We start from the raw sequence: 72089 nt of genomic DNA, 5'->3' as shown, positions 1-72089 counted from the left end.
TGCAGATCAACACAGCGCAGACGGTGCAAGAAGAAGTGAGCAGCCTGGACCTGTGGCATCGCAGATTTGCTCATAGAGACACAAGTGCAATCCTGGAACTGCACAAAAGGAACCTGGTCAAAGGACTTGAGGTAAAGCCACATGACAGTAACAAGACATCCAGGTGCGTAAGTTGCCTTACAGAAAAAGGGGTCAGACCCTCATTTCATTCAAGTACTGAACAAAGAAGCACAAAAGTGTTAGACTTGATTCACACTGACTTATGTGGACCAATTAATGTACCATCGATGGGAGGCAACAGATATATTCTAATTTTTCTGGATGATTTTTCAAGGTACTGTGTCACCTACCTACTGAAGGACAAGAGTGAAACCCACAACCTTCTGAGGAAATACGTGGCCATGGTGAGCAACAAATTTGAAAGAAAACCTAAGGTTTTTCAGTCAGATAACGGTGGTGAGTACATTTCAAACCACACACAGACATTCTTTGAGGAACAAGGTATCCTACACAGAAGGACTGTTCCATACACACCAGAACAAAATGGAGTAGCTGAGAGAAAACTAAGGTCTCTTCTGGAGATGACTAGATGCATGCTTGCAGATGCAGAGCTACCCACCAGGATGTGGGATGAAGCTATTATAACTGCTACTTACCTTCAGAACAGACTACCAACAAAAGCTACCACAAAAACACCATTTGAACTTTGGCATGGTAGAGTCCCAAACATCTCACACATTAGAGTTTTTGGAAGCATTGCATACTCTTACATTCCCAAAGAGAAAAGGCATAAGTTGGACTCTAGAACTGAACAAACAATTCTTATTGGGTATGCTTCAGGTGTCAAGGATTACAGAGTCATGAATCTGAGAACTGGTGAGGTCAGTACAAGGCACGTGGTTCACTTTGATGAACAAAGGAAGGCTGACAAGAGAGGGACTGTGCTAGACAACTCTGATGAACAGAATCAATACAGCCAACCTCTCCTAGACATACCTATCCCAGTGCCCTCACAAAACGAACCAGAGGAAGAGGAAGATGACGATGAGATGAAGAATGAGAGCAGTACACCAACAGAAGGGGATACAGATGAAGCAGTCGACAACTCTGCAGAACCAGAGGATGGCACCACGCTGCCAGAGGTTCCAGAACCAGAGGTCAGACGCTCATCACGATCCAACAGAGGTGTGCCGCCGCTTCGCCTGTCCTACCTTGCAAGGTCGTCGCAGACAGACAAGCCAGCGACCTGGGAAGAAGTTGAACAAATGCCAGCACAAGAGGGAGCCAAATGGAAACAAGCTGCGAAAGAGGAGATAGAAGCCCTACACAAGAATGAAACATGGACATTGACAAAGTTACCAGCAGGAAAGAAAGCAATCGGATGCAAATGGGTATTCAAAGAGAAAAAGGGAGCAGATGGACAAGTGGAACGCTACAAAGCAAGATTAGTTGCCAAAGGATTTCTACAAAAGTATGGAGAAGACTTTGATGAAACCTTTGCTCCAGTTGTGAAACACAGCACTATAAGAATGCTCCTGAGTATTGCAGCATCCAGACAGATGCTAGTCAAGCACCTAGATGTCAAAACTGCATTTCTTCATGGCGAAATTGAAGAAGACCTCTACATGCGACAACCACCAGGCTTCATTGACAAGAAGCACCCCGACTTTGTCTGCAAACTGAAGAAAGGCCTTTATGGACTGAAACAGGCAGCCAGAGCCTGGAATGAGAAGTTGAACAAAATGCTACTTCAGCAAGGCTTCACGCAAGGAAGAGCAGATCAGTGCCTGTATACTAGGAACAGGAATGGACACTACACATATATTCTAGCCTATGTTGATGACCTCATAGTAGCAACCCATGAAGAAGGGGAGTACAGAGGTATAGTACAGAATCTGAGCAAAGAGGTAGAAATAAAGGAGCTGGGAAATGCAACATATTATTTGGGTATTCAAATTGAGAAAGCAGCAGATGGCTCATATTTATTGAGTCAGAAACAAAAGATACTTGAACTGTTAGATATGCTAGGTATGCAGGATGCCCATGGTGCTGCTACACCAATGACTACAGATTTTTACAAAAGTAAAGAGAAAGGAGAACCTTTGCCCGACAATAACCAGTATAGAGCAGCTATAGGGAAGCTCTTATACTTGACAACTACTGCAAGACCTGATATTGCCACTGCAGTAGGAATATTGAGCAGAAAAGTCAGCTCACTGACACAGAGTGATTGGACAGCAGTAAAAAGAGTAGTTAGATACTTGAAAGGGACCATGGACTTTAAGATAAGACTGCCAGCTAGTGACACTCCAAAACTTGTGGGAATGGTAGATTCGGACTGGGCTGAGGATCCAGAAGATCGTAAATCCACTAGTGGTTTTCTCTTTATGTATGGGGATGGTCCTATCTCATGGGGCAGTCGTAAACAGGATGTTGTAGCTTTGTCTTCCACAGAAGCAGAGTTCATTGCAGCGGCAGAAGCATGCAGAGAACTGCTATGGCTGGAGAAGCTGCTGACGGACTTCGAGATAGAAGGAGGAACATCGTTCCAGATGATGGAGGACAATCAAAGCTGCATCAGGCTATCGCATGCAGAAAAGATGAACGCGCGCACCAAGCACATTAGTGTGAGACATGAGTTAGCGCGAGACCTGGTCCAGAGGGGTACCATTCAGATGGCCTACTGTCCGTCCACGGAGATGACAGCAGACATCCTGACAAAACCTCTACCAAGAGATCGCTTCCAGAACCTGCGAAGCTTGATGGGACTTGTTGAAATTTAGCATGCTAGATTGAGAAGGGGTGTTGGATGGTCAAGCAATCTAGATGTAAATTTCAAAGGGGAAGGGCCTGCAACACAAACTAACTTGTTTGCTTGTTTGTTTACATGCTGACCAATTAGAAAGTTTGTTGTTCCCGGGTAGGGAGGCTCCACCCCTGTTTCCGGCCCTCCTGGCCATGAGGTGATTCAACCACCATTGTCGGTCAGCATTCTTGCACACGCTCTTCACCTGGAAAGATGTAAAGGTTCCATGCCGGCCCACTGAGCCTGGAGACCCCTCCAGCCACGTGGGGCCAGAACAGAAGAACATTGTATTCACTATTTTTATTCCTGTATCTACCTGAAACCTTCTAAATGCTTATCTTCGTGAGTACAATATAGATTTCTTTCTTTTATACAAAAGGCCTCCTGAGTGTTATTCTTGAGTGCTAGTGTTTGGTGAGGGGCGGGTACAAAGGGAAACTTCTAGCTAATTCTGCCTGAACCGGCTGGCACTTCTGCTGTGCATTTGTACTGGAATTCAGTACAGTACCAGAACTCTCAACAGTTTCAGTCCAATGACACCAGGACAGCCATACTTTTCTCACCCTTGTTGTATGCAGTGTTTGTGTCCAGTTGACAGGATCTTTTCACTAGCTTACTTAGCCAAGATGGTTAAGGGGCAGCTAAATTAACACCAGGCCAGCTGAGGCTATGCAGAATCCAAACCTAAGGTGAACATATTGAGGGTGGGCGGCCCTTCCATCAGCGGCATAGGTGACTCCCTCTCCTTTGGAGGGACGACCCTTGCCGCAAAGAGTGAGGTCCACAGCTTGGGAATACATCTGGACCCGGCGCTTACCATGTAAACCCAGGTGGCGTCTGTGGTCCGCTCCACCTATTTTCATCTATGGCAGATTGCCCAGCTGCGACCATATCTTGATCGGGGGGCCCTCACTACTCTAGTCCATGCGCTCGTAATCTCGAGATTAGACCATTGTAACGCACTCTACGTGGGGCTGCCTTTGAGGCTGACACGGAAACTTCAGATGGTCCAGAATGCGGCAGCCAGGCTCCTTAGTGGGGTGAGAAAACACCAGCATATCTCCCCCACTCTGGCTGCTTTGCACTGGTTGCCCATCCGTTTCCGCATTGACTTCAAAGTGCTAATGATCACTTATAAAGCCCTAAACGGTTTGGGACCTCAATATTTGGCAGACCGTCTTCTCCCACCCAGGTCTACCCGAATCACCTGACATAGCCAGCAGGGGCGGCTGAGGGGTCTGACTCCGAGAGAGGCCCGGAAGGAAAAAACAAGAAACCGGGCCTTCTTGGCGGTGGCTCCTCGGCTGTGGAACACCCTTCCAACAGAAATCCGGCTGGCACCCTCGCTGGGTGTTTTTAAAAGCCAGTTAAAAACTTGGTTATTCAAGCAGGCCTTCCCCCCAGTCAATTAAGTCTTTCTCCTTTTTTCTTTTCTTTGCTATTCCATCTTGGTAATCCTCTCTTTAAATTAATTGTTTTAAATTGTAATTGTAATTGTATGATTTTATATATTTTTATACTGTTCTGTTTTATTTTGTAAGCCGCCCCGAGTAGACATGGTCTAGAGGGGCGGGGTAAAAATCAAATAAATAAATAAAATAAATAAATAAATAAACATATTGCATTTCTACCTTTAGGAAGGATGGTCATTACTGGAAAAGCTGTACTCCTTTGGGGGTGATACCTATCCTCCTTTTTCTTGATGTGTAAGTTGCCGCAGTGAGTTTACTTGACTGAGCAGGGGAAGTAAAGGATTTGAGTGGTAAATGTATTTAATCAGACCCTTTACAGTGGGGTCTTGACTTGAGAACTTAATCCGTATTGGAAGGCGGTTCTCAAGTCAAAAAGTTCTCAGGTCAAATCTGCATTTCCCATAGGAATGCATTGAAAACCATTTGATCCGTATCTGCTCTTTTCCGTCCATAGAAACTAATGGGAACCACTAGAGGGAGATATTTTGATTCTTTTTTTTCTTAGGTCAAGAAAGGTTCAGGGAAGGCAGGGAAAAGACAGTCCAGGCAGTACAGTACCAGGCAGTCTGAAGACTGTCTCCCAATCCACTCTCTAAACACTGGGAGGAGTGAGGAAGCAGACAGGCACCCTTTTCACTGGCCAACAGTTAACTGAAAGTTCAAATTTTGCACTTTCCCTGCCTCCCACGTGGTTTTTTTCAGTTCTTAACTCAAATCTAAGTATGCAAGTCAAATCAATATTTTCCTATGAGAGTGGTTCTTAGGTCAAAATGTTCTTAACTCAAGCCGTTCTTAAGTCAAGACCCCACTGTACATTTTTTAAAATTAAAATGGATCAGTAGGGAAGGGTCATTTCGTAAGAAAAGACACCAACCATACAGACTGATATGATTATTGATGCATCTCAGGAAGGATATGGCATGATATACCAATTCTGTGTGAACTTCAGATGTGAGGTCAGCCCCAGGAGCGGACATCTTGAAGGTACATTTCAGACCATTCCTCTAAAATAACTGATTGTCACCAAGTTAGATATTTCATCCATCTATCTATCTATCGATCGATCGATCGATCGATCGATCGATTTTCAGTACAGTTGAGAAAATACATGGTTGATTGTGTGTGCCAAAATTTTTTGTTCCTAACCCAGGAATCTGACTAGATGCAAAATCTATCAGATTTTCTGTTATGTTAGAACATTCAGTACTGTAGTTTCTCTGGAAGTTGAGTCATGGCAACTGGACTTCTTTCTTGGTTGAAATGTTTTGCTATTCATCCAAGTAACTTCTTCAGTCTGAGATTCCTACTATTGTAAATTCTGGGTGAGCAGAAAGAATATGTATAGTTAAAACTATACAGGGCCATGGGTAAATCACTACAAAAGAAGTGCCCTAAAGGCTGAATTAAGTACAAAACAGTTATACAAACAATTTAATTACAGATATCCTGGTACTTTACTTCCAATAATGAAAGTATTCAGGGCCAAAATTATTCTAGTGCTGATCTGCAAGGCAGAACTATGAGGTCTAAGTAAAGCTACCCCTTTGGAACAAATTCAGACTAATTTTCTGAGAAGTATCCTGGGAAATGATAAAAATACTGCCTCTTGTGCAGTTAGGGCAGAAACAGGTTTTCACTCTTTCTGTATTACTCATTGATTAGAGTTATCACTTATTGGATGAGCGTTCAGAGGATGGATTCGTATAGACTTCCCAAGCTCTACTTAGTAGAACAGACGGGTTTGGCTTCGCCCAATTCCTGGGTTGCCAACTTACTAAGTTAATTGATCAATATGGATTCTCCACTCAATATTTATTTTCAAAAGGCCCTCAGGCAAAAGAAACTCTCAAACAAAGAGTCTGGGATATTAGTGCGCAAATGGATATGGAACTGCTTTCTAAGAACAAGTCCTTAGGTTGGTTGTCCAAAAACAAAATTGTTTTTCAGTCCGAAAAATATTTAGAAATAAAACTGTCTCAATCTCTCAGAAAGGCTTTTACCAGACTCAGATTTGAATTGCTGGACTCCATGACCAAACATAGTCGCTTCCATCAATTGCCTTACCACAAAGAATCTGTATCTGTGGTGCCCCTGCTATTGAAGATACTATACATATTTTTTTTGACTGTGAACTATATGCCACTGTTGGGCAAAACTATTTATCTGCCTTGCTGGGGAAAACAGGCCATTGGAATGTAAACTTTAAACTTTTGTACCCCTCCTCTCCGAATGGAAAAAGGCTTTCTTTCTTTTTCCTTTTTCCATTTGGAGCCTTACCGAAGGCAGGGGGAAAGGGCGCGATCTTCAAAAATGGCACTGGACAAGCCTCTGCAAGTGCATTTGTCATGCAAAAAAGGGGCATAGGAAGAATCGTCTTGCGAGGCACCAAAAACCTTACTGGACCCATTGGTCTAGTGAGTTTTTCGTCCGGCAAGGCAATCGTCTTGCGAGGCACCACTGTACAAGAAAATAAATAACAGAGTTTCTATTCTTGGAATAAGTCTCATTGAACTCAATGGAAAGAGAAAAATGATTTGTCAGAACAACCTAAGAAAGTTGGGTGATGATCCTGGGTAAACAGAATAGTTGGAGCATGTAGAACTTATTTTTAAAAAGAGTGTGTTCTTGCCTGTCTTGTAGGTTTTTGTTTGTGCTGTAGGTATGTATGTCTTAAAATTAATAAAATGTTAAAAAAAAGAGACAAGAGACAAGTGCCGCTCTGAGGGAACCTGGCAGTTCCCTTGTACCATCGGAAGCCTGTTGGGGGTTCCCTCCGGGTGAGTGGCGCTTGCAGAGGCTTGTCCAGCACCATTTTTGAAGATGGCGCCCCTTTCCCCCTGCCTTTGGTAAGGCTCCGAATGGAAAAACGCTTTCTTTTTTTCCTTTTTCCATTCAGAGGCTTACTGAAAGCAGGGGGAAAATCTTCAAAAATGGTGCTGGACAAGCCTCTGCAAGCACCGCTCGCTGCTCAGAGGGACCCCCACCAGTCTTCTGATGGTGCAAGGGAAGCCCCAGGGGACTTCCTAAGGCAATGATCCGGGCAAGGGGAGCCCCAACTAGTCCTCTGATGGTGCTTCCCCAGCTCCCTAACTGGTAAGTGACTTTTTTTAAAAAAATTCTCATAGGAACGCATTAATTAAATTTCAGTGCATTCCTATGGGAAACCACAGCTCACAAGACGAATATATCGCAAGATGACATTAACCCCGGAACGGATTAATTTCATCTTGCAAGGCACCACTGTATACAAATATGCGTCCTTGCATTCTGCTGTGTCAGAGCTCAAGAGCCTGAACAACAGAATTCTGAACTATCACAAAAATAAAGGGGAATAGGAAATCTACTTTACCAGGAAACAACTTTGCCAACAACAAGACAAGGAAAGATACAAAGCAGGTAAAACAGAGAGAAAAGAAACAATAATAAAACATCTTGGAAAAAACAAACTGTTTTAAGTTGGTTCCTCCAGAAACCAGTTGTGTAAGTGTAGGATAGTAGGAACATGGCTTCAAAAGCCAGGCCTTAAGAACTGCCAGGTTTTCTTCTGAAGGCTGATAATGTTTGCTGCCTCTCTAAGAGTGATTGATGGATCCGTGCATCATAGCCATTGCAAGAATGCAGCAGATGGTAACCTTATAGAAGTGGCAAAGCACACTTTCCATGCTCAAGTTTTGATGCTTATTCTTTGCACTTCCAGAGACCGCTGGGCACGAATATTGCTCTGTCTGAAACAATGGAGAACATTGCCAGTTAATGTAGGCAATACCAAACGAATTGATTCAGTAGTTTGGCTCAGCAGAAGACAATTTCCTGAGAGACCCGGCCAAAACATTGAGTGAATATAGTCTCCTATTTATGTGGCAACTTTGGGCTTGCAGGAAGAGCTTAATTATTCAGACAATTTATTTATCTTAGTCAATGCCAGCCTGAGCATTGCTACTACTTCAGATAAGAGAAGGCTGCCCTGTTTGTCTATCCACTAGTGCCATCTCCCATTTTGTTTCTCCTTCTTCTACCACTGCCACTGCTCATGTGTTCTTGTCTTTCACCTGTCCACCTCTTTCTCTCTTTCTCTCTCATACATGCAGCTTTCCTCCCCATCGCAGTGAAGATGGGTGTGTGCTTGCCCTGGAGAGGGGAACTGGGGAGGGGGGGGGCTCAGCTGTCCCAACTTGGGTGGGACAGTTGCTCCTGCCCCTGGTTTTTGAGGAGCCATGGAGTGGCATACGCCTGCATGGCTCCAAGAAATCTGCCATTCCAAATTGTCTCACAGGAAGGGGCTTGTAGAGATGGTGGATAACATCAGGTGGCATTCACACACACACACACCCAACGAGCAGGATCCAGCCCAGTGCTTGCCAGGTTAATTGCTGCTGTAATTAATAAAGTTGTGGCCATTTTTACTCCAGTCATGGTGTGTATGTGTTGTTTTGTGGAGGGAGCTAGGGCCTCCTTAGCAGGAGGCCAACAACATTTATGTTACTAGTTCTGTCATGATATATTATTGTATCCTGATGAGGGGGCCAGCCCAATTTTTAGGCAGGGTGAGGCAACTTACTCAGGCAGCAGATGCTGGGGAGCAGAATCATCAATTTTCTTTACAACATCCCTGTTCTTCCGGTAGTATTACCCACATATAGCAAATGGGAGTCTGATGCTGTGAAGAGGTATCTAACCTGATGGATTCATGTCTACGTGGTGTAGGTATCCTGATTTTTGTGGTCATCCTTTTCTTTTGCAGAACAGTTTTGGGTGCCCCATGCCTGCCCCATGCTTCCCTCAGGTGCTGTGAAGTAGGAATCCAGAGGGTACACAAAACATTATTTGTCATCATGATTATACAAGTCTTGCTGTGTTGAGACTTCTGACTAAGACTTCTTCTTGAGTTAGCAAGATTTCCTAACTTACCATAAAAATGAGACCTCCAGTCTCTCCCCCCCCCCGCTTTTTATGATTCTTTTGAAAAAGCACTGCCACATTCTGTGGGACTTAATAACCTTTTAACAAGAAGAGGGATCTCCCCCCATTTCTCATCCAGACCAAGAGTTGTGACATTTACATTCCTACCCCACTGTTATTCTAGTTCTGTTTGTTCACAAAGAGTGGGGGGTTAGATAGACTTGAGGAGTTTCATCTTCTCTTTTGGCTCAAACAATAAAATGTTCAGTGCTAGCTTTCCCTATTATTTGTAAAGAGCCAGTCTGCCCACTGCAGAACATTTCACTCTTTTAGCAGGTCATACAGAGTATGTCGAGAACCAAGTGTTATTTTAAGACATGCTTGTTCTGTATGGTGAATGTCCTTTTGTTTAATCAAAGTAATGGTATGTGGGCATCTGTCAATATACATTTCGAAACCCATTTGAAATGTGACATTTTCCTGTATTTTTTTTTCTCCAGGTGAAAAATGTGCTTAAAGAAAGACTCTGTCTTTTGAGCCACAGGAAGCTGAAAACACAATGACAAACACATATTTCACTGAGCTTGTGATTTGTTGTTTCCTAAGGAACAGTTATGTGAATGAGATCTGGTTTCCACAAACAGAGATTATCCAAAAATTCCTAATAGAAATGATGAATAGACACAAGAGAAGGTGGGAGATGACAAAATGCAGTGTGAATAGAGGAAAAAATTCAAAAGAATGCAAGAATAATGCAGACCCAGCTGCTCACTCAGGTATTAGTTATGGAAGAGATCTATAGGAATGATGTAATTAATACACATTACAGATGTGAACTTTGCAGTCTTTTGCAGAAGAACTGAAGACACTCTTTCCTTCTTGCAGTGATATTTTTCTGCATGAGTTTTTTTTTCAGAGAAATTTCACACAAAATTTCATGGGATTTCAGAAAAGTGTCATGATCATTTTTTTAATGGAAGAAAGGCCAGGCTGTCAATGGATATTGTAATTCCTAGACAGAACATGTTTCCAGCAAAGGATTCATATGGAAAGGGAAGAACATCAAGCTATACAATAATATTATAGCTGTACATGAGTGCACCCATGTTATTGTGCAGCAAAAGCAAAGCAACTAAGCAATTCTAAAAATGGGGGCAGCCCAATACATTGTTATATAAAATGACAATGACATTCTTATAATTCCATGTTTAACTATATCGATTAATTAGAATGAGATATAATATCAAGCATATGTCTTATTTAATTAGCTATATAATACAAACTTAAATTAGGAAGACCAAATCCTCCTACTTTTTGAGATTTATACCATGTCTTCTTAAGCCTTCCTTTTTTAAAATCTCCATTACAAAACGTATTATTCATTTTTGCTAATTTTTTGACTCTTGTTCATTTATATTTATCAAAAACATAAGTAAAGTTTATATTTGCTTAAATCTTCCTTTTACATAACACTAGTCTACCAAACTATCAAAGTTTTCTTATCATCTTCCAATTTATTTTCAAATTTTTGTTTATTTTTTTTTTAGAAAATCCTTTTTGATCATTCTAAATTCTCTGAGGCATTTATATCTAATATTTAATAGACTTTTAAATATTAGTATCTTTTTTCCAATCATCTCTCTTTCTTTTTTATAATTAAAAAATATCATATCTGATTTTTGCCAATGTATTTGTATCCTTGATATCTTTTAAATATAATTTTACTCTATCCATAACAGTTAATATAGTAACATCAGTAGATAAAGTAATTTTAGCTCTCTCTTTACTACCTGTACCACAAATTAATTTATCTTATCTAATAGTATTAGCCAACAATATATTCTCTATTATTGAAGTAACAATATTGGGGGAAAGGGACATCTGTGTCTAGTATAAAGGTCTAGGGACATCTGTTCTAACTCTGTTGTAGTGTTCTCTGACTATAATTGATCTATCATACCTTTAAGATGCTAGACAGCATCTTAAAAAGCAGAGACATCACCTTGCCGACAAAGGTCCACATAGTCAAAGCTATGGTTTTTCCAGTAGTGATGTATGGAAGTGAGAGCTGGACTGTGGCATTCAGCTCTGCTCTCACCTGTCCATCACAGCTGGGCAGGGGAACCTCAGCCAATGAGAGGATGGAGGGTGGTACAGAAGTGGGAGGAGCTGGGTTATATAAGGTGTGTGTGATGTGTGAGAGGAGATCAGATCAGTTTGGAAGATGAGTGATTAGAGAGATTGATAGAGAGTGAGAAAGAGCCTGTCAGTGAGGGAAAAGTCTGTGAGAGCTAGTGTCTGAGAAACAGTGATTGACTAATTGGTTTTATACCTGTGATTCACCCTTTTATTTTTGTATAATCAATAAACACTTTATTTGTTTCAAAAGAAACACTTGTACTTTTGATTTTAAGGATAGGTTGGTGGCAGCAGTTTTGGTGAAGGGGAGTGAGCACTCTTAGAGGCCTGGATGGGTAGAGGCTTGAGAGTGGCCCGCTACATATAATTGGTCCCAGCGTGTGGGATACGAAGTGATCCAGTAAAGCCTTGACTGGAAAGGTGCCCAGAGCAGGGTATTTTAGTCAGGGACGTCTGAGTGGACTTGTCTCATGGGAAGAAAGTCTAGTAGGAAGGCGCTGAAGCTCAGATTGGGGACTAAGATAGGGAGGCTCTGTGGTAACCATTTCTGGGAAGTGAGTGGCCCAAAGCAGAAATCTGTGGCTGTTTGGCTAGCTTGTCCTGAGTTCAAGAGAGAACTCTGAGGGGACAAAAGCGGAGCCAAGGGCAGATAGGCTGAGGGGACTCAAGACAGCTAAACCTGGAACAGGGTGAAGCTGTGGGCTTGAGTGATTTTGTTGCCTGAGGCAGAGAGAGAAGTTCTGTCTGTGGCGAGAGGCCTAGCTGGAGGCAGAGGCCTAGACACTGTAGCTAGATTACCAGTGCTGGTGAAGCAGCAACTTTATAACACAGACACTCACTGACAGAAGGAAAAAAGTGTACTTTTTAAATTGAAGCTTGTAAGTTGGATCTGAAGCCTGAGGAAAGGAAAATGCCTTTGACTAGGGGAAAGAAGGCTGAGCCAGCGCTTTGTGCAATGGTGGATGGGGATGTTGAGGAAGGATTTACCTCAGCTCAGGAGGGAGAGTCCTCAAGGGAAGACCCATTAGAGTTCAGAAAATGGAAATCTGAGCTGGAAATGAAGGCCAAAGCTGAGGAGAGACAACTGGCCTTACAAATGGAGAAGGAAAAAATAGAAATGCAGGCCAAAGCTGAGGAAAGAGCCTTACAAATGGAGAAAGAAAAAAAGGAGAAGGAGGAAAGACTGAGGCAGAGAGAAATTGAGGCCAAAGCTGAGGAGAGACAAATTCAACTAGAGAAAGAGAGAATGGCTTTTGAGCTTAGGAGACTAGAGCTGGCAGCTCAGGCCAATAATAATAATAACAACACTGGCAGAGATGATTCTGAGGAAAGACAATTGTCAAAGGCAGATCTAAAGAAATTCCCTGTCTTTAGAAAAGGAGATGATCCAGAATCATTTTGGTAATGTTTGAAAGAGCTTGTGAAGATTTTTCTGTGAGGGATTATGAAAGAATGATAGTGTTGAGATCCCAAATTAGTGGAGGCCTGGCCGAGATCTATGCGGAGATGCCTATCAAATTAATTAAAGACTATAATGAGTTCAAAAAGTTAGTGTTTGCCAGGTATGGCATAAATTCAGAACAGTTGAGACAGAAATTCAGTTCTCTGACCAAGAAACCTGAGGAATCTTACGATTAGGGGCAAACTTGTCCAGATATTTAGACAAATAGCTCGTACAGGAAAAAAGCTGAGACAGTAGAAGACCTTAAAATATTTTTGGATTGGAGCAGTTCTATTCTCTCTTACCTGGGGATCTGAAATTTTTGGTCAAGAACAAGAAACCAAGAAATTTGAGAGAGGCAGTGGAGTTTGCTGATTTTATTTCCCAGATCAGAAAATCAAGTGGTTATGAGGGAAAGGTTGTGAGAAAAGTGTGGGAAGACTCCAACAAATACCCCAGATGACAATTTAAGAACCAGCAGAAGGTTGGGGGCCATTTTGTGGGCAAGTCCTCAGACCAGAACCAAGCCAGAGGCCAAAATTTGGAGGGAAAAGGAGGTAAAGGTGCTGGGAATGATCAATGGAACGTTAGAACTTGTTTTAGGTGTAATGAAAAGGGCCATATTGCATCCCAGTGTGGTAAAAATAAAGAATTTGTACCACAAAAAGTAAATTTAGAGAAGCCTAAGGCAGTATACTGTGTGCAACAAGAGCAGGACAATCCACCAAGGGAGGAGTCAGTCGCTATGGCAACACAAGCTGAACTCTCTACACAGGCTGATAATATTGAACCTGATTTACCTTTGGCAGAAATTAGACATTGCTTTTTAATTAAAACAAACCAAGAGTTATTTCAAACAGCTGGGGACCATATTTATATCTTTGACAATAAATACATGGCTTTGAGGGACTCATGTTCACAAGTCACTCTGTGTCACCCTGATATAATACCTCAGAAATACATCTTCAATGGGGAAAACATGGTTGTGAAGGGAATTGGTGAAAAAGCAGTCAGTTTGCCTGTGGCTGAGGTACACCTTAGGTACCAGGAATGGGAAGGACAGTGGAGAATTGGGATTTCTTCACAGGTTCCAGCAGCGGTTCTAATTGGCAATGACCTTTCTGAACATGTGAAGAGGGTTTTAGTTGTGACACACTCCCAACAAGATAAAACAGAGGCAGCTGAGGAAGGGAGTGAAAATCAGGGACAGAGAATGCCTGACAGTAGTAACTCAGCTGAGATATTTCCACTTAATATTTCCCAAAGCAATACATTCAGTCAAGAACAGAAATCAGATTCCATGCTGAAACAATGCTTTGAGAGCGTTTCTGAAGCAAAATTAACCCCTGAAAGACCTGAGAGGTTCCACCTTGAACAGGGCTTATTGTACCGAGAGTCTCTAAGGAACCCCAAGAAAGGGGGGGACAATCTTCAAAAACAGTTAGTGGTTCCTTTGAAGTATTGCCAGCAAATATTAGAAAGGGGACACTCAGATGTATTTTCTGCTCATCTAGGCATTAATAAAACCAAGCAAAGAATATCACAGAATTTCTACTGGCCTGAGATGGGAAGGCAGATTAAAACTTTTTGTCAGAGTTGTGATGTTTGCCAAATGCAGGGCAATAGTAATGAAAAAACAAAAGCGAAGCTATGCCCTTTGATTTCTATCCCATTCCAACATATTGGCGTGGATATTAGAGGACCATTGCCTAGAGTCACCCGGAGGGGGAACAGAATTATTCTGACTATTGTGGATTATGCCACACGATACCTAGAGGCTATTCCTCTGAGGAATAGTGAGACTCATAATGTGGCTGATGCCTGGCTGGGCTGTATGAGCTGTATGGGGTTTGTGTATGAGATGGTTAATGACTTGGGATCATTGGTTACCTCTAAGCTCGTGCAAAGATTGTGGAAACTTTGTGGGATCGGACGTGACACTTCCAACCCCTATCACCCGCAAGTTGACGGCTTGGCAGGGAGACTCGAGGGAACCCTCATGCGTGTGATTAGAGCCTATTCTGCTGAGAATCCCTACAACTGGGATCAGAGGGTGCAACTTCTAGTGTATGCTTGTGGGTTTGTGCCCCAAGAAAGTAATGGGTTCGGTCCTTTTGAGCTATGGTTTGGGAGAAAAGTGGGGGAACCCCTTGACATACTCGAGCAAGGTTAGGAGAACATACAAGGATCTAATCCTGAAGGTGTAATTTCATATTTAGTCAACCTAATGAACACACTAAGGGGAAGCTTAGAGCTGGTTGCTGCAGGTTTGCAGAGGCAGCAAGTGAAACAAGGGCTCTGGTGTGACAGGAAAGTCAGAGAAAGATGTTTCGGTCCCGGAGATGAGGTGCTGGTGCTAGGACCTTTGAAGGGGAGTAAATGGCAACTAGATTGGGCAGGACCATTCAGTATAGCCTCTAAAATGAATGAAATCGATTGTATCATTAAGGAGGATAGAGAACCAGGCAGGAGAGTGGTCCATGTAGATATGATCAAGCCCTACTACAGAGAAGAGAACCGGGTTCTGTTTGCCATGAAGGAAGCAGACAATGGGAAACATAACCTACCCTATTGGGAAGGTAGAGGGAAAGAAAAATATAACCCTGAAGATGGCAGAGTTAGTCCTGTACTTTTCCCTGAGCAACAAAATGAATTGAGGGCCTTTCAAGGGAGATACCGGCAGGTTTCTTTCAGCAAGCCAGGGTTGTCCCAGGGAGTGGTGCACAAGAGTGATACTGGAGGTGCACCCCCACCAGCTGTTACTTCTTGCAGTGCTACTGACCTAACATGCAAGAAGAGTGCAGATCGTATCCAGTGGACCAGTGGCTGTGAGGAGGTGTTCGTGGAGCTGTCGGGGACGGTGATGACCAGTCCGGTCATGAGAGCTCCACATTGCCAGCGCGAGTTCACCATCATTACCGAGGCATCCAACACCGGGTTAAGAGCCGTGCTGAGCCAGAAGGACAATGACAGAGGACATCATCCGGTGGCGTACCTGTGCAAGAATCTACAGGAGGGCGAAGATCAGCTTTCAAGTGGACTTTGATTTTGAAGTTCGAGTGATTAAAGGGACTCAGAACTGTGCTGCAGATGCCCTCTCTAGAAGACCAGACGACTGAAGAAGATAAATGGACTCTTAGAATGGTTAAAGTATTTAAAAGGTTGTTGTAAATGTACCTACTGATATATGTTATTTGTTGTATATGCATATGAAAGTGAATGTAAGTATAATTTTCATGTTATAGTCTAATATTAAGTGTATGCATGAATGATCATGGAAAAGGTTATTGAATATATGAGTATGACTTGCAGGTAAGATGTTTATTTAATATTTATGAAAATGTTTATCAAATGTAGTATTGTTATTAGGTTAAATGTAATATTGTATTGCTCCTCGTTGTTTATAGAGGAAAGCACTTTAGCTTTCCCCCATAAAACAACTTGTTAAGGGGGGAGGTACTGTGGCATTCAGCTCTGCTCTCACCTGTCCATCACAGCTGGGCAGGGGAACCTCAGCCAATGAGAGGATGGAGGGTGGTGCAGAAGTGGGAGGAGCTGGGTTATATAAGGTGTGTGTGATGTGTGAGAGGAGATCAGATCAGTTTTTTTTCTTTTGGACTTATATACCGCCCCATAGCGCTACAAGCACTCTCCGGGCGGTTTTTACAATTTAATTATACAGGCTACACATTGGTGTGTGTGATGTGTGAGAGGAGATCAGATCAGTTTGGAAGATGAGTGATTAGAGAGATTGATAGAGAGTGAGAAAGAGCCTGTCAGTGAGGGAAAAGTCTGTGAGAGCTAGTGTCTGAGAAACAGTGATTGACTAATTGGTTTTATACCTGTGATTCACCCTTTTATTTTTGTGTAATCAATAAACACATTATTTGTTTTGAAAGAAACACTTGTCCTTTTGATTTTAAGGATAGCTTGGTGGCAGCAGTTTTGGTGAAGGGGGGTGAGCACTCTTAGAGGCCTGGATGGGTAGAGGCTTGAGAGTGGCCCGCTACATGGACCATAAGGCAGGCTGACTGCCAAAGATTTGATGCTTTTGAATTGTGGTGCTGGAGGAAACTCTTGAGAGTCCCCTGGGCTGCAAGGAGAACAAACCTATCCATTCTAGAGGAAATCAAGCCTTAGTGCTCACTGGAAGGACAGATCCTGAAGCTGAGGCTCCAACACTTTGGCCATCTCATGAGAAGAGAAATCTTCCTGGAAAAGACCCCGATGTTGGGAAAGTGTGAAGGCAAGAGGAGAAGGGGATGACAGAAGACAAGATGGTTGGACAGTGTTGTCAAACTACCAACATGAATTTGACCCAATTCCGGGAGGCAGTGGACGACAGGAGGGCCTGGTGTGCTCTGGTCCATGGGGTCACGAAGAGTCGAACACAACAGCTAAACAACAACAACCTTTAAATTGGTCCCCAAAAGCTAATATTTTAATTATAATTTTTATCTTGGGTATTCCACACAATCAAATATCTTGAAAATATCCAATAAAATTATTCTTTACTTTTTGTTTTACTTTTGTTACATTTAATACTCTCCTAGGCAAACTTGCCACTTGACATCCTATTAGAAAACTGCTTCAATCTCCTTCAATATATTTAATAATGAAACTATGCATGTTCTTTGCTAATGCTGTAAATATCTTGGCATCTCGATTTATTGTGGAAATAGGCCTAGAAGCTCCAGTGTCAGATGGGTCTTTATTCGCTTTTGGGATTAATATGATTAACAAATATTCCAAGATAATGAATTTTTTCCTTCCATTATTTTATTAAAAATGAGATTTAATTTAGGCGCCAACATTTATCTAAAAGCTTTATAATACTTCAGTCCTAATCCATCAATTCCTGGAGTCCCTGTTTTTAGTTTATTAATAATTTCCTCTATCTGTTCTTCTCTAATTGGTTGCACCATTAAATCTCCCCATATTTTGAAGTCTATTCCCCAAATTGTTTTCAATATATTCTCTAATTATCCCTGAAGAAATTTTTCCCCAGTATATAATTACTGGGGGGGGGGGGGGGGAGAGAATGGAAAGATTTCCAATTTTCACTTCATCAAATTACACTTTTTATTCATTTCATCTTTAACTATTCCAAATAAATTTTCCATGGTTTTTTTAACTTCTTTGGCTCTAGCCAATGTTATTGAATTTTGATTACTAAATTTAAAAACTTCTCTTTTCAAATATATTAGACTTCTCTGTATTTTCCCAATTTATATATTCTGCAACTCTTTTGTTTTACTTGCATTTCTAATTAAGTTTTTAAAATCTCTATCCATTATATATTTCCCCTTCAACAATATTATTTTTGTTTGATTCTATTCATATACTTTTCTTGTTGCATTTTAAAAATATATGATCCCCTCATACTAATTCCATTCGCAAAGGGACCCCACACAAGAGAAAACCCCAGAAGCGGACTCCTTTTTTCATCAGTAAACCACATCTCACTCAAATGCAAAGCAATTGTCATGACTGTTTTTCAGGAAATGTGAAAGGTAGTGAGCACAAGAGGGTGTCCTGTAAACCATTTTGACTGCTGTCATTGGTGCTGTCAACTATCAAGTTACCCTTTGCTATGAAAAGCTTGGCATCCTTTTTCCTGCTGGCAATGTGGGCACGATATGATGCAGCAATATTAGGACATTTCATGGCATTTTGGTTCCTTCTTACAAAAGCACAATATCTGACATTTATAAAAGGGAGGGGTTTTTTCACAATTAAATTGCAGTTTGGCACAGAATAAGAATTATACAATATCATGGGAAAGGACATTAAACTTCACCGTTCTAATTATAGAACAATGGACAAAACAGGGAGAAAATGAGCGGAGAGAGAAGAAAATGGGACCATAGGCTCATTTTCATGGAATGCTACAGATTTTCTCTGATGCTGAGGGAAGTTTCAGTGAGGTGTCTTGGCAAAAAAAGACACTGACAATTGCAGAAACAGCACAGAAAATGTTTTGAGTCCTCATTGCATTCCTAGTATACATTCACCAAGGGAAGCAAACAATGATGTCTTCATTTAGTTGATGGAAAGTATAGGGATTGTGATGGTAGGGTTCAGATGGTTCTTCTCCAGGATTTGCCAGCAATCAGAAGCAAATCTGTTTCAAGAAGATTTATTTATTATCTCATCAAACGTTCACAATAATCATAATATCAGGATACAAAAATCAAAGAGGTGTGTGTGGGCAGGGAAGGGATAAATGGTCTTTTTCATAATGTACCGAATATCAACAGTTGGAATTGTTGTGCCTGTGTGCTCATGAAAGCTTACGCTGCTGTCACTTTGCTTCTCTTTCAAAGCCAAACCCAGCTAGAGGCAGCAGCAGAATGTTTTCCCTCATCCCATTTCATATTCTCAGATGTAACTTATCATCAGATATAATTATCTTCCCTGTGACACAGAGGAAGGACACTGAGACAAGAAAAGACACCCATGGCGGCAGAGAACCAAACAGCACAAGAATATTGGGGGAAAGCGGGTTTCTAGAATAAGAGATATGTTTGCAAGTAGGTAAACCTGAGGAAAATTGACAGAAAGCACATGTTTCAGATTTTTTTTTCATTACTTATAAAAACATAAAATAGAATAAGAAGAGGCAGGTGGAGGTTTTTTTATGGTGGTTATTGCTCTGCAGAGGTTGCCCCTGAATCATAAATAATCCTTTCAGAGAGTCTCCTGACCCCATGTGTCATCTGAAGTAGTTACCAAGGACTCCACCTGAGGACAAGATTTTAAAAAAAGATTTTTAAAAAAGATATAAACACAGGTAAAGTGATCAATATCTGTATGAGAAGGGAAGAACCAGGGATATAAAACACATAGAATCATGTATTAGTCCAGCAATGTGCTTAGTGTATTAAAACCACAGCAGATCTGCCTGGCTCTGCTTTTCTGAGAGATGAACAAGACGAGTATGTTTTCCTTTCAAACATGCATCCCAGCATGAAATTGATTAAGGATTTCAATCCTATCCTCTGTGGCCTGAGTCAGGGCAACAAGTTTTTATCCCATTAGGTTTTACTTTATGAGTTCTACATGTGTGTTTGTGATTAGTTCATGTAATGATTTTTTTTCATACATGTAAGCTTTATCAAAATTGCTATTATCTGCATTTAACTACAATTCATTTTTCTCTAATCTTTTAACCTACCCTCCACCACAGTGCATATGCATGTATATATGTACAGTATAGTTAAGACAAACACACACATCTCTGCCAACTCAAGACATGATGCCAGAAGATGCTTTGTTTTCTTGTAAACAATATTATTGTAGGGACTCAGAAGTGTGTCCTGCTGGATGACCACCACTGCGACTAGAACTAGGAGTAGGGGAGTAACTTTTATGATTCAACTCAGAAGATAGCTCAACGGATAGCTTGGAACTTGGCGGCACAGAAGACTTGAACATGTGTCATTTGGATTCTGAGGCAGAAAGGGTAAGAAGTGGCCTTGGCTGCCAGATGGGCAGTGTAAAAATCAAATCAAATCAAATCACTCACTCACTCACTCACTTACTCACTCAATCACTCAATCAATCAATCAATCAATCAATCAATCAATGGCTCATACACTGTATTTGGTATATGTATGCTCACTTTATGTATGCTATTTAGATATATTTTTACACTGCATTTGGGTTTTGTTATTTAATTTGTATTAAGTTAATTTTTTTCTTTTTTCTCTTTCTTCTTCTCTTCCCTCCCCCTCCTTTCCCCTCTCCCCTTTTTTGATATGGAATGGAAGGCTTGCCCTCCCAGCGAGGGGCCCCAAAACATCTCTGTGATCACAGGTAGGGGGAGATATGGCATTGGCACAGTCCCTACTCATGTCAGAAGACCGATGAACAGATGCTTGAAGGCTGTTCATTGTTCTGAGACTGTGATCAACCCCCAGTATCGAGGTAGCCAGACCAGCCAGCCTTCCACTCTACACCTGGTGTTGTTGAATGCCAGGTCTGTATCTAATAAGGCCCAGGTAATTCACAATCTTATCCTGGAGGAGGATGCAGACCTGGCATGCATAACCAAGGCATGGATTGGCGGAGAGGGGGGTCCCCCCAGCACTCATCTGTCCGCCCAGTTATGCTGTCCAACACCAGGGAAGATTGGAGGGCCGGGGGGGAGTAGCCATTGTTTACAAATCCATCTTGGAGGTTACTAGGCGCTCCTCGGTGGTAAAGCCGGGTCTTGAGGCCCTCCACGTGTCGGTCGGGGCCAGGGATGGTATTGGGATCTTGCTGGGTTACTGTGCTTTCTGCAACCCAGCCATTTCCCTACCAGAGCTGGTAGACTCTGTCTCCGTGACACTGTTGGGATCCCTGTAGCTATTGGTTTTGGGAGATTTCAATGTGCATGCGGGGGCAGAGACTTCCGGGCCAGCTCTTGAGTTCTTGGAGACCATGGCCTTCTTGAACATGTCCCAACATGTCAACGGCCCCACCTATGTGGGCAGCCACACACTTGACCTGTTTTTTTCCTCCAGTGGGAGCGAGAGTGGTCTGACGGTGACTGACCTTGAGTCGGTACCCTTGTCATGGTCAGATCACCACCTAATAAAATGTGCCCTCAAAATGGCTCTCCCCCCTCACAGGGAGCAGGGGCCTATTGTTATGATCTGCCCTCGAAGGCTACTGGATCCGGCTGGATTCCAGGATGCTATGAGAGGTGTTATGGCTGACCTGGCTGGCTCTCCTGTCGAGGCTCTGGCTGATGGCTGGTTCGCCGCTGCGGCTAGGGCTGTAGACACGATCGCACCTAAATGCCCTCTCCAGCGCAGAGCCCGCCCGGCGCCCTGGTTTAACCAGGACCTCCAGCCGTTGAAGAGATTTAGGAGATGGATAGAGCACAAATGGTGAAAGGACCCGATGGATTATAATTGGATAGCTGTCAAGGTCGCTACTAACCTTTACCTGGCTAAGGTAAAGGCTGCCAGTCGAGCATACTTCGCTAACCGGATAAGCGAAGCATCCAACCAGCAGGCAGAGTTATTCCGTATAGTGTGCGACCTATCCGGAATTGGTCCGAGTGACGGGCCTCCCCCTAGTTTCTCACCGGACCAATTTGCAGCATTTTTTAAATCTAAAGTGGAGGCCATCCGCTGGGATCTCTCTCCTTTTTTGAACACAGTGAGTCGAGCAGAGATGTCCAGTGCTGTCTTGCCCGGTAACTTTTGACTCCTTTCAGCCTGTTATGCCTGATTCTGTGGCCAGGGCACTTGATCGCTGCCATGCCACCACCTCCTCCCTTGAGCCTTGCCCAGCCTGGCTGATCAAAGCAGCCAGGCCTACAAAAACAGAATGAGCCACTGTAATAATCAATGGGTCTTTCCTTGAGGGCAGGTTTCCTTCTGCCCTCAAGGAGACACTCATTAGGCCCATTAGGAAGAAACCAAGTTTGGCGACGGACGAAATTGGCAACTATAGGCCCGTCGCCAATGTTTCTTTCTTAAACAAGGTGGTCGAGAGGGTGGTGGCCATCCAGCTTTAAGCGCACTGGATGAAACGAATGCCCTGGATCCATTTCACTCGGGCTTCAGGCCGTGCCATGGTACAGAAACGGCATTGGTTGCCCTGTGTGATGACCTATTGAGGGAGGGGCAAAGTGTCTCTGCTGGTCTCCTCGACATCTCAGCGGCCTTTGATACCATTGACCACGGTATCCTCCTGGGGAGGCTCTCTGAGTTCAGAATTGGTGGCCTGGCATTGGCCTGGCTCCATTCCTTCTTGGAGGACCACCCCCAGAGAGTACAGCTTGGGGAGAGTCTTTCGGCCCCGCAGAGTCTCAATTGTGGGGTTCCACAGGGGTCGATTATCTCCCCAATGCTGTTCAGCATCTATATGAGGCCGCTGGGTGGGGTCATCAGGGGGTTTGGAGCATTGTGTCATCAGTAGGCTGACGACACCCAGCTCTACATCTCCTTTTCACCAACTGCAGGAGATGCCGTTCTGCCCCTACAGTGCTGCCTGGGGACTGTACTGCAATGGATGCAGAAGTACGGGCTGAGGCTGAACCCGGACAAGACGGAGGTACTGAGGGTGGGCGCCCCCACAGCTGGGGGACTGGGAAACTCCATCTCTTTTTTTGGGGGGTGACCCTTCCCGCCAAGGATGGGGTCCGCAGCTTGGGGATCCATCTGGACCCGACACTCATTATGGAAACTCAGGTGGCGTCGGTGGTCTGTACCGCCTTTTTTCATCTTAGGCGGATAGCCCAACTGCGGTCCTATCTCGATGTTGGGGCGCTCACTTCCTTGGTGCATGCGCTTGTAATCTCAAGATTAGATCACTGTAATGTGCTCTACATGGGGCTGCCTTTGAGGCTGCTGTGGAAACTTCAGGTGGTGCAGAATGCGGCCGCCGGACTACTTAATGGAGTGAAAAAATAGCAGCATATTTCTCCCACTCTGACCACATTGCATTGGCTGCCCATCCGCTTCCGCATCAACTTCAAAGTGTTGATGCTGACGTACAAAGCCCTAAACGGTTGAGGGTCTCGATACCTGGTGGAACGCCTACTCCCACCAAGATCTACCCGTGTCACTCATGCGAGCCAAGAATTGAGGCTAAGGAGCCTAACGCCGAGGGAGGCCCAGAAGGAAAAGACAAGAAATAGGGCCTTCTCGGTGGTGGCTCCTCGCCTCTGGAACAACCTACCTCCTGAGATTCGTGTGGCTCCCTCGCTGAGTATCTTTAAAAATCAACTTAAAACATGCATGTTTTGGCAGGCCTTCCCTCCAATCAATCCCTGATGCCCTCTTTCTCCCTTCTATTTGTCTATTCTATTATGTCTATTTTTATGTAAAATAGTTTTATATATATTTATTGTACTATTTTATGCTGTTAGCGGCCTAGAGTGGTCTTAACCTACCAGATAGGTGGGAAATAAATAAATAAATAAATAAATAAATAAATAAATAAATAAATAAATAAATAAATAAATAAATAAATAAATAAATGTAAGTTTGACATGACCTTCAGCAGCTTGAAAGGCAATGACTTAAAAATGTTTAGACTTTGCCAGTTTTAACATTTATTTTTCTGTTCTCCATCTGTAAACTGTTGCTTTTAGACAAGGGGAAAACGTTTATCACACACTTGATCCCAAAATGAAAATGCCCACAATGTTGACATACAGCCTTTGCTGCAATTGCTTCTCTGTCACTGCTCCCAGATGCCGCAATTCCCTCCCACAGGAAGCCAGGTTGGACCCATTTTTAATGTCCTTCCACAAGGAAGCAAAGACCTTTCTCTTCAGACAGGCTTTCCTTTAAATGTCTGGTTAGCCAAGGGGATTTTTTAAGGGAGCATTTTATTCTGTTTTTCTTATGTTTTAAATATTGTACTTATTATAATTTTCAATGTGATGTTTGTTTAATGCTTTCAAAATATTGTAATAATTTATTATTTGCCTTTTAACTTTGTTTCTTTTAATACTGTAAGCTGCCTTGGATCCTTCAAGAGAAAGATGGCATATAAATGTTTTAAATAAATAAATAATAAAATTACTCTCATTCACAAATGTGTGTGTGCACAAAGACACAGGAAAAACAAGATCAATGGCTGAAATCTTGTTGCTTAGTTTAATAAGGCACACTTGAACAGACTCATTGAATCAGTGTGGATTTGGTGATTCAACTCCATTGAGTCAAATGGGCCTATGCTAGTTGTGACTTATTTCCGTGTAATAAATTGCAACTATAATAGCCCTGTTTCAATCAGTGGAACTTACAGAAAAGTTGACTCACTAAATCTACACTGATACAATCAGTGGACCTACTCTAGTGTCACTTACTATGCTAAACAACAGGATTTTTGTTTGTTTGTTTGTTTCTCTCTCCCGCCTTCCTTTTCTCTCTTCCCTCTCTTTCACATGCACATTCTTACACATAGTTTTTGCCTACTAGACAGCTGAGCTGCTGCCACAAAACATGTTTTCCATACAGCTGTTCAGTGCTTACAAGCTAGAAGAAAAAATCATGCACAATATTGTGCTACCTCCATGAGTACTAAATATGAAATAACCAGCACAACCTTTCTCATTGGACTGGATAAATGGAGCAATGCTTCAAACATGTACCTGTGGCATTGTGTTGAACTATATGGACAGCAAAACGTCTTTGCTCTGACTTAATGAAACCCCTGCTGTGTTGCATGACTTCAGTAAATGGGAGAAAAGAAGCCAATAAAATAGCTGTCTTAAGAAATGGGGGCAGAGGCGGGTCAGAGAAATCAGTCCCTGCTTATCTTGAATTAGTATGATCAGCACCACTCACTAAATGAACACCTCCTCCCTATGCATGTATATGGTCTGTTTTAGTGCGACCTAATATTCTGCTATTGCCAGACTCCCTTTTCCTTTTTAATCTTCCCCTTGCCCCCCCCCTAGCATGTATTTCAATACCTCCAACATCAATAGGTGTTTATTTATTGAATAGACATAAAGTAGACATTTACTGAAACATTATGAACACTGCAGCTTTAACAAGAGTTCTTCTTTGAAGAAATATCTGGGCTAAATGAAGAAACCCAATATTAAACTGTTACAGCTGTTTGTGATAATTTCATTGTGCCTGTTTTTTTTAACTACATAGTTAAAACTGAGGATTCTAATTTCCTGCCTTATCTATTTGTCTCATGGCTTTGCTGTTACTTACGTCCCTGCAGTCTGCAATTAATTGCTTTCAGAAATGTTAGGGTTTTATTTTACGCTATTGCTCATTTCTTAGATAGTCTCTCCTCAGCAATACTGTTTCATGCTTGACAGATGTACATAACTGGTCAATGGAGTTGAACATGATCCTCCTTTAAAGCACATTGTCTCTCTCAATTTCTCTCTCTCCCCCACACACACTGCTTCTATTTCACACAAACAAATATGCTTATATTCCAGAGTTAGGGTAAGAAACAAACAAAATTTCTGCACCCCCTACAGTATATTTTAATTTGAAATGACCTATGATTTCTTATGTTTCCCAAAAATGTACATAAATGCTGCAGCAGCCCGCTGTGAAGATTCTGCATGACACTTTTCAGAGAAAGTCTCTCAGATTCATTCTGATTTACTGTATTTTTCGCTCCATAAGATGCACCTGACTATAAGACACACATAATTTTTAGGGGAGGAAAATAGAAAAAAATATTCTGAACCAAATAGTTCTCTTCCCATGCTGCTGGGGAGAGAAAGAGGGGGAATGCTGGCTCCAAGTCACCGACACCACCTGTGCAAAAGCAGCGTGGGGAAAAGTGATCCCCTCACCTGCACTGCCTTTGGAAATGCAGTGGCTCTCAGTCTTGGATGGCATTCCCCATCTTTCTCTCCCCAGCAGCAAAGGAAGATGGCAAAAGGACTCAAAGCAGTCCCCTGGCTCCTGATCATGGTGACTCCTTTTGCCCTCTTCCTCTGCTGCTGGGGAGAAAAAGATGGGGGATGCAATGCAAGACATCACCAGAACTCACTGCCTTTGCAGTGGGTCCTGGTGAGGGGGAAAGAGATCAAACTGATTCTAGAAAGACCATGGGGAAGCACACAGTCTACCACTATCACAAATTATGCAGTCACGTTTCCCACATTTGGGGAAATCATAGGGATCAGCATACCCGAAGTGCAATGGGTGAGCCTCAACCTGAGAAAACCACCTTCATGATCATGGCATCTCCCCTGCCAGGTAAGTATGAGCTGGAGTGGTCCCTGTGCCTCCTGCCCCCTCCCACACCCTGCCCCCCCAAGGCATGGTGACCCCCCAGCCACACATCCCACTCAGAACAGGGCTGCACAGCCCCAGTCCTGCCAGAGGCCAAGAGAGCTCCTCAGTGTTTTGGGGTGCCCCACGGGACCCCCATCAGGGGCTGGGTGTTCCTCCCACAATCCTCTAGTGCGTAAGCATTAAAATACCTGACTGCATCTGCCTGCTTACATCACCCAGATGGCTTCTCTATTGGAGAAGCAAAGCAGAAAGGAGGAGTCTCTTTGTGTTCACCTTCTGCAGAGAAGTTAGCTGGAGGCTACAGCAACTCTCTACAGATGGCAGCTTTATGCTTTGCAAACTAAAGATATGCAAACTAAAGCCCCAAACAGCTGTGGTTTTTCCCAATATATATAAAGGATAATAAAGCTGTCATCTGTAGAGATGGCCCCTGCTTGTTATACTGGATAAGTTTTAGTTGGTGCAGCCAGATGATGTGGGCAGAACATTTGGAGAGGTGAAATCCATCACATATGTGCTGGACCTTTCCTGGTTTATAAAAGCAGTCAGAGGGGAACTGGTTGAATGGATTAGAAAGATAGTTAATGCCTTCTTGCAATGAAGAGAATACCAGAATGCCTATAGGAGGCAGTAGTAAGATCTCTGTTTAAAAAGCCCTCTATGAATCCTACTGTACTAGATAATTATCTGCTAGTTTCCAGTATTCCACTTTTGGGCAAGGTCTTGGAATATGTTGTGATGTCTCATCTCCAGAGGTTCCTGGATTAAGTGGATTATCTAGATCATTTTCAGTCTGGCTACAGGCCTGATTATGGAACAGAGACAGGTTTGGTAACCTTGGTGGATTACCTACATAGGGAACTGGACAGGGAGAGTGTGTCCCTGTTGGGTCTGCTGGACCTCTGAGCCCCTGTCAATATCATCAACCATGGTATCCTTCTGAGGTCTGAGAGGACCAAGTTAGACAGGCAGTTGAACCTGACAAAAAGGCAATTTTATAAATATTTGTGAAATGTGTGGCAAATGTTTAAAAACCCGGGTTAGGGGACAAATGAAGTTGGGGACATTCTCCAGAGTTCTGTAAAGATCAGCAATTGGCATCAGTAATTGTCCAAATTCAACATGTGGCAGAAGCCATGACAGATTTAGAAGCCAGGTCAGCAGACTCATGTCATGCTTGACATTCTGCTGACAGGGTCACAGTCCCTGCCATTTTCTTTTCTTCCTCAGTTCCACCTACTGTTGTCTTTTCTGTTGACCCTGTGGCTTATTCTTTGAATAAAGCCTTATTATGCATCTTGAGAGGCAATGGGATACTCCAAACAATACTAAAAACCGAGAGAAGGCTGCCTTCATGTGTTTTCCAGAGTCAACGTCTTTACCAGAAAACATATGTGAATGGTCACACTTCATAAAATATAAACAAGAAGCATTTCAAGAGAAAGGGGAAAGGGATATTCTGAGTGTATGTTTTTACAGGCAAAAAGAAAGTAAAGCCATCCTGACTTACCCAGCCATTACAAGAGACTTTTAACCAACTGCAATATATTTTAAAGCAAAGCTTCCAGGAATTGAAATTAGACAAACTGATTGTTTAGGTATCTGTTTGTCATAATAATCAGCCCTCTGCTGTGGCATTAATGATTTTGATCTTGGATACATCTTCATTGATTGGAATTATAAATGATTGCTACCCAAGACAAAGAATGTACAAGGCCCTCTACTTGCCATTTTTTCCTGAGAACTGTTTAAAAGTTAGATAGCTTTGGGGTGTTGCCAGCTTAGATTCCTACAATTGTGAAGGATATATATAGACAGTCTGTTTTGTTTTTGTTTTTTACAAAGAAAGTATCTGTGGAATACCACAGTCATTGTTTTTTCTTTTTTTCCCTGTTTTCCCATTTTCTGCTATCTTCTAATAAGAATTTGAATTCATTTGTTAATAACTAGCATTTATTTATTTACTTTTTATGTTCATATCCTGTCTTTTTCTCCCTTATGTAAGTCAAGATGGCATACTTGAGTTCCTAAACAGCCCTAGCTTCAGTGAGATAGCTTCACCATGTAACCTCAGAGCAAGGGGCACAATCCAGCCTAAAGCCCTCAATCTAGATGTATATGTTGATGCCAAGGCCCAAAGAGTGGGGAAAAAAGTGCCAGCATCCCTGCCATACAGGAATTATGTACACTTAGAGTATCTCTCCATGGCTGTGTAAGATATATATTTGTACAGGAAGCTTTTGTTTAACGATGATGTATTTCAGCAGAGTATCCAGCAATTTAGCAAAAAATCAAGAGCTCTTGGGCTAGTTTCTCCTGCTTGGCCTGTGTTGAGACTTTTGAAAAAATTAAACTAGAGCTTTGTGCCAGATCAGACATACTACATTGTTAAAGGATTGTGTGCCATACATATTATGTCACTTTGGAGACAAGTAAGAGTGTGGTCAGTGCACCCTGCCCATGGGCAGGGCAGGAGTGAGGAACATGTGCCCTTCAAAATGTTGGTAGATGATAGTTTCCTTCATTCTTCACTCTTGATTATGCTTAATAATATGGATGGGAGTTAAGGAACATCTAGAGTGTTACATATCCACCAGCTTTTCTCTTAAGTGTAATAAAAGATGGTGGCTACCAAAGAACTGAACCACTAGTAAAGTCACTGCTGCTAGAACCACAAAACAGATTGTGACACTGAAATAAATCAGTTCAGGGAATTTTCATACATGCCTGCAACCCTATTTTTGAGCTGAAATTTATCAAAAAATAATGTGCAGCTCAGCTTTCACATTATGACTTCAGTTACTCAATAATTAGTCACATTCACTGTAATACACTTTGTGTATTTACCTGTGACCTACATACTAATCCTCCTTATTGTTCTAAGGTAATTCTCAGCATTTAGCATTTTAAGACTGAACAATCAGATTTGGCAGCAAGAATTCACCTGCAGCTCTGTGGTAACACTCATGTAACCTGGCAGCAGTGTGCTAATTTAATATTTTTCTCTAGCTGGTAAATACTCACAACTCTTGTTAATGATCTCCTTTACTGTTCCTGGGAAGATTGCATATTTACAAAACCATCATTCACTGTGATATTGTTTGAAGAGAATCAAGCCTGTATACAATCATTTTCATCAGTTAGTCATTTAGTAAATTAGTATAGTCCTAGGCCTGCTATTCAGAAATACCAAACATTTACATAAATGTGTAATGTCTTCAATTCTCTCAGCAAATGTAGTACCAGAGTACATAAGACTACAATTACTATTTCAGAGTGTTGGCAGAGATGGTTGGAAAAGAGAGTTCACAATGCTTTCCTGAAACAAGGCATGAGTTCTAACCTCTAAATGTTGCAGCTCTCAAGAAACCTACCAGTAAATTAAACACTGTCTCAACTGTTAATGTTGCCCACTCTTTCATTTAAAGTAAACCTTAAAAACATAAAAAGGAGATCAAAAGCATGGAACTTTTGAATATCAAGGGAACAAGTATCTTGGGAAATCCAAGTTCTGGCTCACAGGGAGGGACTCTACATTTAGAAGAACCTCTCCTCCCCTGAAACACTGTTTTAAAGGTAATTAATAATGGAGGTGGTGGAGCCAGTGTATTCCGTTCTCCAGGTAAATCTGTCCCAACATGTTTCTATCTCACCTGTGGAGAAATATGGGGCTTCTGACAAGATGTTATATTTTTTTAAAAAAAGTAAACTTCTCACCAGTTGGTCAAGTTCAATAACATACCTGTTCTCAGCATGGAAAGGGATATAGTGTACTCGTCTGTCAAGTAGGCGTGAAAGATCAACAGGCTGTTTGACATTGGGGCGGCAGTCCTAACTTGGATTGTGTCACTTATTCTTTCCATTTCCTTACTGATGTTTTTACATTGGAAAGGATGCAAGTACTAGTTCTGCACGTTTTTATAAGACTCACTAAATTCGTTGTTCTTGATTTTCTGAGTCTCATCTCACCGAGACTCCCCATCAAGGTTCACATTTCAAATTTATTTTCATAGCCCATAGGCCATACACCATGTCAAGTTTTAGAATTTAAAAATGCACTAAAACAGAAATTTGCCCCACCTACAATTCTTGCAAAGATTGCTCAAGGATACTTTTAGTCTTGAGGTAATCAAGAAGGCTGGATATTTCAACAGACATTTTTGGAGGAATCACTTGATTCCCCATCAAGACGTCTATCTGCATCAGTGAAATTTCTGGGCTTCCTGTGAAAACATCACTGTACCTGAAAGTAAAAACTGACACAGAGAACACTTGCTATGAGATGAAGACCCTCTCCCCCACATCTTCCTAGAGAGTAAGAGACTGGAAGGTGTGCAACTCTTGGACAGAGTACAGCTCATGAGCCTCATGCACATAACTCTTCATTCAACCATACCTGAAGCTGTTGTAGTCACATTTTAATGTAATAACAGGAATTTCAGTCACATTTTGCTGTAATAACTTATGTGCACAGGGATCATGTGGCTTGTTTTTAATGAAAACTATCACCTCCTTTTTTCTTCTCTCTCTCTCTCTCTCTCTCTTTCCATTGCTGATGCATGACTCGAAATATGCTTTCTGATACAAATTATTTTTGTCCAAACAATTTCAGGTCATTTTATATAGTAATATGTTCACTTTCAAGGCAGGGTTCATACATATTTAGCTAATAAATGTTTATGAGGTATTTGAACAGTGAATAATTCAATACAAATAAGCAATAGAAACCAACTACTCAAGATTACTATATATAAGCATCTCTGACTATTTTGTAACAGTTTTGTTCTCTCTGATTACAGGGAACAGTAGGAGGAAAGATTATCTAAAAATATGGTCTAAACACAAAGTCCCTGTTTCTAGACATTTTGGTATCTGCTATTTCTTCTCAGCTCTGAAAATACTTTTCAAAAAGGTGAATTAACATTAGAACAGTTGGGCACGTTTTAAAACGTTTCAGTCTCTTACCACTATACAGTATGTGACACTGCTTTTCCAATGTATTTCAGTATGCTGAAATATTAGGTGATTAATGAAGAGCTACAAGTGACTGATCAAATGACATAGCCATACATCAACAGTTACGATGTGGTACAAAGCCTACCTTTTCTACTGATTTCTTTAGCTAAACAATTACTTCAAAACCACAGCTTAGCAAATGGATTAGACTAGGTTGACTTTAGCCCTGGATGGTTAAAAAAAGCTCTTTATTACTCTTCTTCTTGTATTCTCATTCTGTTAGTTTGTGTATTTGTGATATTTATTATTGATGCCACTTTCACAAGTCCTGGGGCATTTGTGAGTAAAGCTTGTGACAGGAACAAAAAGCACTAATAAATAATTTACTGACCCAATTGAAGCCAAACCCCATGAGAGTACATCTTTACATTCTTACAGCACTAAGTTTGTATATTTGGTTGTGTTTAATTTGATCTATATTGAACTATAATCACTCCCTTGGTAGCTGTCTGTAGCTGCGGAGAGTGAAACTACTGTATGTTTCAGTGGATCAAAGGACATAAGATGATCATAGACCCATATTGGCAAACTATTTATGTAAATGTTTGGCTTTTTGCAGGATTTTCATGGAAGTGTAAGAAGAATGAAGACACAGATCCAATTCCAGTATTGGTTAAACTTAAAACAGACCTATTGACACCAATAGGACCTACAGTCATGGCCAAAAATATTGGCACCTTTGCAATTTTGTAAGATAATGCAACACTTCTCTCAGAAAATTGTTGCAGTTGCAAATGTTTTTGTAAATTTTTGTTTCCTTGGTTTGTGTTGGAACAGTAATAATAATAATAATAATAAAACAGAGAAGAAAAGTCAAATCTGATACAATCCCACACAGAAATCCACAAATGCACTGGCCAAAATTATTGGCACCTTTAACTTAATATTTGGTAGCACCCCCTTTGGAAAAAAAAATAACTGAAATCAATTGCTTCCTGTAACCATGAATGAGTTTCTTACACCTATCTACTGGAATTTTGGACCACTCTTCTTTTGCAAACTGCTCCAGGGCCTTCAGATTTGAAGGTTGCCTTCTCCCAACTGCTGTTTTGAATCTTTCCATGGGTCTTCTATGGGATTAAGATCTGGACTCATTGCTGGCTATTTCAGAACTCTCCAGCGCTGCAAAAAAAAAAAAAATGGAAAAGACTGGCAAAAAATCAATCTTGAAGACTGGTACGGATAAATGTGGAGTTCAGTGAGAAATGATAAACTAACATGTGAAATAAAAGTAAGAAGGGGAATGACAAAATATAATGATTTCAAAGAGGTATGACATCCATATTAGAACTATGTTTCTGTGAAAGGGAGAGGGCATAAGCCAGCAGAAGAATAAATGTATTTTTGGAGTGGAAATAGGGTGAAAAGAGATTAAAAGGATGTATTTGGTTACCTGGTCCCGAGGGTGGCTTAGTTATGCCTAGCTTTGCCCAAGCATACTGTTCCAGCCCCAATGCTAGCTGGGAGGTTTCTTTCTTAACCTGAAGAAAGCTGGAGTGAACATGAAGCTAGTTAGGCCTAGATCCACCTTGCTTCCTATTCAGGAAGAAAGCTCCCAGGCAGCACAGGAGCAGGAATAAAAGCAAAGCATGCTGCTTATATACCGCCCCATAGTGCTTCAAGCACTCTCTGGGCAGTTTACAAGTTAATTATGCAGGCTACACATTCCCCCCCCCCCGAGGGATGGGTACTCATTTTACCGACCTCGGAAGGATAGAAGGCTGAGTCAACCTTGAGCTGGCTAGCTGGGATTGAACCCCGGGTTGTGAGTACAGTTTTGGCTGCAGTACAGCAGTTTAACCACTGCACCATGAGACTTGGACAAAGCTAGACCTCAAAGTCTTCTAGTTGAGCCACATTTAAGTGTCTGTAAGGGGAAACACCAAGAACAGAGAATTATGGAATGTGCCGTCTAAAATGTTACTAGTAAAAAATTTAAAAACAATCCCTTCTTTATCATTTTTTTCTGATGACTACCAATGTGTCTCTGAAATCTTTCTCTGCTGCTTCTTTGTGCCAGTTCAGCATTCAGATGAAGATTCAATCTCTCTCTATTGTGATTATTAGGAACAGGCTACCTTGCCCAGCAGCATTCAGGATAGGATTCAATTATGTCTGAAGATATTTACAGAAACATATTTTGTTCTATATCTGTACCTATTACTGAGATCTTTTGTGGATGAAGGAGTCAATAAAGAGGCAATACACTAGAATGGATTTAACTGAAGCCACATTTATTTAAACAGAACTGGGAAGAGGCAACATTTGGTACCATCCAAGCCAGTCTATCAGACTGCATAAAAACCTCATGGGCAAAACCTCCCTGACCAGGATATATGATGACCTTAAATTGTTGTGCGCCTTGAGAAGGAGAGAAAGACTTGACTCACTGGGCAAAATCCTATTGCATAACATAGTGCTAGCATAAGTCAAATTGGGGCACTGGAAGTAATTAATTTCAGTTGATTTAAAGCATCCTCTCCACCCTCACTATATGTATAGTGATGGTCTGGTGGGTATTGTTTACTTCTCTTTCAGAAGATTGCTAAGCAATCTTAAAAGTTGTGTGATATGGAAAGAGGTCTTCTTATGGATTGGAGACTGGTGAAAGAAGAGAAAATAAAGAATTTAAGTTAATGGAATTGTGAAGGAGGTCCGAAGGAGAGTGTGCTATCTTACAAGGCAGAGGGTGTAGTGGGAGGAGTGGAACAGGAGAGTATTGGTGTAGAGTCGGACTCAAGGGAAAACATGACTAAGGACGGGGAGAGAGAGAGAGTCGAAAGAAAGGGGAAGGTGGAAATATGTCTGATAGAGGAGAGCGGGAGTCGGAAGGGGGAGGAGCAAGAACTGTCAGTCTGGCAGGAGAGTATAAGTAGACAAGGCAAGCAGTGGTTTTAGGTGGAATTGGACATGTGGAGATGCAAAAGAGAGCTAGAGAGATTGTGAGAGTATGAGAGAGTGAAAACCCAAGAGTTGCTGAGGGACTTTCCAAATCTCAAGCTAGGGGGTTTGCTCCCGGATCCCTCACTTAAAGAGTCAGGAGAATCAAAATATGAAACCTTAGAGCTAGGGGGTCTGCTCCCGGATCCCCCGGTTAAAGAGCCAGGAGAATCAAAATATGAAACCTTAGAGTGGTCAGTGATCGTGTTCCCCAAGGGAAAGGGGAGAAGACAACAGGTGATAAGAACAGATTCAAGATTTAATACTCCTCCACTTGAAGGGGATTGGGCCCGGCACCCATGCTGCGGCACTATTTGCACAGCAAGGAGTGCATCCCTCCAGAAACCCACCAACGCAGAGAAGTTTGGCCCAGCACCCCTGTGAGTTTAACTGACTTTGGGTGGGAGTTCACATCGGATAGTTATGGCTTATTGCCTGAGTTAAGTTGTTTTGACCCGATTATGATCAGTGTTGTTCATTGTATAAGCAATAAAGACAAAAATGTTAAAGTTAAGAAAACATCTCCTGTGATATTTTCCATGCAAAATGAGGAGTTGTCAAAATATGAAACTGAACCCGATCACAGGAATATTTACCAAAGACCCGTCATTTATCACAAATATTCCATTAATTTATATTCTTTAAGAAAAGTATAGAAGAAATAGTGGTAGCTGCTTGGATTTTTTGTGTGAACAATTGCCTTAATAGTTTTGTCTACAAGGGATGTATTTTCATTTTCAAAGTGGAATGAAAGCTGTGAGAAGAATCATATTGTATCATGCCATAGCTATATAATGCAAAGGTTCTCTTCTCATTCATCTACAAACAGGCAGCTCACAAATAGAATATGAATGCTCATGTTCTTCAACAACTGGTGTTGAGAGCCTGGCTAATTAGATGTTTGGATTTCATATATTTCCTCGAGCCCTGATGAAAATGAACAGCCATTAATGGAGAAGAATGATGGTTGACAGAGATGCAGCACGATATAGCATAATAAAGGTAAAGGTAAAGGTTCCCCTTGACAAATTGTTCAGTCATTTCCAACTCTAGGGGGCAGTGCTAATCCCCATTTCCAAGCCATAGAGCCGGAGTTTGTCTGAAGAGTTTCCATGGTCACGTGGCCAGTGCGACTAGACACGGAACACCGTTACCTTCCCACCGTGGTGGTACCTATTCATCTACTTGCATTTTTACATGCTTTCGAACTGCTAGGTTGGCAGGAGCTGGGACAAGTGACGGGAGCTCACTCTGTCACATGGATTCAATCTTGTGACTGCTGGTCTTCCGACCTTGCAGCACAGAGGATTCTGCGGTTTTACCCACAGCGCCATCATGCAATAATAAAAGGATACACTATAATAAAAGGAAGCAAACAAATTCTGTCATACACTGAGATCTACCTGAATATGTTTCTAACTGAATATGTTTACCTGAGGCCAGATGCTGTGAGGATGGTGTGCTCTCCCATCCACAGTTCAGGGGCTACAGTCTGACCTGGATAAAGGGACTTTACAACCTAGCTTCTTTTATTGAACTTGGCAGAGAGGAATGGAAGATAATAGTCACCAAGCTCTTACAAGGTTGGGGGTGATGCTATATGCTGAGTGGCACAAACCCCTTCTCTGACCATGCCAGCATGTTATCACTTTTGTAAGATAAGCCACTTTTAGAACAATGGTTTCATAAGTTCAAAATACATATGATTTCTGTCTATGTTCATGGTTCCCACTAGGCTGGTGGCCTGTTACTCATGAGAATATTTATAAATATGTTTTATACAGCAAATTTCCCATTTGCAATAGTTCTACTTTTGTTTTCCAACTGATACTCACTGGAGCCAAGTTTGTTTGCTTTTCTCATCTTTTCAGCATTCCAAGCTTCTGAAATGTTAAAGGAAATTCCACTCATTTGAAATGCCTTAACAATTCCTAGAGAGTGTCATGATTCTCTTCATATCTGTTTTGATAACAACATAATTTTTTTTTTGCTTTAACTTGTTCTGAATTTTTTCCAAAGCAATGGGGCATCATTTATATATAGGACCTTCATATATAAATAATGGTCCAGTGTATTGGGGTATTACAAAATAAAAATAATCCTGTTGTCCGTTAACACTGGAATGCAGTATCCAATGCTAGAGTTTTAAACTTTTTTTTAATCACAATGAAAACTGCCCCTTTTTAGTATTCAAAACTCATACTTGAGCAGCAAGAACCTATTTCCTCAGAACACACATTTTGGAAAGTCACACAAGGCAAAATCCTCGAAGTAGGAAGTATACATAATATTGTCTACTTGTCATGCATGAGTTTTCCTCATACCTGGCACCACTGGAGCACAATCAGTTCAATATAGTTTAGTAAACAGCTTCATAAATCACTCGAGTTCTGACATACATTCTGATTCAATGCTGATTTATCTCTAGGGTACTTAGAAAACTGATCTTGGCCACTGATGTTTGATGGGGGGAGATTGCTTATTTGATTTACATACATCTGCAAGAGTCACTTGTGAAAAAATGACTGAGAACCTTCATTTGTTGGGTCCATCACTTTTTAATTCATTTTGGCTTCTGAAAATGAGGTAAATATGAAAAGCCGTTATGTCAATGTGAATAAATCATAGGATTTGAAGAACAGGAAAATCACAGATGAGATTTCAACACTTGATCTTATGAACAAGGGCAAGCTTATTTTGAGATAGGACCATTAAGAGTGTGATTTAGATGGCATTTCATTCTTCAATTCAGCCCGCTTTGGGAATGAGCTGGGGTGATCCATTTTTTGGCTACCATATGACATTCTGGTAATCCTGAGCCAGCCCAAGCCTTATGCTTGCCTACCCACACTATTTTGGGTCCCAGACAGGTGCTTCTATTTACATAGCAGGGGTAGGATTGCTCCATTATGATTCCGTTCTGGCATCTATAATCACCAGTATTGAACAAATGTATGGATTCTCCATAGTTACAATGTGCCACTTATTAGTAAACTTCCAAAAGAAATTAAAATAAAATAAAACAAATGTCTATCTTTCTCCCACTCACCTACATAGGGAATGATAGTGGAGGATGCAGAAGGAAGCCTTCCCCCCTTTTTTCCCATTCCTTCCTTCTTTATCCCGTGCTGAATCATTTCAGTGGCAAGCCAATTCAGAAGCAGGCCTCTTACAAATGTATATTTTTAAAATGCAGTTTTTCCTCTTCCCCCACTGATGGGGAGACAGGAGGGGATGTGGAGGGGAATTTTTGTTTGTTTGTTCCTTTTCCTCCTCTCCCTTTAAGCATTGAAAAGGCTATAGAGGGTTGCTTGAGGTGTGGTGCAGGTTTTTTTTTTTTGCCAAGAGATCACCTGATCCTTGTTTATGGATGCACGCCTGGGCAATTTGCTGTCCAGTTGAACACTACATCTCGGTCTTCACATGTTTTCAGCAGAAGTGTGTTGTTTTGGAAATATTTATTTAACAAGAGGAAGAAGATGTCTGAGAAGAAGGAGAATTTAATTATGTGGGGAAATATACTGTAAAGGTCTTGTTGAAACAAAGGAAGACTGGGTCTAGGAGGGGGATCACTTGGAACTTCTCAGTACAACAGGATTTGTCTCTTTTACTGGGACAATGTGATAAAAAGGCACAGAAGACAGGAGTGCAGACTGTGTGGGACTTTACCTGTTACCAAATTCTTATCCCATCCTAGTTGGACAAATAGAAAAGTATAATGGGATTAATAGTCAGCAGAGAGACCAATGTTCTCCACCCTTCCACTAAACACTGTTAAATAACTGTCAGATATTTGGTAGAGATGGGGGTATCCGTATATGAATACCCCCACACAGGTGGACATAATGAGGATCCAGTCCCTTGAGGCCGGACCATCCACTCACCTTCTGCTGTTACTGTGGGCTCTGCACTCCCTTCCTATCACTCTGGAGCTGATGGTCTGTGAGCCACTCTTGCAGCAAGGCTTGTCCTTCCACCATCTGCCAGGAGTGGGTTGCAGACCGTAAGCTCCGGAGCTATAAGAAGGGAATGCGAAGCCTGAGGCAACAGTGGAAGTTGAGTGGACGGTCTGGCCCCAGGGGGCTGGACCCTTGTTATGTCCACCTGTGCAGAGGTATTTGTATTTGTATATGACTACGCCCATCTTTAATATATGGGTTAGCAGGAAGTGACCCAAACTTTTTTAAAGGTTGCAATGGATCTCACAATCCTGGTAGAAACCATGGAGTGTGAGGAAACATTGACTAGTCCTCCTCTTCTCAATCCCAAAAAGTCCTTCCATAATCATCCCCCATTCACTGAGAACAGTTTTTGAGGATAGCTGTGTGAAAGGATATTTTCTCTTCTATATTCCACTGGTATGCAAGGTGGGAGAGGGCTGTGTGTGTTTTCTACTACTGATGGAATGGAACCCCTTGCTCCATTTCTGAGAGGAGAGAAAATACCTGCACTGGATCTGTGGTGGTATAGGCATGACGCTGTGTGAGGGAAATGAGTAGGTTTGGCTTCAGCAAAACTAAAGATTACTCCGATCCACCCTGCCCAGATTGTGTAACATCCAAGTTTCACTTTAACTACTATAGAAAAAACACCAGTGTTTAATGCAAGGCTGGAGAACATTTATCACTCTGATGCCATCTATTTACTCCAATTAAACTTCACCATTTGTCTAAACAGCTAAAATAGATGGGATAAGAATTCCATAACATGAAATTTTGATACCAGGGGAAACATCATGATGTGAAAATAATACAAGAATTAAATACAGTACTGAAAACCTTGCTAGCATCTCCCTCCTCCATAGGGGAACAGTAGCACTGTCAGAATGACAAAACAAAAGCAATGTACAGACACACAGACACTGTTCAACACAGGGGTCCCCGACCCCTTGGCCACAGACTGGTTCTGGTCCATGGCTTTGGAAGGACCTGGCTGCCAGGACAGATGAGTGGTGAGCAGAAAGTTTAGAGCACACTGCGAGCTGGAGGCAGCGAGGAGCGCATCACTTCCCTTCACTAAGTAGTCCTTGGTGCCGGCAGCTCCTGAGCAACCAAGAGAGCTGCTGAGGTAAGCCACTTCCTTTGGCTTGGTTCTTCCCTTCCTGCTGGTGCAACCCAGATAGAAGGGACAGGGGAGTCCCAGTCCCCAGCAGGGAGGGAAACCTGCACCCCCACCACCAGAGAAGGTGAAGGGGCCCTGAGGGAGCTGAGGAGGGAAAGCCTGCCTCGTGTGGTCAAGTCCCCAGATGTTCCTGCCCAAGCCAAGGGGAGGTGGCTGCCAGCTGCAGAGTTTGCACCCCTGGGAGAGCTAACAGCCAGCTGGGCGAGCAAGTGGGTGGGCTGCTGGTCTGCCCTCTGGCAAGGTTTGCCAAGCGCCGACTTGCCACCTCCTACCCAGCCGAGATGTGCACTCCTTGCAGAGGAGAGGACAGGCTGTTTGTGACACCCGGCAGGCATGGAGTGGGTCCTTAGGAGAATGTTCTTCAACTAAGCCAGTCCCTAGTGTCAAAAAGCTTAGGAACCACTGGTTTAACAGACCATATCTTAATAAGCTGGCCTTCTGGTTTGTCTAGTCTGGAGGCCTAGTCTACTGATCTCTGAAAACTAAGGCTCAGTTTACTTTGGATGTGGTGAGACTGCTGTCCCTCTTGAGGCCACCTCCTGCTTCTTCACATCTAGGCCAGAGGCCTGGTTTACAGAGGTTTGATCTGTAAAGCCTTCAATAGAACTGATCTCTACCTTAGTGAGACCTGGTCAACTGATTTATGTGTCTTCTCCACCCCTGGCAGAAAACTAGTGGCAACCATGGAGAACTGGATATCTTGTATTTTCATATGGTGATAGACCAGGCCATCAAGACAACCAAAGTCTCAGGAAGGGGCACAATCTCTAAATTTGCCATCCTGGATTAAAGCCCCTGTTGCCCTCCCCTAGTTATGGCCCTGACCAGAACTCTCCTACATCCACTGGCCTTTGCACAGGTATACTAAAAGCCTCCTGGAAGAATGCTCAAGTCACTGCCAGGCCATGCTCCGGCACCACGGCTTGTCTTTGCCTCCCTCCCGGAGATTCACAAGACTCTCTCACAAGAATATCCCTGGAGGAGAGGGGGGAGCAATGGGCTATTTAAGGGCCATCCCCATTCCTCCCTTTTCCTTGGCTGGCAACAGACACGGACAGAGTCTTTTTGGCTTGGCTAATTTTCTCTACGTAGTGCCCAGCGAGGCTGCAACACCTCGGAGTTTGGCAAAGGGAAAGTAATACTGGCTCCCCCGCACCATGGTTTGCTTATTCTTTTAAGCTTGAATTATCTCATTTGCCAATCATTTGATTTATTGATAGTTGATTATTGCTGATTATTTCTCTGCTTGGGTCTGTTTAGTAAAGGGTGGAGGTCGAGACTGTGTGGGTCATGCGGGACATGATCCCACACAATTGGATCACCCTTTTAGTTAGTGGGTTGATTTAACTGTTAATCCAGTTTGCTTTGCTAGCATTTAAAAAGAGTGAGAGAGAGGAGAAAGAGAGGGGCAGTGGCCTTGGTGTGCATTTTTCAGGTTACTCAAGAGCGGCGGTGGAGCAGCACAGATGTTTGGCCTCAGCCATTGGATGCAGCACTTCCCCCCCATTGCTTCTTCCCACACTTTCGCACGGTTGAGATTTGAATATACCACATGACCAGCTTGGGCTGAAGAGCACTTTCTTAGCCAGGCAATATAAACTTAAAAAGAAAGAAAGAAAGAAGAGAAGAGATATAGAATAAATAAACAGATAATATATAAATAAACTACACCTTTTTAAAAAAGGAAAAAAGAAGAAAGGCTTCTCATATTTATATATAATAAATAAATAAATAATAAAACATTTAAACAAATATAATAACATTACAATAAAATAAAATATAAATATAATAATTGATTAATTGCCTATATAGAATATTAATTTGTCAGTAGATCAAGTAGTATTTTACTTAATTAATTATTGTTTAGTGTATTGCATTAATTTAGTACATAAATTGGTTTTAGGTGTTCAGTTATAAATTGATAAGGCATCAACTTAGGAATTAATTGTAATTAATTTGATAGCTAATTGATTGGGAATTATTCCGTGGGGCAATGGTTTTTTTAAAAAAAACAACAACACCTGCCCTTTAAAATTTTTAATTAATAATATATTGAGTGGTGTTAACTAGCACCAGTGGTTTCAATACATATTGGCAGCAACAAGTGATCTTGTTTCATAGGTTACCAGGGGTGACCCCTTGGGTTCCCAAAAGCGGGATCTTGTTGAAGTGTGGCCAGCTTGAGTGTCATGCTACACAGGTTTGGCAGGATCTGAACACAGGTCCTAATGGCTTCTGTAATGGCAAAGGAAACCAGAAGGGAAAACAACCGGCCAAGAAACGTCCAGCCTCTCAGATGTCACCTCCTCAGTCCTCTTCCGATGAAGAATCTTGGTGTGTATGGCAACAGCTGCAGGAAAAAATTTCAGTACTTGAAGCTGAAAGAATGGCCAGACAGGCACCTCAAGCTAGTGAGGCCCCACCATGACGCTCTGCTAGAGATGGCAAAAGTCATTGCAGAGCCAAGCTTAGGGCTATTGCTGATGATCTAATGTCTAGGTTTGCCATCCTAGAAGTTGAACAGCAGGAGGAAGGGACATCTAGACATAAAGCTGATGGTGTGACAGTGACACCTCAGCAGGGAAACACTAATAAAGGTAGAAGGACTCTGATGTCAGCAGCAGCTGGTTTGGCAGATCCTGATAGGCAGGAGGCACTGGAAGTGGATGCACCAGAATATCTGTCCAGAGGAGAGGAACCAACTGTGGTATCACCTTCAACAGGTGAGTTAAGCATAGCACCAGACATTCGATAATTCATACAGGCTTGGCCTTGGCAGGGCAGTAGGCAATGTACTCCCACCACTTATACACCTTATGACAGAATCAGAAACCCTGTCTAGGAGTGGGGCAAGTGGTTCAATCCTGCCTGCTCTGTTGGGACTACAATGCCAAGGGTGTCTGTAATAGAAATGCTGCTTTAGGCATGAGAGCACAATGTGTGGAGGTCAATATCCCAGTTTTTCATGTTTCAGGGCAGAGGCTCAAAGTCAGAACAAAGGCCCAGCTGGTGGTAAAAAACCCAACAGGGGGGGGCGGTAACCCTGGAAAAAGGTCCCAGCCCAATTAAAGTGTTGGTTTTGGAAGTATGGCTCATGGAGTATCCATGCAGAGAAGATGCTTTGGTCAATGATGCCATCCCTCAGGAACTTTGTATTGTGCGCTATACCTCCTTTAATGAGACAGTGCGCATGGTGCGAAGGTGTGGGGTGGGGCAGAGCTGGCAAAATGTGATATAAAATTGGCTTTCTGGATTTTACCAGTGCATCCACTCGATTCTGACCTATTAGGATTTTTTTCCAGGATTCTTTCTATATATAGATAGAGCTCTGCTGATGGGCTGCTTGGTTTCATGTGCAGCATTGAGCATTTCAGTTCATTTGTGGAGTGGCAACTCAGGCGGAGGGTGGGCTGCAGTAATGCGGCCAATTGTTTAGATGATTATCTTTTTTGTGGTGAAAGGAATTCAGGATAGTGGAGATTTATTCTAGATACTTGTCAGTCAATTGCTGAAGAGCAAGGGCTATCCCTGGCTGAGGAGAAGACTGAGGGGCTAGCCACATCACTGACGTTTTTAAGGATTGAATTGGATACGGTGCAGCAAACATCCAAACTGCTGGCCAGTAAGTTAGATAACCTTAAGATTCGCATAGCCAGGCTATTATAGCGGATGAAAGTGTCCCTGAAGGAGCTTCAGGAGATTGTCAGCCATCTTAATTTTGCCTGTAGGGTAGTGGCACCTGGGTGTGCCTTTTTACAATGGATTTGTGATGCGATGAAAGGCTTTCATTGCCCTTTACACAGGACTAGGATTACACAGGGTATGAGAGAGAATTTGCAAGTCTGTAACCAGTTTTTAGCCGAGCTTAACAGAATATCTTTCTGGAGGAATGAGATGGTACTTAAGGTGGACTCAGGTCCATTCAGACACCGCCAGTTCATCAGGATTTGGGATTTATTGCAGAGGTAAATGGTGTGCCAGAAAATGGCCAGACAAGTGGCATCAGGCTGGTGTCACCAGAGATCTAACGTTCTTGGAATTCTTTCCTATAGTTGGCACATTATGGGTCTGGGCAGGTGAATGGGCAAACTCAGTCATAAAGTTCTGGTGCAACAATTAGGCTGTTGTTTATATTATAAACAAACTCACATCCCATTCTGAGCAGATAATGTCATTAGTTAGAGCATTCAGATTACAGGTTTTACAATCTAACATTTTGGTGCAAGCCCGTCATGTCCCTGACATAGATAATAGCCTAGCTGATGCATTGTCGGACCAACAGATCAAGCGTTTCAGGGAGCTCATGGAGGTTCTGCCCCCAGAGGTCTGGCAAATTGGCGAGATGACACGGACAGAACAATAGGTTTGGCTTTGGCACCAAGGACATGGAAAGGGTACTCACCTGTGAGTATAGAGTTTCAGGAGTTTAGGAACCTAGTAAATTTGGAACCAGTATGGCCTGCTCCAGTTGAACATCTTCAGCAATTTATTCTTTATCTGAATATGAAGGGATTGGTGCCCAGAACTATACAAGGTAGATTGTCGGCTCTTGCCTATTTTGCCAGGATTCATGGTTATCAGGATTTTTCCTCAGATTACTGCATTAGGAAAATGATTGAAGGATGGTTGAAAGAAAGAGGTAGAGTTAAGGACACTAGAGCTCTCATATCGCCTCCATAGGTTGGTGTGCAGGGAATGAGGCTTGGCACACATTCATTTAGAACAAGAGCAGCGTCTACAGAATCTATAGAAGTAGCAGCCTTAAGCTATAATTTAGAAGACATTAAACAGCTTGGGCGATGGTCTTCGTCCACCTATTGTGGGTATATCAGGACTCTACCTAATGTCTAGGCAGGGGCCTGGTTTTCTTATGTATTGCAGGTATCTTGGAGGGAACAAGGAGAAGGCATGTGATGATCGTGGGTCACAGCTATGTGTTTTGGGCAACTTGCTATGCGGCTGCATCCCCATGGGGGAGCTGTCTGGGACTTGGAGCTAGAGCACTACCGCAAGAACCTGGGGCCAGGGAATCACCCATTTGTTGGTTAAGGGGTCCGTTGAGACCTCTGTGCTTAAACCTGATTCCACACTACAGCAGGACCCTTCTTTGCTAAAGGATGGCAATAATGATGGTTTTCAATAAAGTGTGGCCTGTGTTTCTGGTCTCGCGTCTTTATTCCGGGGTAGGGTGGGCAATGGGCTGCCCTGACAACAATTCTAACTAGATGGGATCTTGTAGCCCATCCTAAATTTACCTATCCAGTTTTTGGCAGATATGAGGATTGTTCTGCATTGATGTCTACAGTAAATCCAACATGCAACAAGTCTTCGTTGATTTATCTACCATAACAAGTATATTTTGGTCATTGTGGAAATCGAGGAAACAATTGATCGATGTCGGCATACATTTGCACTAGAAGAAAATAATGTTGTTTTGGAAATATTAAGCACAGACCATTCCTACATTGTTATTTTTTTTACTATTGTCTCCTGTGCTTTAATTACACACATCTTCTTTGAATCATCTTTCAACTGCAGAGCTGCAAAGGACCCTATGGATCATTGAGTCCAGCTTGTCAGGCAGACACAGTAGGGAATCAAACTCCCAACCTCTAACTCCGCAGCCTGATACCTAAACCACTGAGCTATCCAGCAATTGATATGGACAGCAAGACTTTATAAAGATGTTTCATAAGGCAGTTGCTAAAGATTTCATGGTTGTACTATTTGATCTAAAATGCCTCTCTGTTTCATCTCAGTTGTTGAAACACCAGACTGTTCTTTGCCTTTAATGTCAAAGCTGAATACTTCCATACACAGGCTGTTATTTTTGCAAGCGTGTGCAAGGAGAGGCACACAGAGAGAAGGTGAGAGAGGGAGAAAGGTTTAACTGATCCCAACTTAGCTATCCAGTGGATTTTGCATGTCTTCAAATGCTGCAATGCAGTAGTTCTTGGCAGTTTGAATATGAAAAAAGTTAAATATCATTCTAAAAAAAGAAAGCACACACTTAAACACATATTGAAGCACGTAATTTCAATTTTCTTAAATAATGTGTATCAATGAAAAAATTGGATGATTCTATAGATAAAATATGTGATACAGAAATGAAAAGAAAATTTGTCATCCCTCAATGAAATAATTATAATTTTTGAGACACTGTTATTACTTTTCCTACATTTGAAGGTTGCTCAAATGAACACACTCACTTTGGATTTGTCCATCTTTGTTATAAGTCACAATCTAAAATTTCTAAACGTATATCCTACCTCTCACAAATATGCACACACTTGGATGCACACACAACAAGTGAGAAAGCAGTATTTTTTTTTTCAAGCTCATCATCAATGAGCTTTTTTTTTTTGAAAAAAGCATTTTAAAAATCACAGGCATATATGCATTATCTACATGTTGTTTTAATTTTTGCTCCTGACAGGTAAATGAGTGTTGTGGACTACATGGAACTGCTCTCTGCAGACCCTATAGAACAGGGAAGTGGAAAACAAAAACTCATATGTATCATCCTGAACCCTTTCCATATTTAACCTATGTCTGCTGCAACAAGTCATTTAACTTTAATTCAAGCATGGTCTGTCTTTTAGGGGCATGGGTACTTGGATACCTCTGAGAACTCTCAGGCACAATAAGACTCAGATGGTAAGCTATGTGTACTAAAAGGTTTATGAAGCATATGAAACATCTCCAAGTGATGTTTTTTTCCTTGCCAGGATGTAAATAGATACAATCATTTCCTTATCCCCTGTTAATATTTGTCATGATGTTGGTTCTCCTTATTGGCGGTGCAATTGTTGCTGTTTGTTTGTTTGTTTGTTTGTTTGTTTGTTTGTTTATTTAATCTATATATAATATACAACCTTTAAAGCAATAGTTCCATAAGGCTGTAAAATATCTGAATAGCCCAAATGAATTGGTTCAATTACAGTTTTAGGGGGGAAATGTTTTTGAAGTGATAGGAGCTAGGTGGAATGCTACAGCCAGCATCCTATTGAGTTTCTGTTGAATGGATGTTCATGCCAGACTAGTAATGCAGGATCAAGGCCTGCCATTGCACAAGTGGTGATCCCATGAAGATAACTTGCCAATAGTGCTGCTTGTTTTACTATGTTGGCAGGAGTTTCCACCTGATGGAATTTCAGTAGGATATTTCAGAATGCTTCATGAACAGCAAGCATGTTCATTCTGAGGTATGTATACTGGTTTCTCCCTGTTCTCTTGCTTTCTTTCCTCCCTGCACATTGATGCCAGAGGATCAGGGAACCTGCCTTAATATCTTCTAGGGTGACTACCCTTACAAGCAAAATTGAGAACTCTGCTGCATGACCAAAAGTACTTCCTATTTGTACAATGGAATTGTAGATCTCATTTACCACAATTCTAGGCAATTGAGCTGCTTTTTACACTGTGGACAAGGAATGTATACAGCCCATGGATGAATGTACAAAATGGATAGAACCAGGAGTATTTGTATAATTCCAGGGTGATAATGGGGCAGTATATTTTGCATAGGTGTCAGGATCTGCCCCAACCTGAGCCAGGAGTGGCCTGGTGTTTGCAGGTTCAAGCCCAGGCCCTGTAGCAACTGGTGGGCCACTCATGAGGCTCACCTGGAAATCTGGAGGGAAGGCCTATTTAAGGAATGGTTCTCCCTCCCAAAACTTGCCTCAACAACAAAGGTCTTTGGTTGTGCTGACTGCCTTGGTACTCTGGAGTCCCTGCATTCCAGTATTTCTCCAACTGTTCCTGTTGGTGCCTTGATCGACAATATCAATATCAGCTAAATTGCAATATCAGCTAAACTTGCTTATAAGATGACAAAAGTTGCTGAAATTGGTAGATAAGAAACTACAGTGGTGCCTCAATTTACAACTATAATCTGTTCCAGAAGATGGACATAACTCGAAATGGTTGTAAGTTGAAGCACAATTTTCCATAGGAATGCATTGAAATGCAATTAATCCATTCCGGCCAAATTAAAAATCACAAAAAAAAATCATACAAGACTCATTGGAAATGGGATTAATCCCTTCCGGCCAAAGGGGGGGGGAGAGAAAGAAAAGCAATCAAGCATGCAAGACCCATTGGAAAGGCACAGAAAACAAACAGAGCAGATTGGAAATGCACAGAGAACAAAGGGGGCAAGTCGGAAATGCAAAGAAAACAAAAGGAAAAGCAAGGGAAGCATGCAGGAAATGGGAAAAACAGCAAAAAGCAACCAAACCCCCCAAGACCCATTGGAAATGGGGGGAAGCCAAAAAACAAACAAACCCACCAAGACCCATTGGAAATGGGGAAAAAACCCAAAAGCATCCAACCCCCCCAAGACCCATCAGAAATGGGAAAAAGAATTCCAAAAAGCAACAAAAAACCCCAAGACTGATCGGAAAAGGGGGGAACCCAACAAACAAACAAACCCCTCGAGACCCAACACAGCACAGAAACATAAACCTCCCAGCTCAAAACCACGCTGCAAAAACACCCAGAACAGTTTTTAAAAAGCAGAAGACAGCTTACCTTACCTTACCAGGCCGCCCGAGGCCTCCCTGCAAAAACACACACACGCTCACTCAGAAGCAGGAGGCAGTCCGAAGCCTCCTCCAATGCACACTCTCTAACTGCTGGGGCCAAAGACCTACAAAGAAGCAGCCTCGTCACCACCTACAGTTAGAAATTTGAATTTTTGGCCTTTTTCTTCTGCCTTTTTCTGTTCGTAAGTGGATGCTCCGGTCGCAAGTAGAAGCAAAATTTTGCAGCCAGAGCTGGTCGTAACTCAAAATGGTCATTAAGTAGGGATGTTCGTAAGTTGAGGCACCACTGTAAAAATATTATGAAATGTAGAATAACAGTTTTAAGTCATAGGGTATGACCAAAGACTCAAAGGTTTATAAATACCTTATAAAGTGTTTCATCTTTGAAACAAAATGAATAGAGGAAACCAGTGGGGGTATGTTGCTTTTACATAGAGATTTAAAACTTTGTGGAACTGCAGTGTTTGAGATATCTCCCAAATAAATCTGTTTGAAGTGCAAATTGCTGTTTTTGTTTAATTATTTTCCATGACACATGAGATTCCTCATCTAGAGCCAGGAGCAAGTCAAGCAGTGCTGTTTTTACCTCATCAAGATTTCTATAACTTGTCCAAATTGTCTGAGCAAAATCTTTGTCTTTTTCCTTTAAGAAGCAAAGCACATGCTCATACACACACACACACAGCATAAGGAGGGATTTTTGAGAGATGCGAGCCTCCTTCTGATGTTTCCAATCTTTAAAAAAATCATGCAAGAATTTGTGTTAACAGTGTTAGTTTGTGCAATGTTGTTTAATCTGTGCAAACGAAATCCTCCTTGTTATTTTATCTTCTGTTGCAGTACAACAGAATACCTCATTTTAAATTGCCCTCATTGACAAGGAGAAATAATTCTGCAGTGCCTTTTTGCTTTCTGAGGAGAAAGGAAGCAGGGATTATGCAAACCATAGATGGGAATCTTCTCTGAGCTTCTAAGCAAGCCATGTCAGTGATGTGAATATTCAGTATAGGTATGAGTTGACAGGTAGTTAGAATCATAGAATAATAGAGTTGGAAGGGGCCTATAAGACCATTGAGTCCAAGACCCTGCTCAATACAGGAATCCAAATCCAAGTATATCTGACAAATGATTGCCTAATTTTCTCTTGAATGTCTCTGACATTTGAGCGCTCACCACCTCCCAAGGTAATTTCATTGTTGTACTGCTCTAACAGTTAAGATGTTCAACCAAAATCTGACTTCCTGTAATTTACGAGCATTATTACATGCTCTGCAATCTGGCGTGATTGAAAACATCCCACCCCTTCTTATGACAGTTTTTCAAGTATTTGAAAAGTGCTATCCTATCTCAGTCTTCTTTTCTAAAGGCTAAACATGTCCAGTTCTTTCAGTCTTTCTTCATAGGGCTTGGTTTCCAGCTCCCTGATCAACCTTGTTGCCCTCCTCTGAACTTGTTCCAAATTGTCAGCATCCTTCTTGAAGTCCAGTGTCAAGAACTAGGCACGGTACTCAAGATAAGGCCTAACCAGTGCAAAACAGAAGGGAACTAGTATTTCACAGGATTTTAAAAATACTGCCAAAAATATTAGTTGCTTGTTTTTCAGCCACATCAACTGTTGTCTCATATTTAGCTTGTGAGCTACAATTCCAATATCTTTCTCCCTTGTAGTATTACTGAGCTCAGTATCCCCATATTGTAACTGAGTCTTTGTTTTCCCCCTTGTTATAGAACTTTGCACTTATCCCAGTTCAATTTCAGTCTGTTGTTTTCAACCCAGTGCTCAAGGTTACCAAGATCATTTTGAATTTTGTTTTTGTCTTCCAGGGTATTAACTATTCCATCCAAATTTCTGCCATCCACAAATCTGATAGGCATTCTCTGCATACCCTAATCCAAGTAATCAATAAAAATGTTAAGAGCACCAGGTCTGGGATTGAGCCTTTTGGTACTCTACATGTTACCTCCTCCCAATTTAAGAGGGAGCTATTGATAAACACTCTTGGAATGAATTCTGTAATCAAATGTGTATCCCCCTTGATACACCTAGTTACATTAGCCCACACCTAGTTACATTATTGTTGCATGAATGAGTGATCTCCAAAATGTCCTGTCCTCAAATACACTGCTCACTTCTTGTAATTTAAGCCTTTGGCTTCCTTCAAAGAGTCAGTCTACCTTGCATTGGTCTTCCTCTTTTCCTTGATGTATCAGTTCTTGGATACATGATAAGCATCTGAAAACTGTTTCTGCCTACATGTAGCAAAGCTGTTGTTGTTTTTTTAAATGCTAGGCATATTGTGTTAAATATGAGAAATGTCAGAGGAAAATGGCAATGCCAAATATCTGCAAATGTGTGATGGAAAGTATAAACTCCGAATTGAGATGAGAACCTAATTGCTTGTTACCATAGCAACAAAATTCTCCAGGTGTTCTTAACTAAAGATAAGCCTAGTTCCTAAAAAAAAGCACAAAACTCAAAAAAGGCTCTGTTTTATATGTTCCTTCATAAATTGCCAAAAGAGACGCTCTAAATATGAATGATTTGTGTTTACAAAAGAGGGGTAAAGGGAATTCTGTGTTTCATCCATGTTTCCTCTTACATCCTTCTTTCATATTCTGATACCAAAATGCCATTTGTCTTGTCATTTGCCTATTTAAGTTATCCACTTCTTCAAAAAAATCTTCAAAAAACCCCACTTCATGAATGTGCGTTATTACTACACAAGCATGCAACAATAGATACGTATTGTGTAGAACTCAAAATTCCAACTCAAAAAATAGGATGCTACAAACAAAAAATTTTACAAGTTTGAATATGGAACTTGTATCAGCACCAAATTTGGTACAGGTGTACCAGACAGTCTGCTCTTGCTCTGTGCTAAGTTTGGGGATGTTTGAGAAAACAGTTTTTGATTTATACTTTTTTATAAATTAAAAGTGTTTTACCCTTCATGCAGACATCTACAACCTTCTGTGGCTGCAGATATGAAACATATCCAATACATTGAAAAGATCAGACTTCCTTGCCTTAACAGAGAATGGCTAGTACCAGCCCCACCCTTTTTTTAACTTGGAAGAAACAAAATCATCCATGGCTTTATTTTGAAAATATTCATTTCAAAGGGAGAAAAAGCCTGAATTTCTTAGTTTCTTAATCTCCAACATTCTAAATGTAAACATGAAAATTGTAGCAAGCTTCAGAGCTCATGGGAAGTCTGAATATTTGACCCTGGCAGTCAGGCCCAAATTAAATGACACTAAAGAGGAAAATACTTTACATTTTGCAAAGGGGATCCTGAATGTTGACAACACCAGTGGCAGCAGTCAAGATGGTCTACTGAATATCCTCTTCTGCTCATTACCATCCACACTTATTGAAAAAGAGCCCTGACAGTTGCTTTGAGAATTCTAGTGATGGTAGAATGTTAATTTGCTCTGCTTCACAATAAAATGACTTCAAAAACAACAGCGTAGAAAAATGTGTCTTTAATTTTCACATATTTTCTTTCTGTCACCAACCCTTAGTTGTCCTTGTATGTGTATTTTCCCCTTCACTCAGTCCCTTATAAGACTCTCCAGATAGCCCTCATTTATTGAGCTCCACACCACTTAGGTTAAATTTATTTAACAAGATTTAGATTTTACATTCATTCAACATTCTTTTCTCTCTCACCCCACCCCCTTTGATAAAAAACACCCACTCCCTAATATCTCTCTCTCTCTCTCTCTCTCTCTCTCTCTCTCTCTCTCTCTCTCTCTCTCTCTCTCTCTCTCTCTCTCTCTCTATCTATCTATCTATCTATCTATCTATCTATCTATCTATCTATCTATCTATCTATCTATCTATCTATCTATCTATGATAGATAGATATATTTAAATTACAGTTACCATTACTGTAGAAACAATAAATTTAAACATACCTGGGCACCATACTTTTTTCATGTAAACTTTCCCCTTTCACCCTTGGTCTGTGAAACCATCCAGTAAGATTTTTTTTCATTCAGTAGTGTACTGATAGCTGTCTCCTGCCATTCACAACATACAGAGTGAGTGGGAATGTTGACTCTGTAAATGGTCCTGGAACTCACTGAGGAGTGTTGTTTCAGTTCTTTCTTATGGGACAAACGTGTGCTGAGCTGCGGATGGCCTCCATCTTGAATTGCTGGTTGGCTGCCTGCCTGCCTGTTAGACCTCAATTTTGGATTCTTTCCTTTATTGTCTTTTTAAGTTTATCTTGGGGGATGATTTCTCTATTTTGTCAGGTTATTTTTGCTGTTGCCTGTGTCTGTATACATCCTTGAAATATTGCTTTTAAATTTCCCCCTGATGTCTTTGGGACCCCCCCCCTTTTCTGTGTTTACTTTTTTGGTCCTTTCCTGGGCTATTTTTGTTGTTACCTGGCCTGTTTGCTGGACTCAGTTAAAAAAGAAGACATCAAGTGGTGGAGGGAGATTTTTCTAGTAATTTTAGTTGAGATTGGCATTAATTATATTTTTTGCCTTTATATGTTTTTGAAAGAAATATGTGTATATACTACATTCAAAGTCACCACACCTATTCCTACAATAATTGTAATATAGATAGAACAGCAGAGGTAATGCAGTTCCTCGTTATCTAAGTGAGAATAATGTGAACAGCACTAAAGCTATATTTTAAAATTCCTTTGAAAAATCATTTTGTGTATACAGTAAAAATGCTCAGTTGAAACAATGCGCTTTGTCACACAGGGAAGTTTATTTTCTGTTGCATGATAGTTCTGTTTCTAATATTTTGTGTGGGCCAGTACAAAATATCATAATATAAAGCTTTCAATTTGCTTGTCAACTCTGAACAATTGCATGAACATATACTGTGAATGCAGATACAGGTATCTATATAGTCCTCCTTTTATATTTTTCCCCACTTTCTTGTTTTATCATACCAGTAAAATGTGTCTGATATTAATGTAAACACATGTTGTTAGTGAATGGAGTTCCAAAGAACATTTTCAAAGGGTCATTGTGCAATTCTGGGGTCATAAATGGAAAATACAATTTAAAGGGATTTAAAAGGAGGAGGAGAAGACGAAAAGGCTATAGATAAATGAAATGGCTGAAATGGAGGAAAAGCTAAAAAAAGGTTGATAAGAGAAGAAAATCCTACATATCCACTTGTGAAGAATACACCCCCAAAAAAGTAGAATACAGTAATCACAGAATGTAGGAATGCTGCAGAATGCAGAATTTAATTAACACAAAAACACATGCTAGATATGTTCCTTGTAAGATACATGTTTTAGTCCCAACTGAATTAAATGATCTGAAAGAGACACAAGGAAAGAATCATGGAGAAAAGTGCTGTAATAGATAGACCATTGTGTAAATGGAAAGATGTTAGTTGATTTGCATCTTGAATAGCTTGGATTTCCAGAATGCAAGTCCAGCTGTTTAGTAATTGTTCTGTGCAGACTTGGTTTTACTTCCAGCTGTCCCTGTCATCTTTGAAAACAACAAATCTCTTGTGTAAAAATGTGTGTGAAACTGTCTTTAGGAAAAATAGATACAAAAGGACAACAAAGACCTGGTGCAAATTGAGGCAAGCAGATATGGGACATAGAGGTACAGTATGTGCCAAGCAGTTAAATCTCACTGAAGGCCATTAATACTTTGATGGCACAGTGATTATCTTGACAGTCCTAATAGCTTCCCTATGGTGAGAAGTTTCTACCTGTGAAAAACAAAATATTTTAAATAAACTGTAGATCTGTATCCAAATAATAAGGCCCAAGAAATAAAATATGATATTTCATAAGTACTTGATCTACATTGGGAAGAGCCACAAACCACTGGTGAAGCTTGAGAAGAATTGAACTGGATCAAACCAAAAAATCATCTAGACCAGTGTCCTGTTTCCCAGATGTTTACAAGGTACAGTATGACTTTGTTTCACCAAAAATGCTATTCAAAGCCATAGTAACTCTGATACTGTAAATAATACCACAGATAATCTAAATAAATAATCTTAGAATTGCCAGATACCTAAATCATAGAGCTATCCAGAAGTTCGTATTCTTATTTAATTCACCTAATTTTCTTTTAAAGCCATATAAGTTGGTGGCCGTTATTGCAGAGTCAGGTAAATAACTACATAGTTTAATAATCAGCTGTGTGAAGACACATCTCCTTTTCTCCTTTCGGAAGCTGGGATAGAGTTATGTGAAATGGAGAAATCATGATGGTGGTGGTGGTGAAAAGGCAGCAAATATCAATGTTCAGAAAAGAGGTCCTGAGTACTTTGCATGGAACTTCAAAGTTGTCAGCAGTATAAGGTGTTGTACAAGCCCATCAAGTGAAAATGCTTAGCTGGAGGTATCTAACATCATTTTCTCCATGCTTTCAGAGCTGAGTCTGACATCATTTTCTCCATGCTTTCAGTGCTGAGTCTAAAGAGGAGAGGTTCTTGCTTTATTGTCCTCTAACCAAGTATTTTTTTAGAAGATATTAATTTTTATTCTAGCAGGGTAAAAAAATAAAGAAGACAAAAATGTTGTGTCACCTTAAAGACTAACTGTTTTAATTTAATCTGAGTTTTTGTGGACTAGTCCACTTTCTCAGACTTTCATTATCTATTGCTCTTTTGTTAAAACAGAAACATTAGCAAATATGGAAAGTATGAAATTTTCTAGAGTTGCAAGCAAAAACTCTAGGAAATCTCAGATCTTCCTCCACATACAACCTCCACACAAGCAGGATCCTTCTCTTCAGTCATATAACGAAATTATAAAGGACACAATCAGAGAGGCTAGGCACTCCCCCTAAGCATGTTTACCTCACCGGCTTGTATAAAGCCTTATTAGAGCTAGTATAGAAACTACTGCACAAAAACCTCATTTTTAAAAAATGATGGCTTTTGCTAATGTTTAATAAAAAGAGGAACAGATAAAGAAAGTCTGAGGAAGTGGACTTGTCGACAAAAGCTCACATTAAATTATTGGAGTGAGTCTTTAGGGTGACAGAACATTTTGTCTCCTTTATTTTTTCTTCTCCTTTTGTTTTTGCCTGATAGGATAAAAATTAATATCTTTTAAAAGCCTTGGTTAGATGAAGCTCATTGGTTTTCCTCACTTCTTGCCAGGATTCTCTGTACAGCAACAGGCATCAAATTGGGTGAGATCAGGGCCAGATTAAGAACTTTAGAGGCCCAAAAAACTTGAAACATTTTGGTGTCCCCATACATATGTAATTCAAAATATAAACAATAACCCATAAAGTAAAATTTTATTCATCGAAATTAAACAAAACTTACAGTAAGATGTAAAATGTTTATTTTTGTATACTTCCACTTTATTTATTTTTGAAAAGTTTTCTCCTTTTAATTGCAAAGTGTTTGATCAGATCCTCAAAACTAATCTTAAGTGACACATTTGTTTCTATACTTAATAGAGATAAGGCATCCAGCTTGCCTTGTTGCATAGTTGTTCTGATGGGATTTTTTAATATCCTTCAACTGAGAAAATGAATGCTTAGCTGAGCAATTTGTAACCATTAATGTTAAAAATATATGAAAGCCAATGTCTACATTTGGAAAGGCACACTCAATATTGTCTTCTACAATTACAGTGGTGCCTCGCTTAATGGGCGCCCCATTTAATGACGAATCCACATAGCGATGAAGATTTTGCGATCGCTTTTGCGATCACATTGCGATGTTCCCTATGGGGAAAATCGATGTGCAATGATGGCTTCCACCCATCAATGCAAACGCCCCATTTTCGCACAGCTGATCAGTGGGGCTGCGCGATCTTCGCAAAGGCCCGCCGATCAGCTGTGCGAAAATGGGGCGTTTGTGATGAGGGGGGAAGCCATCATCGCAAATGCCCGTTTTTGCACATCTGATCGGTGCGGTGCGCGATCATCTTGCGAGGAATCCATCCCACAAAAGAGCCGTGAGCCATCTTCTCCACTCCAGCCCCTCCACCTCCCTGCCTCACAGCTGATCGGTGCTGGTCTTAGAAGCTTCCCCAGGCTTGCCCAGCAGGTAAATAGGCAGTGGAAATGCATTGGGGAAGCCTCTGAAACCTGCACTTTGCTGGGGTGGGGGTGGGTGGGGGTGTGGCAGGGGCAGGCCCGCCACCCCCTGCCACCCCCCAGCACCCCCTCACGCCCCCCACGGCAAAGCAGGGTTTTCAGAGGTGCATTTTCACTGCTAAAAAAGCCCCAGGAAACTTCTGAAAGTGGCGCGAGGAGGGCTCTGGGGGGGATATACTGGATTTCTCCCTCTCTCCGCCCTCTTGTTAGTTTGTTTTTATGATTGTTTAAAGATAACCAAATAGTAATACTTCAAGCCAGAGATTTTAAATTGTATTTTTATAACATAAAGAATTAAATTCTATTTTAATGTGTATAGATTTATTGTCTTCAAAATTTTCTACTCTTTTTGACTGTATTGTAAGCTGACTTATTTAGCTAGCAATCTTTCTCTAATTATTTGAAGATTCATGGAGGTTATTTTTGTTCTATGGGGTTTAAAGCAATGAGGCAGCTGGATGTGATGCTTTGCCTCCATCTCAGATGTGATGTAGACAACATGTCTCAACAATTCTCCACCTTTGGGCAGAATACTACTTCAAAGTTGAGGGTCTAGGGGGAACTATGAACCCTCCCACTATTCTTTGTAATAGTGTGCACTCTTTCTTTCTCCTTCTAATATGTTTTATTAGTTTTGATTGCCATGATTAAGGAGCCCCATCACTCAGAGATGATCTGCTGTTTGTTAAGTTTGATGGCCTGGGCAAGCTGGGCTTTAATGTTGAAGTACGCTGGGGAAGTCTGGAGCTTTCATTGTCCTTGTAGTCCTTGTAAATTTGACGAAGGTTATGCTTGAGATTCTGACAATGGTTGTCGAAAACTGTGTGGCTGTCTCGTGGTGGGTTTTTCACCTTGGGAGAGTTGTGATGTCCTAGTTCGTTCAGCAAAATGTCGATTAGTAAATTGTAGCTATCCAGAATATACCCAATGGCTGGCAGATCAGTTAGCGTGGTATAAGAAGTCGGGCTACCCTTCGATATCAGATCGAAAAATAGTTGCATGGTCTTATGGTTCCATTTGATAGACAGAGGGCCAGAGGGGGGTTTATGAAATAATGGAGGTGAAATAGGGGGAAGATTAATAGTTCCAATTAATAATGAACAGCTGAGAGGGAAATGATCACTAAGAAGTAGAGCAGCTACTGGGACAATAATGTAATCAATTACACTTGCCCCCTGTGGTGCTACAAAGGTGAATTCCCCTTCTTTGACTCCATCTAGCAAACCATTAAGCCAAGTAAGTCCAAAGGTCACACATAAATTGGCTAAGGCAATGCCATTTTCGTTAGTTGTTAGACCTTTAAAGCTCCTGTGCAGGTAGCTGAGGTCGGGCAAGAGAAGGTCGTCAGCCAGTTGTCCAAAGATGTCAACGCCCAATCCCATGTGGGCATTAAAATCCCCAGCAAGTAGGAACCAATCCGCCTGAAACTCGGCGATGGTATCCATCAGAACTTGTGACAAATAGTACCATTGTTTCTCTCTGCAGAGCTTGTCAGAGTTGGGTGATATGTATACATTGAAGATGACCAAGGTTCCTGGAAGCATACTAAGTTTGACCACTTGCACCATACAAAGGCTGTCTGCCATGAACATTAGGACAGGTGTTAGGTGGGTCTTAGACAGAAAAGTTAGGCCTCCAGCAGGGTGGCCCTTACCCTTAAGTTTATGGGCTCGTAGGGATATGGAGTTATAGCCTTCAAATTTTAGTGGAGTGACCATCCAGGTTTCTTGTAGTAAGATGACCTCAAAGTTCCTGAAATAAGCATGAAAGTCAGGATCTTTAGCCTTGTTGCGCCATCCACCTACATTCCAAGAAAGCAACTTCAAACCAGGTTGGGGGGATGCAACGTCAGGAGTAGGTACGGTAAGTCAATCTGAAATAACTGAACTCTCCGAGTGTGCATTCACTGGGGGCTTGTCAGGTAGGACCAGGGCTAGGGCTACCAAAAAGGTGTCATCTGGAGGCACAGGTGTATTTGTGGAAGTAACTGCAGAATTAGTCAGCCACTAGGGTAAACTCTTCCGCCGGAGATCGCTTTTCTGTAGTGCATGTTGAGAGAAGGACTGGGTACGGAGCGTTATGAACAGAAATGGATTGGGGATGAGACTGTGGCTGGGGGACCAGATCGTGTTCCTCTGGAGGCACTGGACTTTCGTCATGATTTTTGCTACTGGTGTGCTCCATCGATTCATTGAGGGGACTCCGAGCTGCCGAGCAGTCCTCTAGTTGGCTAGGTTGATTGTCAGCCAGTGTCCTGGTACTGTTGGTCAGCATATCGGGCTTAGTTGCCTGGACCATCATCTTTAGTGAGGGGGAGCTCTTGCCTTTAAATAAATTTTCAATTAGATTGTCCTTGAATACCCGGGAAAAGGTAAGGCCATAATTCCACAGATGTCCCGCTGCCTTAAAGATCCTTCTTGGCCAATCCGGAGTTTGGAAAGATAAAAACACTCTTTCATATACGTTGAGGGACGGTAGAAAGAAGAAGTATTTAAGGTCGAAGGGAGGGATAGTACAGTCTAAAATTGCGGATAAGGAAGCCGTGATCCTTCTTTTGCTGCTCCAAACACATGCGTCAAGGGCTGGGATATTTATGACCACGTTGTGACATTGAAAGACCCTTCCCACTGGCTGCAGCTTTCTTGGGGGGGGGGAGGCAGATTTCCTTTGAGTAATCCTGGAAGAGTCGGTAGACGTTGAGTCTCTACCAGGCAAAGGGAGGGCTGCCGAAGTCAAGGATGTTTGGGGGTGCAGAGGAGTGGGAGATTTACTCAGTGGGGATTTCTTGACTTTGGGGCATGCCTTCAACTGTAACTTTTCCTTATCAGAAGGCAGCACATATGTTATGTGGTTGAGTAATTGTTGTACATCCAGGGCAATAGAGGAAACCTGTTGTAAAAGTTGTAAGAGTACGTTCATTGCATTGGGGTTCGTTTCTCTAGGGTGCTTGTTTGTCTGGTCTGCTATAAGATCTTGTATCAGTGCTTTAGTGGCCGGGGAAGCACATGATAGATCAGCTAAATCCTGTGGGACAAAGGGAGGATCAATCTGGAGGTCCTCTGAAGGGTTTTGAAGGGCGTCATCCAAGCCTTGAGGGATAGGTTGCAATATAGGTTCATCTACCCTAGAAGAATTTAAAGAGCAAGTAGCATTTAAGCTAGGGTGCTTCTCAGGAGGGTACAAACTGGAGATTTCCTGATTCAGCAGAGAGGAATTAACAGTTCGAGGGGGTGAGTTATACAAGTCACTCACCTTCGAAGAATCCCTCAAGGTTGGCTGGCTAGAGGGGGGAGAAAGAAAAGTTTCAATAGTAGCTTGAAACTTGTCCTTGGATTTCTTTGCTCTATCGACCAAATAGAACATGCACGTAAAAGCAGAGCTACTCAGGAACAATTATATAATGGAACAAAGATCTCATTTATATTTTGCCTAATCTTAATTTTGACTTACCTGTTAATTTGTTATTCTGTACATACCTAATAAAGGTTTCTGAAACTGAAACTGAATATGTTTTATTTCCTTAGAAATTTTCTTAGCAAAATGTGAGATTATTCTCTCTTTTCTGAACAATCTGTTCTTGGATTTTTCTTGACACTAATCTGTTACTCAGCCTCACCTTTTTCATTGTGCCTTATTAGTCCCTTCCTTTTTCAGCTGCTTTTTTGTTGTTGCTTGTTAGGTTCCTTTTTGCTGTTTCTGTAGCTTGTTAGACTGAAAGTTCTGAACCAAGAGTCAAATGCTACAATATCTTGCTGAACCCTATTCAAGGTCCTTTTGTTGGCATATGAAACTGTGTATGGTTTAGGACTGGATTTGGAAAAGGCATAGAACAGTGAGGTTGGGAAAAATAACTATTGGTTTAGTTTGGAAACAGAAAGTTATACTTTCTATTTGTATTGATTTTGTTTTCTTTTACTAACATAGTACTTCACTTTGGCATTATATAATGAAAACACGCAGTGGAAGGAAGGAGGCAAACTTTTGCTGCAGGATCTAAACTGGAGATTTCAGTATCATCATCTTAGAACTGCAGAGCTGGAAAGGACCCCGGAGCACTGAGTCCAGCCCATGTCATGGATACACAGTGGGGAACTCCCAACCTCTGGCTCCATAGTCAGAGACCTAAACCACTGAGTGACTGTGAAATCAGTTACATGAAGAACAGCCCACCAGAGGAGGAAAACTGCTTGCACAATTAACATTGCATGATGTTTTCTCCAACAGGATTCTGTCTTATATCTTTAGAGATGCTTGAAAACTTATGATGATGGGGTCTGGTATGCAAGGAAGGCACTATCCTTTACATTTGTAGTTGCTTTGATAGGAAGACAGACAGACAAATGTGTCAATGTTTATTCAAGAATGTGGGCAGTTTAGAATGAGTCAATTCATTTGGACTCAAATCTTATAGCTCTAGATATACAAGTAGTCCAAGGGGATTTCTCAATGTAAATCATGGACACCAGTAGCAGCTTTTATTTCTGTTCGATATTGTTGCAGATGAGTAAAACAACATCTGGATTTCTATTACTAGTAAAGATGTCAAACAATGCTGCAGATCATGAGATTTTGGAAATAATGAACCATTTCAACTAGACAGCCTTTATTTATTCTCAATGTCCAATGTGACACTGTGATGCTAAGTACTTTACATGCAAGAACCTTTCTGGTGTGTAGTATCACTTACTGCGCAAGGATGAACCAGGTTGAGGTACAATTCTTAACCACCAATGGCAAGAATTTTTCAAGAAACCACCACCACCAAGAGCGAGCACTCTTCAAGGTACATAAGTATTTCTGTTCTCCTTTAGAATCCTGGACTCCCAAGTTGGGCCCGAAAAATCAGATCAAAAATTACATAATGTGCAATTTCAGCTGAAACCTAAACTAAGTTTATTTGTTCCTTTCTGGATTTTTTTTTTAAAAAAACCCACTTCCCTTACCCTCTCCACAGGCCTCAACCCTTTTCTTCACTTACACACAAGTGTGTGCATCATCTACCTTCATCTTACCATTACATTGAAATACAGAGGATTTCATTAATTCAGGTTTCTTCATCCTCACTATCTGGATTTAGGGCTTGCTCTGAGATTAAAGTGAATAAAAGAGAGAAAGATGCTCTGCTGTTGCTCTGATGTCTCTTCAACATTTGTCAGTTGGATGTCTGTTGCATCTTTGAAGTGAGGGGACAACTCTGAGCCTGCCTAAAATGATGGATCAGAGGAAGAAATTAATACCACATGGCAATGCATACTGCCATGCAAGAACTGTGTGTGAGAACACGTTTCTCCCTTCCATTTTGATGTAAAGCAAGAAGTTCTTTTTATGGACCTTCACTACAGCAAATGACAGCTAAGAGATTTAGGATAAAGTGTTCTTCAAAGGCCAAGTGATGACTGCAGAGTTCAAACAATTTCTTTTTCCTTCCTCCCAGCTATCCAAGGTATCTGCTGCAAAATGGGGGCAGACAAGAAAAGTTAGAGATTGAAGTTCTCTGCAGGACTTGTATCAGGCCATGATGGATCAAAGATTTTAGGAGGTTTTGTCCAAAAATCATCCATGTTCTGGACTCTTACAGAATCTTGTCACAACTGGAAAAATCTGGTGTTTAGTTAGTAAAACAACAATAGTATCAAATCTCTTTTTGTTAAGGCTTTAAACTTTCATCTCCAAAAATAGGGCTCCCTAACTTTTAGGGCAAGCCCATGAGGTGGGGGAAGATCGATAACGAAATGTGATTGTTGAAGCAAACCTAAAGTAATAATGAATATGTTAATTCATTCTTTAGCAGAAAGAATTTGGCTACTCAAAAGAACAACCAAGACAAGTAGGACAAGGTGAGAAAAAGTGGAAAACATATGAAGCTGCATTCTGCCAAGTCAGATCCTTGACTCACCTAGGCCAGTATTGGCCCATCATAGTCAACAACAATTTTCCAGTGAACACTGCTGTGAAAGAACTGTTAGGAAGGTCTTCGCCTGATAACAGAAGAGGAAGGGAGTCAGTCTGGCAGTACATGCCAAAGCCTGGGAGCAGCCATTGAGAAGGCCCTTTCTCATGTCCTTGTCCTGTTCTTAGGGGATTTAGAAGGCAAAAGCCCAATAAACCAGACCAATGTCAGAAGTCTGGGAGATCAAAACAGATGCCAAATTGTCAAAGCCAAAAGACAAACCATAATCCAGTCAGAATCCAAAAGCAAAGGTCAGGAGAGGAAGGTTCAGGTGGTTCAAAATAAGCAAGAGCGTGGATGCAGGCCGGGGAATTGACTTGTTGCTTCCACACCCCTGAGTACGAGTTATATAGCAGCAACAATCACCTAATTCCTACAAACATTCCATCCTGCTAAAACTCTGGGCTGGTGGACCTGATGACTTGTGAGAAGCAAGCATGCCAGCCTCAGGTCTCCATGTTTTGAGTCTCTGCTGAAGGTTATCTCTCACTCTGGCTAGTGGGGGGAGGAGAATCTGGCTGTGATTCAGCTGTCTGTGATACTAATTGCCCAGCATTTTCCTCTGCTGTAATTAAGCCCTCAGATTCCAGGCCTTCTTCAGCTGAAGTCATGACAGTAGTCACCAAATGAGCTTGTGAAGGTGATGCTATTTGTGGCTTGTCAAGTTAAAGAAACCCTTCTGCATGAGTGGCAGACAGTTTCAGGGGATGACAATATGAACAAAAACAAACAAAAAAATTCAGGAAATGCTATGAGTTTGGGCTTGGCTGATTTGCATTTTTCCACTTTAATCTCATGATGTAATGGGAAAGAAAAATAAGCCTAGAGTCCTCTCCATATATAGTTTTCCTCCTCCACCAGGGAGCCTTTTGCTTTTTAAAAACACAAATCTTTTTATCTCAGTTCAAGCATATGATGTGTTGAACTAATGCAGAGAGAGGATGAGCTGAGTGCATGCAGACATACACAGAAAGCACCTACTCCCTTGCCTCTTATTACCTCATGGGCCACATGGACATACTTGTGCTCACAGAAGCAGTGCCAGTACACAGTGACAGGGGACAAAGACTCTTTCGTAAGACACTTTTCTTTTTTTACAGCTCCCCTTCATGGATAGCACTCCTGGATTTTGTTGTTCTACAGGCTAACAATAGAGATTGTCTCCATGGGTGAGAGTTCTCTTTTTAAAAAATGAGATAATTACATGACAAGATTAAAGTAGGAAGCCTTTTTTACTATTTGTAAGACAGTCCTCTGTAATGTACAAATAGAACTGCAAGCAAACAGTTAAAAAAAGATTTCTCATGTTTTCTGTGTGGCCACTTAAATTGCACGGACCCAAGTTTGTTTGTTGGTTGGTCCCCTTTCTCTCAATAAGTATGTTTGTATGCATGTTAGCTCTTTTAAAGCTTCCCTGTGGATCCTCTCCGGAATTTTAGATACTGTTGAAGACTGAGGGGCAGTCAGATTTTGAGTAATTTTATTAGAGGCACAAAACATTTCTGTGTTTGCCACATGGCTTTACACCACCAGTGTGTCACAGTCCAGGATATCCCAGGCAGCCCAATACCAGGAGCAAGGGCACCAGGACCCAGTCCACCACACAGAATATCAAGTCCCACGGCACTCACTGTGCCATTGGTCATGACTAAGCAGAGGCAGGAACACAAAGCTGAGAATATGGAGCAGGAACCAGTTACTGAGGTGCAGTTGGAAAGCAGTGGCAAGGGCAGGAACAGAAGCAGGTACAGGAACACTGGAGGCAAGATGCAGATGGCAAGAGCAGAAACCAAGGTGGGAGCAGGAGCTCTGGAGTAACAAGACAGTAAACACAGCTAGAAGACCTTTGATGCTGAGGCAAGTTCTGGGAGGGAGAACCACTCTTTAAATAGGCCTTCCCTCCAGGACAGCAGGTGAGCATCATGAGTGGCCCAGCAGCTGCTATACAGGCCAGCACCTGAGCCTGCAAACAACAAGCTATCCCTGGGTCAGGTTGGCTCTGATCCTGCAGCTCCCAGGATGGTGCAGGTCAGATCCTGACCGAGTGTTATATTTAACACATAATCTGTCCTCCCAGGAGTGAGCAGCCAGCAAACCCCCAAAACAAATCTAAACTACAACATAGTGCTGGACATGATGATTATACAAATATATCTTAAATGAGTGTTGTTCAGTTTTGACAAGGAATGAGATCTGGTGATCTTTTTTGGCCACTCAGTGGGATTATAAATGATACCATATATATTTAGTTTCACTTTGTTCTTTGGATTCTTTTTACTTTAATTACCACTGTAATTGTGATGGAGATGTGGAGTGTCATCATTATGATCTGATGAATGTATTCCTTTTAAACATTGCTGCTCCTTGGAGAATTTAAGGGCACAATGTGTTCTGAATCAACATAATGACTTCTAGTTTTGTTTTTTTTAATGTATTCCTCATGTACCCTGTTAATACGTATATAAAGGTGAGTCTGTATGATTTGTGTGCACCTTATGCCTATAGACTCTTTCTCCATTTCCCCATTTGGACAATTATATATATTTGTGACTATGACTACAGCATAAATCCTAGTGGCTTTCTAGTGGGACCAAATAAGGATAATCGGAGTTCATTGAAAGACTAATAAGTAGAAAGTGCTGATTTGATTACCAAGGATGGGTGCAGATGTCCATGCCTACAAGGAGACATAGCCATCTGCATGTGTAACAACTTCACTGTGATGTGACAGTTTCCTAGTGAAAACAGTGCAGCTGAGTGGGAAATAAATTGAACTAAGTTCTTTTTATTAATTTGTGCCAGAGTGTTCTGGATTACACTTATAGAAATGTACAGCTGGGAATGAATGGGAAGCTAGGGAAGGTGTGAGGCTCTGTGGTGCTGCAATAGATAAAGAATTAATTGTGATGACTCTTTAACACACTCAGAAAATCAGATTTAAATTCTTATTGCAGATAAATCAAACAAGATGAAGATTTTCTCCATTGTTGTAGCACAATATCATGACATTTGCTGTCACATTCCATTCAGAGGTGACCATGGAAAACCTGGTCAAAAATATGGATCAGGGCAGGGCCAGAATTAGCCCCAAAGGGCAATTCCAAACAGGCAGGAGAGCATTATTGTCCACTTGATAAACTGATAACTATGGCTAATGGTCTGAGTTAGGCTCATAATTCAAGAAATGTACAGACTCGCTCTATGCAGTGATTATAATGGCTTCTCCAAAATGGGATTATCCAAAATCAAACCATTTATCCCAAATGGAATCTTTGTTTCCATGATCTAAGCAGCCTCACTCAGCGATTTTTTTTGGGGGGGGGATAGCTAAGAAAAAGTATGATCAAAATAAACAGGGATCTACTGGTTTATCAAGGTTATGTGTCCTTCCAGGTAATTTCAGATATTTATCTTCTCCTTTTCCAGTAACCTTATTTTTTTCCTTTCTGTGCCCTCAGACTGATTTGGCTTCCTGACAAAACTACACAGCCAACGAGCTCTAGCAATGCACTTCCATTTGAAGTCAAATCAGAAAGAGGGCACTACTTCATGTTCTCACTATGGTAACATCTACATTGTTCTGAAAGATGCAAAAGAATCAAAGGAATTGAAAACTGCACCGTGCTCTGATTCCAGAATTAGCCAAAGAAATTGTCCTAGTTAAACAGGAATTCAGGAGGGGAAAAAAAGACAGAGGAGGGTGAGCACAGAAATAATAGAGGAAGGAAATCTTCTCATCTTCACTGCCCCCCATGGCTGCAAAAAGAGAGAGAGAGAGAGATTTAGATTAAATGAACACAGCAGTATAAAGCAAGCAGAAAAAATGATGGGTGCACATGTCAAGTCATTGTTTCCAGGTATTACTCATTTTTGTAACTCACCACATGTAGAGGTGAGTCATTTAGTTCTGCCTCTTTCTGACACCACTTCCACCAGCATCTCACTCATCCAGTGCAACATATATGAAGCAGATGAACTCTGCCATCCCTGGGAAGTCCACTGGAACCAGTCCAAATCCATGGGGATTGGCCTCAAAGCTAGTATTTTTTCCCCTGTATCCTGCCTCTATATGTAGAAGGACAAGGAATCTGGGAACAAAGGAGGCAAAGCTAGAGCATTCTTTTCTACATGTGGTGGGTGTACATGAATAACACCTGAATAGATCTAATGTTTCTTTTCTTCATCTTCATGTGTGAGAAATTAGAGGGTGCAGTTCCATTGTCAGATCTACAAGGAACACTTTCCCTTACCTGCCTGGGAGACCATTATTGCAATCAATCTCTCTGAAGAAATTAGAATTTTATTAGGAATATCATGGCCTGTTATCCTGCTCATGAGGCAAAGAGGGCATGGTGACAACCGAAACCAAGACCTTTCATTCCCGCTCACATTGTTACTCAATTAGGTGTAATAACATATTAATGTAGCTTTATTGGAGGTTAAGAAATCATCAGTATGATTTAAATCAATAAAATAATTTCTACATTATGGCAATGGGAAAAGAAATGTTAACCTGTAGTCATTCTAGCCAGAAATCTTGTACTGCCAGCTAAAGAGCACACTATACATTTAACATGCCTCTTGTCGGTCCTTTCCCACTACCCTCATTGATGCATTCAGACATCAAAGACTGGTGGCTCTGGATATGTCTGGCGGATTGGAGCTCTGGATATGTCTGGTAGATTGTGATTCAAATGCTACACAGGTCATATAAGCACCCCATTAAGTCATGGTTGTGAATCACATGATCTGTGGACCACACTCACCTGTTTATGTCAGCCCTGGATTCCTCTCCCCCCCCCCCCCGCAGCCATCAATGGGGAAAGGGGGGGGGGAATTCTGGTGAAAGAACAGAGACATGCTAGTCTTAGAAACCTCCAGAGCACACTTGTCCTTTAACACAAAATACAGGTGAATACTTCTTGTTTCACCCCAAAATTCAACAACAACATAAAAGAGATTTAGAAAACTTGAAAAGTATATCTGGTCACTTCCAGTTTAGTTTGGAATGTGTTTATTTGGCCTATGGCCAGTCCACAGGACTTAAAACTGGCCTCTGAACCTCCCTAGCTCCTTTACCCCTGTAGTAAATAGATGATGTACCTTGGCCCATTGAGCCATGATAACTATTTGAGTAGTAACTACATGAGATGCAGCTATTTCCTTTTCCAAAATGAAGGAAAGTTTTCATCAGGAATCTGTTACAGTTTCACAGTTTGTCCCAGTTTGTTATTGTAATGGCACCACCTATCCCCAGCATATCCATTCTGAAGGAAATCAACCCTGAGTGATCACTGGAAGGACAGATCCTGAACCTGAGGATCCACTACTTTGGCCATTTTATAAGAAGAGAAGATTCCCTGGTAAAGACCCTGATGTTGGGGAAGTGTGAAGGCAAGAGGGGGACAACAGAGGATGAGATGGATGGACAGTGTCACCAAAGCTACCAACATGAATTTTACCAAACTCCGGGAGTCAGTGGAAGACAGGAAGGCCTGGTGTGCTCTGGTTCATGGGATCACAAAGAGTCGAACACGACTTAACGACTGAACAACAACAATCCCCAGCATAGTACAGATTATTTGTTTTCACCCTACAAGGAGGCAACATTGAGATGCTGCAAAGCATCAAGCCAGAATCCTAGCAATACATATTTTTCACTTGTACTCAAATGCACATAGGCATATATAAAGATGACACATTCACTCTAACATGAGGACTCTCAGCAGTTTGCAGAATTATAAACCTATTAATAGTTCTGCTGGTAAAGGCCATACGAACTGAGGAAATTATGTGCTATGGTGGATAGATAGTGCCTAATATTACTAAAATGAGCACTGTAAGTGTGCGCGCACGTGCACACACACAACCTCAAAGTTTCTCTCCTCAAATGTTATAATTATTTTCACAAATAAAAACAATCTCTTACTGAAATGAATCCAAAGCTTCCCATCAAGAATCTCTCGAGCATCCTTTGTCCTTCACTGCTCGCTAGCAAATTCAAGGAGACTGCAGCTGAGTTCTCCTTTGGATTCTAACCTATTTGTTGACATAATACCATCCTGCTGGAAACTTGCTGGCCAATTAGATATGCTGGACAGCATCCCAGCTATGGCACCACTTGAGCATGCATTTGAAAGCGTCTCAGTATCTGAAATTAAGGTGGGAGTGGGGAACTTAGATAAGCCACCCTGACGTACTGTGTCTGGGCAAGTCATAAATTGAGATAGAAGAACAACAGATAAGGCAGAGAACACGTCTCAATAACCACTCATATCATGCCTGCAGATTCAAGTTGACAAAGGCACTGTACAATGGATGTTTTCATACTTTTCAGATGCTGTAAATCTTTTCCACAATGAGGTTTTTTTACAAGTTCCTCCTACCTCCCCCCTTTTTGGGGGGGGAGGGGTATGGAAGGTTGCCCATCCCTGTGCATGTGGGATCCTGGCCAGGCATGTTGCATATGAATGCACTTAACACATTGTCAGAGAAGGCTGGTGATGCAAAACAAGCTCTTTTTCTGGGAATTTTGCCCAACCTACCCATCTTGTTTTTGAAGAATCCTTGGTAAGATTCCAAGGAACCCCAGAATTCCTGGAATTTTGTTTGAAAAACACAGCCAAAAAACTTGAGGATTAAGTCATATGTGCATTTAAACCTTGTCTGCATGAAAAGTTGGAAACATTGCAGAGGGAATGAACAGTTGCTAGCCATTTTTAAACTAATATAAAAACCAGGCTATTTTTGTCATGATAAGACAGGATGCACTGGAAAAGACAGTTATGTTAGGAAAGGTTGAAGGCAATAGGCAAAGAGGAAGACTTGATATGACACGGACATATAGAAGAAAGCAGAAGCTGAGCAAGGCTGATCAGGACTTTTAATAACAGGACCTTGTGGAGGTCATTAATTTATATGGTTGCCATACATCAGCAACAACTTGACAACAAACAAAAACAACAGAGAAGGACACATACAAAGTTATCCTCCTAAACTTTGTGCCACTATTGTTTATGCCCAGATGTAGTGGAAAGGACACCATTGTGTCCTTGCACTCGGGCATGTTCTTTCTGTCCATAATTGCCCTTTCCTGACTGCAAGAGAAGGGTGATGTGCTAAGCACCCTTTGGTTAAGCTTAAGTTACTCCACTTGCAGTAGATTGCATCAGTGTTTATATTTTCTGACAATGTTCTTAAGTATTACCTGTAATATATGCCTAACCAATGGCAGAGCAGGGATCTTCAGTCTAAAGTTCTTTTTGTGTCATCACCTGTGCATAGGTGCAATCCAGCGCAGCACCCATGGATTGCACAAATGATGAATTAGAATCCTGTCCCCTGAATAGGAACTGCATCACCTATAAAGAATGTATGTCTGTATTGCCTGCTTTAAGAAACTTATCATTACAGGAGCATCCAACATTGGATGTGAGGTATAACATTAAATGTTATACCTCTAACAATAAATTCTTGAGAAAACATTTTCAGCATGTATTTGGATGCAACTGAATGAGGGTTTCCTTAAAACCATGCAATGTACGTTCCCTCTTCTCAGCTGCATCTTCTGTCTTCAGGCCCAACAGCAGCAGTAAGGCTCAAGCAGAGGAGGAGAGAAGGCAAACTTTACAAGGTGCAGTGACCTAAGAGGCTCCAGTTTAGTCTGCTATCCCAATACAGTGGTATCTTGACTTACGAATGTCTCCACTTCCAAACGATTCGAATTGCGAACGGCTCTTTTTGCAAAAAGTTGCTTCGGCTGGCGAACAGAGCATTGATTTATGAATGGGGGGGAAGAAAACTTTCCTGCCCTTTTTCTGACTTAAGTTCATCTTAGGTCAAAAGAAGAAAAAAATAAATTCTCCCCCTAGTGGTAGAGTACAGATTAACCAGCTTTGCATTAGTTCCTATGGGAACTAATGCCTTTACCTACGAACAGCACCTCGACATACAAACAAAAAACAGCCTGAATGGATTAAATGGTTTTCAATGCATTCCTATGGGAAATCTTGCCTCGACTTATGAACTTTTCAATGTACGAATGCTATTCCAATATAGATTAAGTTCGTAAGTTGATGTACCACTGTACCATGAAGAAGAAAATGAAGTTTAAGAGCAGGACATAGATTAGGATGTTTAAAAATATATTCTACAGTGTCTTTCTACCAGCTTTTGAGATCTCACAAGAACATCAGAGAACCAGCACTCTGGAATGATCATCTGCTGTCCCAAGCCTTCTCTAGGACATATGCTTAGGCAATGTAGATGGGACTTGACATTGGAGAGATAGGGAGGTAAACCCAGAGTCTCTGCTTTTGATAGTTTTTGCAAGCCCAACCCACAGAGCTTTCTGACGATTTTCATTGTGCATTATATTCTTCTTTTATTGAATAGGGTACAATTATGGACATAAAAGGTTTATGGACAGAAATGGGCTGAAGAAATTGCTGCCTCGCAGATGTGGGAGAAACAACAGCAAAAATAAACCCAAAGAACTACTGGGGCATTGCTTGCATGTGCATCCTTTCAACACTATAAATGTACCCCAACTGTGCAGTCTTCCAGTCTAAATTTTGTTTGGTGGGATTTTGACTCTGTTCTAAAAAGATGAATGGTAACACAAATTTGTTTCTTTGTTTTCGGTATTTCTAATAGAAAGGTGGTGCGTATGTGTCTTGGTAGTGTTCACCACTGAAAACAACTTGCATTTGCCTTTATATGCATAATGCACCAGCACAAAGTAAATAGATAAATAATACATTTCAGTAGTGAGTAGTACTACTGTGGAGAATGAAGATTCAATGCATGCTGTAAATACATAGGTGTGAACTTCTATAATGTAATAAGTTACCAGCCTAAAAGATATACTTCAGCATCTCAGTCATGCTTAGCACTTTTATGCCGGTGGAATCTTCAGTATCAGCTACCTTCTGCCTGTACTCTTAACCTCTAAAGCACATAGTGTAAATCGGCTGGTAAGAATGGTTGAAAAAATAAAATCTGGTAGGGATAGGCCACATCTTAAGAATGTTTGGTTTGGGAATGTGATGATATGGTGAGTGTGAGGTAGATTCAATGAATTACCCAAGCACACTCTAGTTAATCCTCTCACTAATGATTTTTAGATCCATTTACCTCATGTAATAAACATCTTGATTAATATCTAATCCCAAAGGACATCCTTATTAGCTTACTCTTCTGCTAAATGAATTCCATTATAGGGGGGAGTATTAAATCAATCTCATACTTATTAACTATTTGGTATTTTCTTCTCCCTCTAAATTAATTAATTTTTATTTTTATTTTTATTAATTCTTTTAATAGATATTAAATTGTCTATATATAATTATTCTATCAACTTTAAAAATACAGAAACATATTAATTTTTATCTACCCATTCTACCCTGGGTTTTAATTGTAACCTCTTCTGCTTTGCACTCTCTGCTCAATTAATTAGTAGTACTTAATAGTCACTTTGCACTTCACATTCACTGCACTTTATATCCAGGAGACAGAAGACCTGCCTCCCAGTGAAGGGGATATGAGCAATATTCAAGTAATTATGGGCAGAGGAAGGTATGGCTTTGGGGCTGTAGCTGTCAAAACCAGAAGATTGGGGGATAGATGTTTGAAGGCTATCCCCTGTTCTAGCTCCAAGATCTAGCTCTTTATCCAAGACCTGATCTTGGATAAAGGGGCAGATTTGGCTTGTATTACTGAGACCTGGGTGGGTGCAGAGGGCGGTGTTGCCCTCCCTCTAATTTGCCCATCCAAATATGCTATCCAACATCAAGGTAGACTAGAGGGTCGGGGAAGAGGAGTTGCCATTGTCTACAAAAACACTTTAGAGGTTGTCAGGCTCTCTGCCTTGGTCATCCCAGGCCTAGAGGCCCTCCATGTGTTGGTGGGGACCAGGGATGGATTTGGGATAGTGCTGGTTTACCATGCTCCTCATGACCCAG

General features: G+C 41.4%; 1 non-coding gene across 1 annotated transcript; it reads right to left on the bottom strand.

Annotated features, from left to right (window-relative positions):
* Positions 1-26290: 26290 nt before the first annotated feature.
* LOC140706305 (U1 spliceosomal RNA) lies at positions 26291-26456 on the bottom strand. Its single transcript, XR_012085945.2, has one exon. It is a non-coding gene; the product is annotated as a U1 spliceosomal RNA (small nuclear RNA).
* Between the last annotated feature and the right edge of the window lie 45633 nt (positions 26457-72089).

This window comes from Pogona vitticeps, chromosome 3 (genome assembly GCF_051106095.1).
Source record: "Pogona vitticeps strain Pit_001003342236 chromosome 3, PviZW2.1, whole genome shotgun sequence".
Taxonomy (NCBI): Eukaryota; Metazoa; Chordata; class Lepidosauria; order Squamata; family Agamidae; genus Pogona; species Pogona vitticeps.
The sequence above is the reverse complement of the archived record's forward strand: the minus strand, read 5'-3'. Positions and strand labels throughout refer to the sequence as shown.